Below are 72,089 nucleotides of genomic sequence, written 5' to 3'. Positions count from 1 at the left end.
CAAGCAGGTAGGTCCGCTTCTCTCCCCTAAGTCCCTCGTAGCAGTGAGTCTGTTGCCAGCAGATCTCACTGAAAATAAAAAACCTAAAATATACTTTCTTTTCTAGGAGCTCAGGAGAGCCCCTAGTGTGCATCCAGCTCGGCCGGGCACAAAATTCCAACTGAGAGGGAGGAGCCAGTGTACACCAGGTAGTCCTAAAGCTTTCTTTAGTTGTGCCCAGTCTCATGCGGAGCCGCTATTCCCCATGGTCCTTACGGAGTTCCCAGCATCCACTAGGACGTCAGAGAAAATAGAGATTACGTTAGGATGTCGATCAAAGTTGTATTGATAGGTAATGTAATCTCTATTTTTAAATATTTTTCATACTTTTGAGTACCGCAGTGCTGTCTCCTGTTTTGCTGATTGTGTTGGACTGCACACCAGGGCCCATTATTTTGAATTTACCAATCTGAAAATATAAAATATACCTGTATATCAGGGACGTGTGGTGAGGTAAATGGCTCAGGAGGCACTGGTTACTACCAGTGCCAGATTTACACACTATATTAGCCAAAGGGTGCATGTGGGCATTCTACACAGGTGCAACAGTATCAGGGGCATTTTAAGAGAGATGGGGACACGCATGCAGCCTCCATCACAGACCCCTCCTCACCCGCAACAAGTAGACTCTGGTATAATGACAGAGTATACTGCGCATGTGCAGGTCTCCAGGAACATGGCGCCCGCGCCTTGTTCCCGGGGACATTTCCAGTGCACATGCACATATCACTAGGAAGTGGCCACGGGACTCTGGAGTGGTAAGTATAATATATGAGTGCAGTGTGTGCGGTTTGGGCCCCCCTGGATCCACACACATTGCACAAATTATAGAAACACCTATGAGCAGTATATACATGTGGGCATTATACACAGGTGCCGCAGTATATACATGTGGGAACCCTGTAATGTGCTCAGTGTGGAAGCAGGACTTCTGTGCATGTGTGGTCCCACTGACCACCCATGCTCAGCAGGCATTTCTTGGGAGAGTTCCATTGGAACCTTCTGCCGGCTAGTCCATAGGCCACAGCACTCTACCGCCATCCCCAGATGGTAAATCTAGCAGGATCACATCCAGGGACGGATCTAGACTTTTCTTTAGGTGGGGGCGGTTTACTGTTCAATCTTGACTCCTCCTTCTACAGTCCCAACTCCTCCCATCTGCAATCCTAACTCCTCCTCTCTCAATTCTGACTGAACTTTTTGAGTGAGACTGAGATAGAGCTTTGTGATTGTTCTATGTACATGTGACTGTGCTATGGGGTAATTGTATTTATTAGCCCTAGTACCCACACACCAGCAAGTGAGGGGCAAATGCTCTGTAACCCTTGCTCTCCTGTGCTGCTGTGGTATAAGCTGCAGCACATCGTTCTGCCTCAGGCTCTCCCCGGAGAGCTCTCTTCTACTCAAAAGTGGGCATGGCTATGACTGTGTTAGGGGGGGCGGTCGCCCCCTTCACCCCCCCCCCCCCCCCCCCCTAGATCCGGCCCTGATCACATCCCCCAGCTGGGTGCAGCTGCAGGTGGGAATGGAGAAATCGCTGCACGTATGGGAGATGCTTGCTGCAGTACCTCTGTGATACAATCAGAGGATACTTAATATTTGTGTTTAACCAACGAAAATGAGTGTTTTTGGATTTGGATTAAGCCACATGTATTCAAGCATACAGTGGATCGGCTAGTGGAACTGCTCAAGGAAGATCCCTGGCTGTGTCACTGGCAAACCTAAGCTCACGCATCACACACATATGAAACACCGGAGGAGTTAGGGGACATGATCTTTCTTGAAAGTTATTAATTTCCACACACAAAAAAAAGGCAGCTGAAGTAGTGACACGCCTTCTATACATCATCCAGGTATAGTATAGTCCTAGTTGTTCCAGACACTGGCAAAGTCAAACAAACACCAGCATCAGAAGACAATACTGCTTAATGGGAGACTGCATTCTAGCAAACTCTTATGGGGGGTATTCAATTAGCTAATTGCCAGGGAAAATCCCCACAGTGTGGAGAAAACAGGATTTTGATACCTACCGGTAAATCCTGTTCTCCTAGTCCGTAGAGGATGCTGGGGTCCACTTCATGACCATGGGGTCTAGACGGTTCTGCAGGAGCCATGGGCACTCTTAAGACTTTTCAATGGGTGTGAACTGGCTCCTCCCTCTATGCCCGTCCTCCAGACCTCAGCTATAGGAACTGTGCCCAGGGAGAAGGACATTTCGAGGAAAGGATTTACTTTAATACTAATGGTGAGATACATACCAGCTCACACCTCAACCATGCCGCACAACATGGCATTCAACATAACACGCGCCAACAGGCATGAACCAATTACAGCAAACATACTGAAACTAATAAAACACAACATGTGTAACTCTAATAAACAAAACTGCAGGTAAAGTACACACTGGGACGGGCGCCCAGCATCCTCTACGGACTAGGAGAAAAGGATTTACCAGTAGGTATCAAAATCCTGTTTTCTCATACGTCCTAGAGGATGCTGGGGTCCACTTTATGACCAAGGGGTTTATACCAAAGCTCCAGTACGGGCGGGAGAGTGTGGATGACCCTGCAGCACCGATTGACCGAACTTGAGGTCTTCATCGGCCAAGGTGTCAAACTTGTAGAATTTTGTAAATGTGTTTGACCCCGACCAAGTAGCTGTCGGCAAAGTTGCAATGCCGAGACCCCCCGGGCAGCCGCCCAGGATGAGCCCACCTTCCTAGTGGAATGGGCCTTCACCGACATCGGCAACGGCAATCCAGACATAGTATGAGCGTGCTGAATCGTACTTCTGATCCAAAGCGCAATAGTCTGCTTGGAAGCAGGACACCCAATCTTGTTGGGAGCATACAGGACAAACAAAGACTCTGTTTTCCGTATTCGAGCTGTTCTAGCGACATAAATCTTTAAAGCTCTAACCACATCTAGAGACTTTGACTCAGTGAACGTGTCAGTAACTACTGGCACCACAATAGGTTGGTTTATGTGGAAAGATGAAACCACCTTTGGAAGAAAATGTTGACGAGTTCTCAACTCTGCCCTATCTTCATGGAAGATCAGGTAAGGGCTCTTGGGAGACAAGGCCCCCAACTCAGACACCCGCCGTGCGGATGCCAATGCCAAAAGCATCACCACTTTCCAAGTGAGAAACTTCAACTCTATCTCTTGTAGAGGCTCAAACCAATCCGATTGAAGAAACTGCAACACCACATTAAGGTCCCATGGTGCCACTGGAGGCACAAATGGAGGCTGGATGTGCAGAACCCCTTTCACGAAGGTCTGAACCTCTGGAAGAGAGGCCAATTGTTTTTGGAAGAACACTGACAAGGCCGAAATCTGGACCTTGATTGACCCCAATCGGAGGCCCACCTCCACACCAGCCTGCAGAAAATGGCTAGGATCCAGCGCTCAACAGCCATGCCGTCAAACGTAGCCGCAGTAAGTCTTGATACATGCATGGCCCCTGCTGCAGCAGGTCCTCGCGAAGAGGAAGAAGCCGAGGATCTTCTATGAGCAACTCCTGAAGATCTGGGTACCAAGCCCTCCTTGGCCAGTCTGGGGCAATGAAGATTGCTCGAACTCTTGTTCTCCTTATGATCCTGAGCACCTTTGGGATCAGCGGAAGTGGAGGGAAGACATACACCGACCGGAACACCCACTAGGCCACTAGCGCATCCACTGCTATTGCTTGAGGGTCTATTAACCTGGAACAATCTTTCTGAAGCTTCTTGTTGAGACGAGATGCCATCATGTCTACTTGAGGAACTCCCCAAAGACTTGTCACCTCTGCGAAGACTTCTTGGTGGAGGCCACCACTCTCCTGGATGGAGAACGTGTCTGCTGAGGAAGTCTGCTTCCCAGTTGTCTACTCCCGGAATGAAAATTGCTGACAGAGCCTTTACATGTCTTTCTGCCAAGAGGAGGATTTTCGTCACCTCTGCCATTGCCGCTCTGCTTTTCGTTCCGCACTGCCTGTTTATGTACGCGACTGCTGTTACATTGTCCGACTGGATCTGCACGGAATGATCTTAAAGAAGATGTACCGCTTGTTGAAGGCCGTTGTAAATGGCTCTCAATTCCAGCACGTTTATGTGAAGGCAGACTTCCTGACTTGACCATTTTCCTTGGAAGCTTTCCCCCTGAGTGACAGCTCCCCAGCCTCAGAGACTTGCATCCGTGGTTACCAGGACCCAGTCCTGAATCCCGAACCTGCATCCCTCTAGTAGGTGAGAATTGTGTAGCCACCACAGAGGTGAAATCCTGGCTTTTGACGACAGGATTATCTTCCGGTGCATGTGTAGGTGGGACCCCGACCACTTGTCCAACAGGTCCCACTGGAATACCCTGGCATGGAACTTGCCAAACTGTATGGCCTTGTAGGCCGCCACCATCTTCCCCAACAACCGAATGCACTGATGGATCGACACACTCGATGGTTTCAATATCTGTTTTACCATTTTCTGGATTTCCAGAGCCTTTTCCACCGGAAGAAATACTCTCTGAACTTCTGTGTCCAGAATCATCCCAAGAAAAGACAATCTTGTCGTCGGTTCCAACTGTGACTTTGGATAATTTATGCTCCCACCGTGTTGTTGGAGTATTGACAGGGAGAGTGTGATGTTTTGTAACAACTGCTCCCTGGATCTCGCCTTTATCAGGAGATCGTCTAGATAAGGAGTTATATTGACTCCTTTTTGATGCAGGAGAACCATTATCTCCGACATCACCTTGGTGAATACCCTCGGCGCCGTGGAGAGACTGAAAGGTAACGTCTGGAATTGGTAATGGCAATCCTTAACCACGAATCTCAGATAAGCCTGATCAGGAGGATAAATGGGAACATGCAGGTAAGCATCTTTTATGTTTACAGACACCATGTAGTCCCCCTCCTCCAGACTGGAAATCACTGCCCTCAGTGATTCCATTTTGAACTTGAATCGTTTCAAGTAGAGATTCAGATTTTTCAGGTTTAGGATCGGTCTGACCGAGCCGTCCGGCTTAGGAACTACAAAAAGGCTTGAATAAAACCCCTCCCCTTGTTGTGACAAAGGTACTAGGACTATGACCTGATCCTGACATAATTTTTGGATTGCCGCTGTTACTGCTTCCCTTTCTGGAAGAGAAGCTGGCAAGGTCGATTTGAAAAATCGGCATGGGGGAACGTCTTGAAACTCCAGCTTGTATCCCTGGGACACTATTTGCAACACCCAGGGATCCAGGCCAGACAGAATCCAACCTTGGCGGAACAGTTTGAGACATGCCCCCACCCGAGCGGCTTCCCGCAAAGGAGCCCCAGCGTCATGCTGAAGATTTGGCAGAAGTAGGGGTAGACTTCTGCTCCTGGGAACCTGAAGCTGCTGTGGACTTTTTTCCCTTTCCCCTACCCGCAAAGAAGGGGGAACCTCTCGCTTTTTTGTATTTATTGGGCCGAAAGGTGTATTCTTGGACATACCTGAGAATCACGCTCAGGAAGTGCGAGACATGTTAGACTCCCCATCAAAATTACTGTCACATACCATTATGACAAATAGGACTCCATCCCAAGTAGAAGAAATGACATCCCAGATACCAGAGTCACTTTGGACTAAAGATGGACAGGACACTGGATTAATGGCAAACGTAGCTCCGGTAGTTGTACAAGTAAAAGATGGTAGGATAGCTCCAAAAATCCCACAGTACCCTCTGAAGCCAGAGGTGGAGTTAGGAGTGTATCCCGTAATAGAGCGCTTGCTACAACAGGGCATTCTGGTAAGAACATCCAGCACTGCCAATAGTCCCATCTTCCCTGTGAAAAAGAGTGGGGGGAGGGGTTACCGGCTAGTGCAGGATCTAAGGGGGATTAACAAAATAGTTGAGTCAGTTCCCCGTAGTGCCAAATCCAGCTGTCATCCTTATGCAAATCCCTCCCACTGCGAAATTTTTCACTGTTATTGACCTCTGCTCCGCTTTCTTTTCGGTACCTCTGCACCCTGACAGCCAATATTTGTTTGCATTTACATATAGAGGAGTCCAATACACATGGACTCGATTACCACAAGGTTTCATAGACAGTCCAAGTATATTTTCCCAGGCTTTGCATGATTGTTTACAGTCTTTCCAACCAGAGAGTGGATCAGTATTGATACAGTATGTGGATGATTTACTACTGTGTTCAGATTCATTGGAAGCATCCCTGAAGGATACGAAACAGCTCCTGTTTCATCTTTCAGACACAGGACACAAGGTTTCCAAAGACAAGTTACAATTATGCCAAACTAAAGTAAAATATTTGGGACACTGTCTAACACAAGGACTGAGACACCTGACCGCTGATAGAATTCAAGCAATTAGAGACATGACTCTGCCACAAACCCAGCAACAGATCAGAACGTTTTTAGGAATGTGTGGGTATTGCCGTAACTGGATCCCAGGGTTTTCCATTCTAGCGTTACCTTTGCAGGAGATGGTCTCCTCAAACAAACCTGATCGGATTTCGCATACAGACGAATCCGAGATGGCATTTGAGAGACTTAAACAGTGCCTAACGCAGGCGCCAGCATTAGGTATGCCAGACTATGGGAAACCCTTTGAGCTGTACGGAACAGAAAGTGCTGGTTGCGCGGCAGGCGTCCTAACCCAAAAGCACGGTGATGCCAGCAGGCCGGTAGCATACTACAGCGCTCAGCTAGATACGGTAGCGCGATCCCTCCCCACATGCTTGCGAAGCGTTGCTGCGATAGCATTGCTAGTAACGAAAAGCGAAGATGTAGTGCTAGGTCACAACCTCACAATTCATACACCACATGCAGTGTCAGCCTTGCTAAATTCTGCCCAAACCAGGCACGTCTCATCAGCGCGGTTTACAAGATGGGAATTGGCACTAATGGCCCCCGTAAACATCACCATAAGGAGATGCAGTGCATTAAATCCTGCAACATATCTCCCAGGTGTGCCTGGACAGGCACAAAGGGTGGAGGATGAGAGTGGTGGGGAAGGAGGATTTAATACAAAAGATGACATGCATGATTGTATGGAATATTTGACCCAAAATTTTACCGCAAGGCCTGACATCAGTGACAACCCACTGGAAGATGTAGATCTTACCTTCTACACGGATGGTAGTTGTCACAGACAGTCAGACTCGGGAGACTTGTGTACTGGATACGCAGTCATAGACGACCAAGGCACCATAGAAGCTGAACCGCTAGGCCCACCTCACTCAGCCCAGGTTACTGAACTGGTCGCCCTAACCAGAGCATGTGAATTGGCTAAGGGCAAGTCAGCCAATATCTACACCGACTCTAGATACGCATTCGGGGTAGTCCATGATTTCGGAGCCCTATGGCGCCTCAGAAATTTCATGACGGCAGCTGGTACACCGGTAGCGCATGCAGCTCACATCAAAAGGCTTCTAACAGCGATACAGGAACCCGACAGAGTGGCTGTTATCAAGTGTAAAGCACACACATATAGCCAGGACCCAGTATCACTTGGTAACAGCCGAGCAGACGAAGCTGCTAAGTTAGCAGCTGGTACCCCCAGACAGACAGACACCACACAATTGATGGTATTCAATACCATCAACACACAGAAGTTGTGTGAGATGCAAAACTTGTGTTCCACACAGGAAAAGGCAGTCTGGAAGGCAAAAGGATATGGCCAGGAGTCCTCAGGACTCTGGACAGATGGACAGGGTAAACCAGTGGCCCCCAGAGCATATCTTCCATGTTTAGCTGAGGCAGCACACGGGCTGACTCATCTGGGCAAGGAGGGAATGTGTAAGTTGGTAAGAGCATATTGGTGCGCCCCAGGATTTTCATCTCATGCAGGTAAAAGAGCAATGTCATGCCTTACCTGTTTGAGAAAGAATATCGGAAAGGCAATACCAACAGAACCATCTCATATCCCACCTACAGGCGGCCCTTTCCAGGTAATACAGATTGACTTTATCCAATTACCCCCTTGTCGAAATTTGAAATATGTACTTGTTTGTATAGATGTGTTCTCAAATTGGGTCGAAGCATTTCCTGCGGCCACAAATACCGCTATGTTTACTGCTAAGAAAATTGTGCAGGAATTTGTATGTAGATATGGTATCCCTAGAATAATCGAAAGTGATAGGGGTACCCATTTTACAGGTGATGTCTTTCAAGGAATGTGTAAGTTGATGGGAATTGATAGCAAGCTGCACACTCCATACCGTCCACAGGCGAGTGCGAAGGTGGAAAGAGTGAACAGCACTATTAAAAATAAACTGAGCAAAGTTATGGCAGAAACAGGATTGACATGGCCAGAAGCTTTACCCATTGTACTATACAGCATCAGAACCACTCCCAGGTCCCCTCTTAATCTGTCTCCCTTTGAAATCTTGTTTGGTCGACAACCGCATGTTATGATTAACCCTCAGGATGATTTGAAGTGTAACAATGAAGTGACTGTAAAATACTTGATTAACATGAGTAAACAGCTAAGGAATCAAAATGATAATTTGAAGTTGGTGATTCCTGATTTACCAGATAGTAATTGTCATGACATTGAACCTGGGGATTATGTAATGATACGGAATTTTCTACGCTCAGGTTGCCTTATTGACAGATGGGAAGGACCATACCAAGTCTTACTGACTAGCACTACAGCATTGAAGGTTGCCGAGAGAGAGACTTGGGTTCATTCGTCCCATTGTAAGAAGGTTGCTGATCCAGAGAGGTCCTGTGATAAGGAACAGACGGTAGAGGAAGTGGTATCACTGGAGCGTCTGTTTCAGGAGGACTGAGGCGGCACCTGAGCTTTGAAAAATCATAAGATCGGAAGCAGTTGTCGATCCCCTGTTCCCTTTTATTGTTTTTCTCCACTTCCCATCCCATCTCCCTCAATTATTTCTTTCCCCCTTCTCATTTTTCTCCATTTCCTCCTCTAAGATGGACTTGCCCCAAGAGACTGTGATCCGGATTTTCCTGTTGACCATGATGTTGACCAGAGCAGTCTGTTCCGGCGAGAGTACCATGGAGGTCGAGAGAGGTTCTGGAATGGGTTCTGATGACAGAGATGGAGGCGTAGTTTCCCAAGAACAACATAATCAACAAGCAAAGGCGAGTATCAGAAAACGATCCGATAACATAGACCATAGAAGGAATTGTGAAGGATTGTTAGCTGAAGAAAACTGTATCTGTAGGCTCTGTGACAATGTAGTTGAGGATGGGTGCATCAAGAAATGCCAATCCAGTTTTAATATCCACATGGACCGGCATCCCTTGAGTGACTATCACTCCTTAGTGGGTAGTGTGTTAAATCAAACAGATTGTTGGGTATGCTCTCAAGTACCTCAAGGTCATAGCAAATCAGGACTAGTACCATTTCCTTTAACGGTAGGGGAGGTACTTGAGCTAAAGGGTGGGAGACCGGTGGACAGGAGGTTTAATATCTCCAGTCCTCCTAGTTTGAAGCTCCACCAATATCATGTGGATAGATCCCTAATATGTTTTAACATTTCCAATCCCCGAAAGCCGGGAAATTGGGAAGTGTCATGGAGTAACCAAACCATGACCTTTTCATACAGGGCAGACAGAATGCCTACAGATACAGAGCTTATACGCCACATAGCCAGTAGAGAAAAATCTTTCCGATATAGGTATACCCTAGGAAGTAGGATTACGAGAGTTGGAGAGGTATCACCAGGATACTGTGCACATATCGTACAAACTGATACGTGTACTAGACAGATGGGAGAATTAGGGTTAGGAGATTTCACATGGAAGATGTGTAATATGGTTATGTCCTACTCCGTCCCATATGTTCTCCCCGATGATGCATATTTCATATGCGGGAGGAAGGCGTATAAGTGGCTTGCCCCAAACTCTGAAGGATTGTGTATTATTGGAAAAGTACTGCCTGAGGTAATGACTGTATCACACGCCAAAATGAAAGATATACACCGTGTTGCCCAAGCTCCTTATACTCATACTCATTACGAGCACGTAGTTAAACGGCACCTGATAGAAAGAACAGAGCATCCGGCCTCTGACATGATCCATGAATCCACCGGGATTCAGGTTCTACTCGCGTTAGACATCACTCGCACCGCCAGAGGAGTGCTGAATTATAAATACATATCTGCGCTCGCAAATTTGTTAGACAATATCACAGAAATGTATGATGACACTTTTAGGTATACTGGAAGAGAGCTTCAAGCTTATAAAACAGAACTGGTTCAGCATAGAATGGTTCTCAATTATCTCACGGCAGTGACAGGCGGATATTGTGTCACACTGGCAACGCAGTACGGCGTGAAATGCTGCACATATATAACGAATAGTACCGAGGATCCGGTCGAGGTCATAGACCAAAAGATGGATGACATTCTCCAATTAAAGTGGGAATTTCGCAGGAGACACAATCTCACCCTTGCTGCTGTGGGTAATGAGCTGACTGGTTGGGTGTCATGGTTGAACCCGCAAAATTGGTTCTCTGGCTTAGGAGAATGGGCTCAAGGAGTCATAATGGATGTAGGGAAGTTTCTCCTATGTATCTTAGGTGTTGTCATATCGATTGGCTTGATATTTAGATGCGGTCAGGTTTTAATGAAGTGCAAACGTAGTACCAGGGTAATGAGTCTAAGGAGTGAGGAAATCGTAATTCCAATGGATTTGATTTATGACCCAACGGTAGAGACAATGATGTGATGAAAATGCGATTATACGGTCCGTTTCTTTCACCTGTTTTTCCGTTTTCTCCAAGGTAAAAAGACCCACTTGGACGAGGAATTTGACGAGCCTGTATACAGACAACTGATGGATTAAAGAAGAAGTTTTGACAACCTTATACACAGATATTTGATGAACTATGCCATAGACCCCCAGTTTCCCTAGAAATTTTAAATCTACGCTAGCCCAACACTATTTGTAAGTCTATGGACATTGGGGGTAATTCCAAGTTGATCGCAGCAGGATTTTTGATAGCAATTGGGCAAAACCATGTGCACTGCAGGGGAGGCAGATATAACATGTGTAGAGAGAGTAAGATTTGGGTGGGTTATTTTGTTTCTGTGCAGGGTAAATACTGGCTGCTTTATTTTTACACTACAAATTAGATTGCAAATTGAACACACCCCACCCAAATCTAACTCTCTCTGCACATGTTATATCTGCCTCCCCTGCAGTACACATGGTTTTGCCCAATTGCTAACAAAAATCCTGCTGCGATCAACTTGGAATTACCCCCATTGACAAAGCTTTTGCTCACACCTATTGGCAAAAGCCCAAAAGAAGACTGCATTCAACAGACACCGAACAAGACTTCAACCGACAAATGTTCATTAACCTGACATAGAATACCACTGCATTTACCATAATTGCGTCTTATCTTCATCTCTACAACCTTCAGGTAATAACACACATAGTCGATAGGGAATACCAGCACAGATATCAGCAATCACATATTCCCCCATTCATGTATCATCAACTAAAATGTGCTCCCCCATTTTTGTTACAACCAAAAGCCGAAAAGAGCTCGGTAAAGTTTGACAGCCCATCCACAGACCCTTAACACGGGATAAGAAGGAATTCAAATGTATACTTCGCAATACCTCGAAGCTTGATCTAAAACACGTACGGCACGATGATACATGACCCCCCAAAACATGGATTCATACACACATGCTTCTGCTATCTCACTAGGTCATACCCTTTTCACACCTTCATCTCTCCTCCCTTACCCAATCATGGAAATGTATTTACACTTGACATATATTTTTCTCGTTTTGAAATGTTTTAGGAAGTGGCAGTTATTGTTGACTGCCAAAGGGTGGACTGTCAAAGTCAGAAAAATATCACTATGCACACTGCCATATTTGCACCTCATGCGAGCTCCCGCTGCGCGTGCAAGAGCTCTCCCGTGCGTGCGCATACTCGCAGTCGCGTGCACCCGCAGGCGCACGCTATGCGGATTTACGGTAGAGTTTGTATGCGTCTAGCGGGCGACTCAATCGATATATATTTTAACCATATAATGTATTTTGTAGATCATGGTCCCTTTGATAGATTCTGGAAGTTTAGTTAATATAGCATGTTCATGGACAAAGAGATCCCTCTTTGTTTGATACGAAGGGTCAGACATGGGTCATACAGTGGTGTTTAGTATCCATCGGAAGAGTATTTAATTAGCAATATTCCGGTGTTGGTTTGAAGCGGATTAATCGCTCGTGCGAATAGTTATGGACATAAGAAATTTATGTCCATTTACTATTATTTGCACTTACTTACCCATGCGGCGGGAAACCTAGTTTCCCACCCACCTGAGCAGTTGGAAGTAGACACAGCCCACCTGTATGAATCAACCTATGACCTTTTGTTATAGTGCGAAGACGAATTCCTGTGTCCAATGAACAATGAGATTGTAGGGACCATTGAATTGTATTGTGTGTGGGGCATAAATAGACAAGCCGATCGTATCCAGCTCACTCTCTTCAACGGTTCTCATTGCTGATAATCGGGAGCTGGATATCCAGAGGCGCATGCGATTGTTTCCCTTTGTGCGTAAGTTTTCTCCGCAATCATATTGTCTTTCTTGTTATTGTGAGCCATATCTCTCTCTCTCTCTCTTCTCTTTCTCTCTCGTTTCTCTTATATAGTTATTGTACTGTTATTGTATTTCATGTGTAGTTATCTTGTTAGGTAGTCTATGTTATATTGGTAGTGTATGACTTGTATTGTATTATTCTTTTGCAAGTATAAACATTCACATAAGGCGTTAGACCCTAAGATCAGTATCTGTATATTTTTTATATTTCTAAGTATTCTCAGAGCGTCGGAGACGCTCAAATAGCTTTTAAGTTAATAAGGTTACACTGTGTTGCATTTACACTCTATCACTACACCAAGGTTTACTGCATAATACACTATTTTATGGTATAGTTATAAAGGTTTAACATTGTGAGCGTCCGCGCCGCTGGTGATCTCCTCGTGGTCCCGAGCGTCCGCTACGCTATAGCAAATCATTACGTTAGTCGGCAGCCAATAGCGTGCCTGCCTGTGATCTCTTGGCCGTGAGCGAAACGTGACGCTTGAGCGTCTCGACTACGGCTAAGCGATTGTTACGCAACGTGCGTACCCTTACGGTATTCCATACGTTAATAGCGTACAGTGTTCTTAGACCTCTTAAAGGGTTTTAAGTATGATAAATATTTAGCTTTATCACTACGCTGTACCTCAGCAGTCACTTTTCTTGATAGAAGATCTGTCTTCTTCTACTCACCTGTCTTCTGACTTCTGGCTCTGTGAGGGGGGTAACGGCGTGCTGTGGGAGTGAGCATTGAGACACGGCTAATGTTCAGTACCCTTCAGGAGCTAATGGTGTCCTGTCAGCCAGAAGCAGAGCCATGAAACTCTTCAGGAAGTTGGTTCCTACTTCTGCTCCCTCAGCCTCACGAAGCAGGGAGACTGTTGCCAGCAGTTCTCCCTGAAAACAAAAAACCTAACATAAGTCTTTTCAGAGAAGCTCAGTAGAGCTCCCCTAGAGTGCATCCAGTCTGCCTGGGCACATTTCTAAAACTGAGGTCTGGAGGAGGGGCATAGAGGGAGGAGCCAGTTCACACCCATTGAAAAGTCTTAAGAGTGCCCATGGCTCCTGCGGAACCGTCTATACCCCATGGTCATGAAGTGGACCCCAGCATCCTCTAGGACGTATGAGGAAGGCTATTCAATGAAATAGCCTTTTTCCCTGGACATGATTTAGGGGTGTATTCAATTAAAGTTGGAACTTCCAAAAGGGTGGCAAGACGGCACTGTCTGCTGATAATTGGAACTTTCTGACACTTCAATATTCAATTGAAGTGCCGTTGTTCCGCCCTGTCGGAAATTCCGACAAGTCGAAAAACCCATGGATGAGCTGAATCTCCGCTCATGCATGTGTTTTCGACCCCGCCGCGGTGGAAAATGGGTCCGTTTTCGATCATTTTCAACTATAAGAGTGGGCGAAAATTAATGATCGAAAAGGGAGGGGGCCGTTTCCGCCCGCTATTGAATTCTGAAAAGTCGGATCCTCTCAGTCGAAGAGGATCCGACTTTAATAGAATACACTCCTTAAAGCGCAACGGAATATGCTGCACTATATAAGAAACTGTTAATAAATAAATAAATAAATAAAGAGGTTTTTACAAGGACTTTATCTCATAGCTCATTGAGCTACGAGGTTCAGTACAACTGCGGGGATTCACACGCAGGGTAATCCCCGCTAATTGGATTCCCTTGGTACTGCAACGAGCCACGAATACTCCCCAGTATATATTACATATAGCGATGATGTGTATTGAAATCGCCAAATATAATGCTTCACACAACACTGACTGACACATATCACTGTTTCGGGTACTATCCTTTATTAGTTTTTTTTTTTTGCACACATACTGTAGTGTTATCTGCTAAACAAGTGGTCCCACAGACTTTTACCATGTATTCTTATGTATATGTTATTTATGTATGCTTGAAGTGACTGCAGTGGATCAATGTTTCTCCACAAGAGGCGCCATTTTGTTATAGCCAATAAAGCAGAGGGTACTGCTAAACCAAAAATACTGTTGAAATTGAACAAAAAAAACCCTAAAAAAAACTACAAACCCCATAATGCTTTGCAAAATTTACTGAACAATGTGACATATATACTTAGCACAGGAGACCAGGTAGGCAGCAAGAAGAAGAATCTATCTGTTCATGTGTATGTGCGTAGAAGCCTTAGCGAGCTGATGTGTGTAAGGATGGATGAACGGGGCTCCCGGGCCACTCCAGACTCGAGAGAGTCGCCACCCGGCTGCTGTGCTGGTAGCGTCTAGTTTCTCTTCGTGCTAAGGACCTTTTCCATAATCCCCTGGGTCCATGTCACAATCTATTTGGAATAGTAAAGTGTGGCGAGCGACCTGCTGTGCTGCCCGTGACCCGTCCCTCTTGTGCTGCTGCTGCGCATGCTCCAGCCGCCAGCGTCGTCGGCATGGTAACACAACAGGCAACGCACAGGCCGCCGGGGACGGGACGCGCATGCGCAGAGCTATCTTCGTCTGCGTGACCATGACGTACTAAAAAGCTTCTTCAGTTCTACGCGTGAGTAGCTATTCGATGGCGTGAACCATCGATGGTACATTATAGCATTGTTTCTAACCATCGATTGTTCCTGCTAAAATACCCATCGATGGCAACCATCGATGGAGGATGTGTCGATGGCCGTCCCAACTATTAGCAGTCACATGACACTAAAGTAATTTCCGACCCGCCGCTTCCAGTTCCGCTTCAAGTTCAAGCGCTAGCTGTTGGCGCGGCACAGTGACGTCATCAGGTAAGCAGTTATCTTGTTGCCATGTGTGAGACAGAGGGATGCGTTGGTTTGATGGCTGAGTTTCATATATGTAGCTGGTAACGTGTGTGCATATCCCTTACACGCCCGGGTCAGCAACGCATGATCTTCGCATGTCAGCAAGGTCCTAGCCCAGTTTTCTCTTCTGCTCCATCAGCCAGCCTGATTTCCAGCTGCAGCAGTGTTACTGAGCCATTCCTGTTAGTATAGAGACAGCCAGGATTGTGAATTAGTTTTTTACCCCACAGTTACTGACTCCTCTACTATATCAATAAATATATCCACACCTATGGTAGCTGTATTATTTATTTAATGTGTCAGTGAAATATGTATAAAATTTGGCAGCATTGCGTTCATGGTACCCACCACACACACAGACCTACCACCTGTGCTTAGTAAATGTCAATAGTAGGTGTGGGGAAAAATTAGTTTGGAATTTGTGATTTGTGTACTTGCAAACTTCTTAGTTCTTGTATCTACAGCAGAGTGTCTAGGGTTCTCATTTATCTAATAAAAATCTTTTACAACAGCCATTTGTAACAATTTTGTAATCACAGGATTAGTGAGGACTAGGGGGGTCATTCAGACCTGATCGGTGGGCTGCTAAATTTGCTGTCCTGCGATCAGATAATCGCTGCCTCCAGGGGGAGTGTAAATTCGCTGTGCAAGTGTGCGATGCTATGTGTACGCCGAGCTGTGAAAATCTACTTTTGCGCAGCCCAGGACTTACTCCTCCAGTGCGATGAGAACAGGCTGATCGGGGCCAGAGCTGATGTCAGACACCCTCCCTGAAGACGGTTGGTAAAGCCTGCTTTTTTCCGGACACTCCCTGTAAACGCTCAATTGCCACCCACAAACAGCCTCCTCTTGTCAATCGCCTTGCGAATAAATTTTTCACACCATCCCGTCGCTGACCAGCAATGCCCATTGTTGTCCGATGCGCGTGTGTATTGCGGTGCATGTGCAATTAGGACCTGAACGTCCGCTACAGCAGCGATAAGATCTGAATCACCCCCTAGGTTCTTATTGCTATTTCACTCTGTGTGGTTATTATAGGGAATCATGGGGTGACTTCAGTAACCTGAACAATCTCTATGTTGGTTGGAGGTTTCTTGTTTTTGTTTGAAAATGCACCTCAAAATATCTTTGCATGTTTGTACATGTTCAGGCATATTGGTAGTTATTATATATAAATTTACATTTGTATGCAGGGCCGTTTCTAGCCAATTTGGCTCCCAGTGCGAGATTTAAAAATGCGCCCCCCCCCCCCCCCCCATTCACATAAGAAAAATGCGCCCCCCCCCCTTAGATATAAAGAGGAAATGCATGTGCGCGCACTCCCGGCCAGGGGTGTGGCTTTGTTAAGATGGGCGTGGCTTCATTTGATCTCATCATCACGGCCACCACAGGTTTAAAAAAAAAAAAAAAAAAAAGTCCTCATTTTACACATTACAGCGGGCATGCGACCCCATTTTACACAGCACGGTAGGCAAGTGTCCCCGTTTTACACATTCCGGCAGGCACGTGCCCCCATTTTACACATTGCGGCAGGCACGTGCCCCCATTTTACACATTACAAGAGGCACGTGCCCCCGTTTTACACATTGCGGCAGGCACGTGCCCCCATTTTACACATTGCGGCAGGCACGTGCCCCCATTTTACACGGTACAAGAGGCACGTGCCCCCGTTTTACACATTGCGGCAGGCACGTGCCCCCATTTTACACAGTACAAGAGGCACGTGCCCCCGTTTTACACATTGCGGCAGGCACGTGCCCCCATTTTACACATTGCGGCAGGCACGTGCCCCCATTTTACACATTGCGGCAGGCACGTGCCCCCATTTTACACATTGCGGCAGGCACGTGCCCCCATTTTACACATTGCGGCAGGCACGTGCCCCCATTTTACACAGTACGGCAGGCAAGTGTCCCCATTTTACACATTGCGGCAGGCACGTGCCCCCATTTTACACAGTACGGCAGGCACGTGCCCCCATTTCTCTGACGTCCTAGTGGATGCTGGGAACTCCGTAAGGACCATGGGGAATAGCGGCTCCGCAGGAGACTGGGCACAAAAGTTAAAGCTTTAGGACTACCTGGTGTGCACTGGCTCCTCCCCCTATGACCCTCCTCCAAGCCTCAGTTAGATTTTTGTGCCCGGCCGAGAAGGGTGCACACTAGGGGCTCTCCTGAGCTTCTTAGTGAAAGTTTAGTTTTAGGTTTTTTATTTTCAGTGAGACCTGCTGGCAACAGGCTCACTGCATCGAGGGACTAAGGGGAGAAGAAGCGAACTCACCTGCGTGCAGAGTGGATTGGGCTTCTTAGGCTACTGGACACCATTAGCTCCAGAGGGACCGAACACAGGCCCAGCCTCGGAGCTCGGTCCCAGAGCCAGAAGCGAGAAGAGGTCCGGAAAAATCGGCGGCAGAAGACATCAGTCTTCAACAAGGTAGCGCACAGCACTGCAGCTGTGCGCCATTGTTACTCAGGCACACTTCACACTCCGGTCACTGAGGGTGCAGGGCGCTAGGGGGGGGGCGCCCTGAGCAGCAATGTAAAACACCTTGGCTGGCATAAATACACCACATATAACCCCCAGGGCTATATGGATGTATTTTAACCCCTGCCAGAACTCACCAAAAAAGCGGGAGAAAAGGCCGCCGAGAAGGGGGCGGAGCCTATCTCCTCAGCACACGGGCGCCATTTTCCATCCTGGAAGGACGTCTCCCTGACTCTCCCCTGCAGTCCTGCACTACAGAAAAGGATAAAAAAGAGAGGGGGGGCACTAATTTGGCGCAGTTTTAATACTAACAGCAGCTATAAAGGGAAAAGCACATTTTATAGTGGTATTCCTGTGTGTGTGTATATATATATATATATATATATATATATATATATATATATAGCGCTCTGGTGTGTGCTGGCATACTCTCCCTCTGTCTCCCCAAAAGGCTAGTGGGGTCCTGTCCTCTATCAGAGCATTCCCTGTGTGTGTGCGGTGTGTCGGTACGATTGTGTCGACATGTTTGAGGAGGAAAATGAGATGGAGGCGGAGCAATTGCCTATTATACAGTTGTCACCCCCTAGGGAGTCGACACCTGAGTGGATGAACTTATGGAAGGAATTGCGTGACAGTGTCAGCTCTTTACGACAGACAGTTGACGACATGAGACAGCCGGCTACTCAGCTTGTGCCTGTCCAGGGGTCTCAAACGCCATCAGGGGCTTTAAAACGCCCGTTACCTCAAATGGCAGACACAGACACGGATACTGACTCCAGTGTCGATGATGAGGAGACTAACGTGACTTCCACTAGGGCCACACGTTACATGATTGAAGCAATGAAAAATGTATTGCATATCTCTGATAATACAAGTACCACTAAAAAGGGTATTATGTTTGGTGAGAAAAAACTGCCTGTAGTTTTTCCTGTATCCCAGGAATTAAATGAAGTGTGTGATGAGGCGTGGGTTTCCCCCGATAAAAAACTGATAATTCCTAAAAGGTTATTGGCATCGTACCCTTTCCCGCCAGAGGATAGGGCACGTTGGGAAACACCCCCTAGGGTGGATAAAGCGCTCACACGCTTGTCTAAACAGGTAGCACTACCCTCTCCTGATACGGCCGCCCTAAAGGAACCTGCCGATAGAAAGCTGGAGAATATCCTGAAATGTATATACTCTCACACGGGTGTTCTACTGCGACCAGCAATAGCCTCAGCCTGGATGTGCAGTGTGGGCCTGGCATGGTCGGATTCCCTGACTGAAAATATTGATACCCTAGATAGGGACAGTATATTACTGACTATAGAGCATTTGAAGGATGCATTTCTATATATGCGTGATGCACAGAGAGATATTTGCCGACTGGCATCAAGAGTTAGCGCGCTGTCCATTTCTGCAAGAAGAGGTTTATGGACGCGGCAGTGGTCAGGTGATGCGGATTCGAAAAGGCACATGGAAGTATTGCCTTATAAGGGGGAGGAGTTATTTGGGGTATGTCTATCAGACCTGGTAGCCACGGCAACTGCTGGAAAATCCACATTTTTACCCCAGGTAGCTTCTCAACCTAAGAAGACGCCGTATTATCAGGCGCAGTCCTTTCGGCCCCATAAGGGCAAGCGGGCAAAAGGCGCCTCATTTCTGCCCCGTGGCAGAGGGAGAGGAAAAAGGCTGCAACAAACAGCCAGTTCCCAGGAACAAAAGCCCTCTCCCGCCTCCGCAAAGTCCTCAGCATGACGCTGGGGCTTTACAAGCGGACTCAGGCACGGTGGGGGCCCGTCTCAAGAAGTTCAGTGCGCTGTGGGCCCACTCGCAAGTGGACCCCTGGATCCTACAGGTGGTATCTCAGGGGTACAAATTGGAATTCGAGACGTCTCCCCCTCGCCGTTTTCTAAAGTCTGCTTTACCGACGTCTCCCTCAGACAGGGAGGCAGTATTGGAAGCCATTCACAAGCTGTATTCCCAGCAGGTGATAATCAAGGTACCCCTCCTACAACAGGGAAAGGGATACTATTCCACACTATTTGTGGTACCGAAACCGGACGGCTCGGTGAGACCAATTTTAAACCTAAAATCCTTGAACACTTACATACAAAGGTTCAAATTCAAGATGGAGTCACTCAGAGCAGTGATTGCAAACCTGGAAGAAGGGGACTATATGGTGTCTCTGGACATCAAAGATGCTTACCTACATGTCCCAATTTACCCTTCTCACCAAGGGTACCTCAGGTTTGTGGTACAGAACTGTCACTATCAGTTTCAGACGCTGCCGTTTGGATTGTCCACGGCACCCCGGGTCTTTACCAAGGTAATGGCCGAAATGATGATACTCCTTCGAAGGAAGGGAGTTTTAGTTATCCCTTACTTGGACGATCTCCTGATAAGGGCAAGATCCAGGGAACAGTTGGAAGTCGGAGTAGCACTATCTCAGATAGTGCTGCACCAGCACGGTTGGATTCTCAACATTCCAAAATCACAGCTGATCCCGACGACACGAATTCTATTCCTAGGGATGATCCTGGACACAGTCCAGAAAAAGGTGTTTCTCCCGGAGGAGAAAGCCAGGGAGTTATCCGAACTAGTCAGAAATCTCCTAAAACCAGGCCAAGTCTCAGTGCATCAATGCACAAGTGTCCTGGGAAAGATGGTGGCTTCTTACGAAGCAATCCCATTCGGCAGATTCCACGCAAGAACCTTCCAGTGGGATCTGCTAGACAAATGGTCCGGGTCGCATCTTCAGATGCATCAGCGGATAATCTTGTCACCAAGGACAAGGGTGTCTCTCCTGTGGTGGTTGCAGAGTGCTCATCTTCTAGAGGGCCGCAGATTCGGCATTCAGGACTCGGTCCTGGTGACCACGGATGCCAGCCTGAGAGGCTGGGGAGCAGTCACACAGGGAAGAAATTTCCAGGGCTTGTGGTCAAGCCTGGAGACATTACTTCACATAAATATCCTGGAGCTAAGGGCCATCTACAATGCTCTAAGCCTAGCAAGACCTCTGCTTCAAGGTCAGCCGGTGCTGATCCAGTCAGACAACATCACGGCAGTCGCCCACGTAAACAGACAGGGCGGCACAAGAAGCAGGAGGGCGATGACAGAAGTTGCAAGGATTCTTCGCTGGGCGGAAAATCACGTGATAGCACTGTCAGCAGTGTTCATTCCGGGAGTGGACAACTGGGAAGCAGACTTCCTCAGCAGACACGACCTCCACCCGGGGGAGTGGGGACTTCACCCAGAAGTCTTCCACATAATTGTGACCCGTTGGGAAAAACCAAAGGTGGACATGATGGCGTCCCGCCTCAACAAAAAACTAGACAGGTATTGCGCCAGGTCAAGGGACCCTCAGGCAATAGCTGTGGATGCTCTGGTAACACCGTGGGTGTACCAGTCAGTGTATGTGTTCCCTCCTCTGCCTCTCATACCCAAGGTACTGAGAATCATCAGAGGGAGAGGAGTAAGGACTATACTCGTGGCTCCGGATTGGCCAAGAAGGACTTGGTACCCGGAACTTCAAGAGATGCTCACAGAGGACCCGTGGCCTCTACCTCTAAGAAAGGACCTGCTCCAGCAGGGACCCTGTCTGTTCCAAGACTTACCGCGGCTGCGTTTGACGGCATGGCGGTTGAACGCCGGATCCTGAAGGAAAAAGGCATTCCGGATGAAGTCATCCCTACCCTGATCAAAGCCAGGAAGGATGTAACTGTACAGCATTATCACCGTATTTGGCGTAAATATGTTGCGTGGTGCGAGGCCAGGAAGGCCCCTACAGAGGAATTTCAACTGGGTCGTTTCCTGCATTTCCTGCAAACAGGACTGTCTATGGGCCTAAAATTAGGGTCCATTAAGGTTCAAATTTCGGCCCTGTCGATTTTTCTTCCAGAAAGAACTGGCTTCAGTTCCTGAAGTTCAGACGTTTGTCAAGGGGGTACTGCATATACAGCCTCCTTTTGTGCCTCCAGTGGCACCTTGGGATCTCAATGTAGTTTTGGGATTCCTAAACTCACATTGGTTTGAACCACTCTCCACTGTGGACTTAAAATATCTCACTTGGAAAGTGGTAATGCTGTTAGCCCTGGCTTCAGCCAGGCGTGTCTCAGAATTGGCGGCTTTATCCTATAAAAGCCCTTACCTAATTTTTCATACGGACAGGGCAGAATTGAGGACTCGTCCTCAATTTCTCCCTAAGGTGCTTTCAGCGTTTCATTTGATCCAGCCTATTGTGGTACCTGCGGCTACTAGGGACTTGGAGGATTCCAAGTTGCTGGACGTAGTCAGGGCCCTGAAAATATATGTTTCCAGGACGGCTGGAGTCAGAAAATCTGACTCGCTGTTTATCCTGTATGCACCCAACAAGCTGGGTGCTCCTGCTTCTAAGCAGACTATTGCTCGTTGGATTTGTAGTACAATTCAGCTTGCACATTCTGTGGCAGGCCTGCCACAGCCAAAATCTGTAAAAGCCCATTCCACAAGGAAGGTGGGCTCATCTTGGGCGGCTGCCCGAGGGGTCTCGGCTTTACAACTTTGCCGAGCAGCTACTTGGTCAGGGGCAAACACGTTTGCTAAATTCTACAAATTTGATACCCTGGCTGAGAAGGACCTTGAGTTCTCTCATTCGGTGCTGCAGAGTCATCCGCACTCTCCCGCCCGTTTGGGAGCTTTGGTATAATCCCCATGGTCCTTACGGAGTTCCCAGCATCCACTAGGACGTCAGAGAAAATAAGAATTTACTTACCGATAATTCTATTTCTCGTAGTCCGTAGTGGATGCTGGGCGCCCATCCCAAGTGCGGATTGTCTGCAATACTTGTACATAGTTATTGTTACAAAAAAATCGGGTTATTATTGTTGTGAGCCATCTTTTCAGAGGCTCCTCTGTTATCATGCTGTTAACTGGGTTCAGATCACAGGTTGTACGGTGTGATTGGTGTGGCTGGTATGAGTCTTACCCGGGATTCAAAATCCTTCCTTATTGTGTACGCTCGTCCGGGCACAGTATCCTAACTGAGGCTTGGAGGAGGGTCATAGGGGGAGGAGCCAGTGCACACCAGGTAGTCCTAAAGCTTTTACTTTTGTGCCCAGTCTCCTGCGGAGCTGCTATTCCCCATGGTCCTTACGGATTCCCCAGCATCCACTACGGACTACGAGAAATAGAATTATCGGTAAGTAAATTCTTATTTTTTACACATTGCGGCAGGAAAGTGTCCACATTTTACATATTGCGGCAGGCACGTGCCCCCATTTTACACATTCCGGCAGGCACGTGTCCCCATTTTACACATTCCGGCAGGCACGTGTCCCCATTTTACACATTCCGGCAGGCACGTGTCCCCATTTTACACATTCCGGCAGGCACGTGTCCCCATTTTACACATTCCGGCAGGCAGGAGTCCCCATTTTACACATTAAGGCAGGCAAGTGTCCCCATTTTACACATTCCGGCAGACTGCGTCCCCATTTTACATATTACGGCAGACAGGTGTCCCCATTTTTCACAGTACGGCAGGTGGTGGTGATGGTGGGGGGGAGAGCGGTAGAGGGGCTGACTTACATTTGAAGCGGCTCTTCAGCCGCCTCTCCCTCGTCTGCGCGGCGCCGGCCGGCTTGGCTCCCCCTTCTCCCTCCTCCCGAGTGCCCAGTTCGGGGGGCGGGGTTTCGCGGAATAACGCAATTGCGTTGTGACGTCATTCCGCGAAACCCCGCCCCCCGAGCTGGGCACTCTGGAGGAGAGGGGTGTGGGGATTCAAAGTGCTCAAGAAGTGCCGCAGCGGGCGGCCCGTGCGGTTGCACGGCTCACCCGCCGCAAGAAACGGCACTGTGTGTATGGTGTAACAAACTCACCACTGTTATTATATGGATATCAGGAGTCACTGAGGAGCTCTGTGTCTATAAAAGCACAAGGCTGTTCAGAAATCCAAGGTGACCTCTCGTATATCTAACAATTTACAGTGCAGGGAGCAGGATTCCATATATTTAGGCATACTATGCTTCCCCTCTAAAGAAGGACACCTATGGATAATACAGGTTCTATGGCGCATTAAACCAAGTGAAATGCAGGCTTGAAGGCAGCCGGCCACAGGACCTGTGTATTTCATGAGTGTCCCAGTTTAAATGGATAGTATGGTAAGCCTACTAATAATGCACAAGTTTCTCTAATGAAAACTGAGGTGATGACATCAGAAATTATATTTTATACATTTATTATTTATACTCTTGACCTTTGTGGCACTAGTTTACCTCATATCTTTCTCTAGCATCCACTAGGGGAAACTGGAGGCTGAGTACACTGGGGAGAGACGGGTTGGCTATCAGGAGCTGGCACTTTAAATTAATTGAAAAGTATGCAGACTGACTCCTCCCCCTTTATCCCCCAGGAACTCCAGTTTCTTTAATGTGCCGAGGAAGCCAGTCACATACTGCTGCCGCTCCAGCACTTTCAGAAGAATTACCTCAGGAGAGGCCCTTCGTCGCCTCTTCAAAGGTGGGGTCTGGGTCCTTTTGCCGCCAGATAAGAGAAGTCAGGAGTGATCTGTCAGAGCTTACTGAAAAAGCTTCTGCCATACTCCAGTCTGCCCGCTGCGCACCTGAGGTCCTTAGTACGGTAAGCGCGGCAACGCTGACTTCCCCTCTTCTTGGTCCCGCACACGGGCTGCGGTAGCGGCATTAGCCTTTACTGGGCGAGTGGTAGCTGCTACGCTTAAGGCTCTCAGCGCATCAGTAGAGCAGTCGCGGCAAAGCACGGCTCAGTTAGCAGCCGCAGAGGAGCGCGCTGATAGGGAGAGGGGAGAACTACACAGCGCTTCACGCTGATAGCTGCGGCTATAGAGCATCCTACAGGCTTTTACTTAGCCTCTGGTACCTGACCACGCTTCTAATGGTGCTGAGTGGGTACATGGCGGCTGGAAGAAGTGGGGTGTGTAACAGCTCCTGCATACAACGCACTGTTTCTCACTGCTTATATTTCAGTAGGAGACCCTCTGCTCTCCCCCGGATATCTTCAACTGACTGGAGGTTGAAGTTCACTGGGAAGATTGTTGGCATAGTGGGGATCTAAATTCTGTATTAACAAAGGGAAGAGCATTAGTTGCTCAGTGTGCTTTCGCCTCTTCCTCTATTGCCCTCCTTTAACCCTTGTTGTGTGACTGAGTGCGTGTGTGACCAGTTCACCCCTGGACCTGGACCACAATGTCTGGCAAGGGTACAGCGCAAAAAACTTTGCAAAAGTTTTTTGCATGCGTCAAAGGTAACAAAAAAGTTGCCTCAGGCATCTGATGGCTCCACTGTATGTTCTGCATGCGCGCAGGATGACGGGGTACAAGCCACTACATCTGCGGAGGGTTCAAACCCACCTTGGGCATTGACTCTGGCTCAGGTTATGTCGGATCTTAGATCCGAATTGGCGGCCTCCCGCAGAGATCGGGAGTCTGCCAGAGATCGTGATGATTCTTCTTTACCCTCTTCTCTCCCTATAGAACCGGCCTGGGCAGCGGACGTGGCCAAGTCTATGGAAGCCTTGGTCAGACGGATGGATTCCTCCACTAGACAAGCAGCACCTGAGTGTTCTAAGAAGAAAAGGACTCTTCCGGCAATTTTGCAATCAGATGAAGAATGTAGACTAAGAGAAGGGAATGAGGAAGAAGAAGGAGAGATTGAGGACGGGTCGGACGGTGACGGGTCGGACGGTGAGGAGTCTACCTCACGAGATGACACACTTGGAATAGGAGCCCTTATAAGGGCGATTCGTTAGGTATTAAATATTACGGACACTGTAACTCCAGAATCTCCTGATTCTTCCCTATTTGGAAAGCGCCAGTCCGTAGTGACTTTTCCCTTCTCAGCAAAGCTGGATGAACTTTTATATGAAGCGTGGAAGCTCCCAGATAAAAGTTTCCAGGTTCCGAAACTGTTCCTCTCATCATACCCTTTTCCGGCCTCTATGATGGAAAAATGGGAAGAACCTACCCAGGTGGACTCGTCACTCTCCAGATTGTCCAAGAAGACTGCCTTGCCGGTTCCAGGGGCGACAGCCTTAAAAGATCCATCGGACCGTATATATACAGCGGCTGGCGCCTTGCTTCGACCTGCCTTAGTCGGTTCGTGGGTAAACAAGGCGGGAGAATATTGGGCTACCAAGTTGGTCACGGACTTGGAAGCAGGGGGTTCCGATTGATGACTTAATAGTCTTAGCGGAACATGTTAAAGAATCCGCGGGCTATTTGGGGGAGGCCTGACGGGGATATTGGTCAGGTGGGGGCTCAGATCCCAGCATCCGCGGTTGCAGCTTGCCGGGCTCTTTGGTTGCATTCCTGGCAGGCAGATAATGGAATCAAAGCGAATGGCTGAAGCTTTACCGTTTATGGGTCAGATTCTCTTCAGAAAAGAGCTGGGCCAGTTAATATCTTAAGCAACAGGAGGGAAGTCCACCTTCCTACTGTCTATTGCCCCACCACCTAAGAGAACTTATTCGGGTTCTTCCTTTCGCTTCTTTCGGGCTTCCAATTCCTTTCGACCAAGATCCAGGACTTCAGTAGGACAAACCAGAGGCGGAAGAGTCCGCAGTCGACAACGGGTTACCACCCGTCGCCAAGAGCCTAAGCCCGCTGTGAAAACAGTGGCATGATGGGCTTCCATCACACGTGGGGTCTCCCATGGTGGGAGCGCGTCTCTGGAATTCCTGGAGACGTGGGTCCATACGTCCACGGATGGGTGGGTTCATTCACTAGTGTCTAGAGGTTACAAAATTGATTTCGAAGTTTCACCTCCAAAAAAGGTCTTTACCACCGGCCTTCCAATATCGGAAGAAAGACAAATGGCTCTTCAGGGGGCATTTCGGTCCCTCCTGGACTCGGCAGTATTAATGCCGGTCCCAGGCCCACAACGGACTAAAGGGTTTTATTCAAACCTGTTTGTTGTTCCAAAGCCGGATGGCTCGGTGAGACCCATTCTGAATTTGAAATCGTCTAATCAATATCTAACATATTACCGATTCAAGATGGAGTCCATCAGTTCAGTAATTGCGGGTCTGGAGCCAGAAGAGTTCATGTTATCCCTGGACATAAAGGATGCGTACCTACACATCCCCATTTGGGAACCACATCAGGAGAACTTGAGATTCGCAATACTATAAGACCATTATCCATTCAGAGCACTTCCGTTTGGCCTGTCTTTGGCTCCAAGAGTGTTCATGGCAGTCATGGTGGCGCACCTTCGATTACAGGCTGTAACGCTGGAGCCATACCTAGACGACCTCCTCAAGGCGCCGTCGATGGACATTCTCCAAAACCATGCCTTGATCACCCACGAGTTTCTCCTAGCGCATGGATGGATACTCAATTTCAAGAAGTCCAATCTTCTGCCGTCTCAGCCCATCCAATTTCTGGGTCTGGTTATGGATACAACCTTGCAAAAGGTATTCCTGCTGGTAGACAAAGCTCAGAGTATCCGGCTGTTGGTTCAGAGGGTCCTCAGACCAAAGAAGGTGTTGTTGCAACTGTGTCTCCGTATCTTGGGGAAAATGGTAGCAGCATACGAGACGTTACAATTTTTGGTCAGTTTAATTCTCGCCTCTTCCAACTAGACCTTTTAACACAATGGTCGGGGTCACATCTCCATCTTCACGGGACTGTGAAATGGTCTCCAAACACTCGAGTGTCTCTTCTCTCGTTGCTTCATCTTCACAACCTTACGGCCGGGAGAAGTTTCAGCGTATAGGATTGGATCTTAGTCACAACCGATGCCAGCCTCAGGGGTTGGGGAGGAGTGATCCTGGAGAATCATTTCCAAGGCAGATGGTCGAGTCAGGAACAGTCACTGCCAATAAATGTATTGGAACTGAGAGCGATCTTCAACATGTTGCAAGAAGCGGTTCACCTACTCCAATCAAAGGTGGTTCGGGTGCAATCGGACAACGCGACCGCAGTCGCATGGCCATGCGAGAAGTGGCTCGAATTCTACGGTGGGCCAAACTTCACGACGTCATTCTATCGGCTGTCTTCGTTCCAGGAGTAGACAACTGGGAAGCCGATTATCTCAGTCGTCAGGACCTTCACCCGGGCGAGTGGGCCCTTCATCCTCAGGTATTTCAACAACTGATTCGGCGCTGGGGTCGTCCACAGGTGGACCTCATGGCATCCCGTTTGAATCATCAACTGCCACGCTACATGTCCAGAACTCTAGATCCAAGTGCAGAAGCAGTGGATGCTCTCACGGCTCCTTGGCCGTACGATCTGGGTTACCTCTTTGTGCTGTTTCCTATTCTACCTCTGGTACTCAAACGGATCAATAGAGAGTTGACCTGGGTAATCCTGGTGGCCCCAGATTGTCCTCAGAGAGCTTGGTACTGTGACATCCTCCTACTTCTTGCAGATGACCCATGGCCACTGCCTCTTCGTCCGGACTTGTTGCAACAAGGACCGTTGCTTCACCCCTATTTAACGCAGCTGCGTTTAATAGGGTGGCTCTTGAGGCCTCCATCCTAAAACGTAAGGGTATTCCACCTTCGGTGATTCCCACCATGCTAAGGACACGTAAACCTGTCATAGCAGACCATTGCCATCGCATATGGCGAGCCTATATGTCTTGGTGTGCAGATAGAGATGTGGACACTCGCTCTTTCCGCCTTTCCCGTCTTTTGTTGTTTTTACAATCTGTCTTGGATGGGGGTCTACGCCTGGGATCCCTCAAGGTTCAGATTTCAGCCTTGTCGGTATTATTCCAGTGTAAACTGTCCCTCTTGCCGGAGGTGCAGACTTTTTTGCAGGGCGTGCTGCGGCTGCAGGCATTTGTCCCGCCTACTGCGCCATGGGACCTCCATTTAGTCCTTCTCTTCTTGCAGTCCTCGGTCTTTGAACCGTTGGAAGAGGTGGATCTTAAGTTCCTTACCTGGAAGACTGTTCTCCCTTTTAACCTTGGCTTCGGTTCCTATGGTTTCTAATTTAAGTGCCTTATCGTGCAGACCGCCTGACCTGATCTTCCATGAAGATCGTGCAGAATTTAGGACACACCCCGGATTTCTCCCAAAAGTCGTTTCCGCTTTTCATATCAACCAGCCCATCGTGGTTCCTGAGTTCAAGGAGGATTCAGGGGATTCGTCTCCTTTAGATGTTGTTAGGTCACTTCGCATATATGTGGAACGTACTTCACCCTTACGAATATCGGATGCCTTGTTTGTTCTGTATGATACTGTCAAGCGTGGTTGGCCTGCTTCAAAACAGACCTAAGCAAGATGGATTAAATTGGCCATTCGACAGGCTTACCTGTTTAATTCTAGATGGTCTCCTGCAGTTATTTCAGCGCACTTCACTCGGTCGGTGGGTCCGTCGTGGGATGCAAGCCGTGGGGCCTCTCTGTCTCCGCTTTGTTGTGCGGCTACCTGATCCATGGCTCATACAATTGTTCGGTTTTACAAATTTGATACATTTGCTGCCTCTGCCTCGAGGTTTGGTCGGCTTGTGTTACAGATTCCCCAATGCTCTCCCACCCCCAGGGACAGCTTTGGTACGTCCCCAGTGTACTCCGCCTCCAGTGTCCCCTAGTGGATGCTAGAGAAAATGTGATTTTGGTACTTACCGATAAATCCCTTTCTCGAAATCCATAGGGGACACTGGATGCCCACTCAGCACTGTTTCCTGCCTGCGTTGTGGTTCAGGTTAATGGATGGTTTGTTTGTTGTTCGTTTGGTATATGGGGGTCATTCTGACCTGATAGCTCGCTACAGTTCATCGCAGCGTTCAGGTCAGAACTGCGCCGGAGCATGGCTGACAGTCGATGGCTGTCATTGTCTAGCGATCGCCTCTGCCTGATTGACAGGCAGTCGCTGGGCGGGAGGGGTGGCATGGTGGCGTTTGACCGCTGTTTTGTGGGCACGGTCCGGCCAACGCATGCGTGGACAGACCGTGCGGGGGGCGGGCCACAGCGGTTGCGCGACATCACACGCGTCCGCTGCAGCCCGGGCAGCAACGAGTAACTCCCGGCCAGCCACAGGTGCTGCGCTGGCTTGGAGTTACTCTTCAAGTACAAAAGCATCGCCGCTGTGTGATGCTTTGTACTTGTGCGGGCGGGGGGCCGTCCTGACATGCGGGGCGGACTAGCCCTGTGATGGGCATACCCCCGCATGTCAGTGTAAGTGATCATAGCTGTGCTAAATTTAGCACAGCTACGGACAGGTCGGAATGACCCCCTATGTTCCTCTCTGTTGCGTCTCCCTCGGCTCCGGTTTTGAAACTGGGGATAGAGGGGGAGGAGTCTGCATACTCTTCAATTAATTTAAAGTGCCAGCTCCTGATAGCCAACCCGTCTATCCCCCAGTGAACTCAGCATCCAGTGTCCCCTATGGATTTCGAGAAAGGGACTTATCGGTAAGTACCAAAATCTAATTTTCTGGATACTCCTTCAGTGTTTACTTTCAGAAAACTTCCCACCTCCGAAACTTATCCTATGGTGTTTCCAATAAATGAACAATTTACTATGCCTGGCAAAAGTCTCTCTTTATAGGAATGATTTCATCTATGAAAGATTTAAACTATGAGCAATTTCATTTTGTTCATGCGTACACACTGAACGATAATGACTATCAACATGAATGATCTAGGCAAAATTGAGCCGCATGTACAGACTAATGAAGACCACATTAAAAGAACAGCGGGTGTGTGCATCGTTCAAGCGTACACACTGGACGATATGAACAATAGATCATTATCGTTCATATCGTACATTCATATTGCCCAGTGTGTATGGGGTTTTAGGGGCGTATTTATTATTTGCGAACACCCTCGAAAATAAAGTTTCGGAAGCACAATTTGCATAAGTAAGGAGTCTTTATCTGCCTGAATGTACCAGTAGTGAGTCGCTGGGATGTTTTATGTAATGCGATCACATTACTTCCTGCTTTACCCCATCAGCTGCTTTACTGCTCATGCACCAATGGAGCCATTGGGGAGAGATCCTTCAGATCCCTCTCCTGAAAAACTTGCGAAGAGTAGACCATAGACTGCTATACGCTAACACTAACTGAAGATGGTGTTAGCGTCTGGAACTTGGTAAATCCAGCAGCCCCCATATAAACCTATGGGGGGCTGTGGCTGCTGTTGGAAATGGAAGGATAACAGCTGTGGTCCCTCCTTGTTACATATCCTGAGAATACATAATATTTGAGGCTACTCGCAAATATACTTGAATAGGCCCCTAAACCATCAGTCTTCCAAATGCGGTCTTAAAACACACCTTTTCATGAGAGACCAATATTTACCAAACTCAGTTCTCAAGGGATCGTGACAGTCTGTATTAAGAATATGCATGCACATTTAACTTTATTAGTACACTGGACATTTTGATTTAACCATCTATGCTTACACATGGATATCCTTAAAACTTGGTTTGTTCGTATGCCTCACGGGCCGAGTTTGGGAAACAGTGCTTTGCTTACCAGTGTCTCATCTACAACCCTCTGTCTTACATGTACTACTTCGGTTTCTATTTGTGTGCCTTAGAATGGATTCCCTTACAGAATCCCTGGCTGGAAGTTTTTCTGTGTCGTCACATCTAAACAGTCCTTCTGCTCCCCACCCAAGATTGTCTCAGTACAAGGGCAAATACAGTTCTCTGGAGCAGAGCGAGCGCAGAAGGAAACTGCTGGAACTGCAAAAAGCGTAAGTGATGAAATATTGTTGCCTGTTGTGGCACATTCAATATGGATTCCTGTACTGCAGGTTTTTCAGTTATGGGGTCAATCATTCACTTACATTGTACATCATCTTTCTGACAAATTCTATACCCCCTTGATGAACATTTTATTTTTTATTCATCTTGATAGCAATTCCAGCTATTTTTTAAAAGCGTGCAGATACTCCACACAGCTCAGCTGATTCTATTAAATGATTTGAATGGTCTGTGGATTCATGTTTTTGCTGTTCTCCTGCATCTGTAATACAATGTGAAGGATATAAAAAGTACACCCCCTTTTGATTGTGTGTCTTCATATAAAGATATAATTACACATTTTGTTTTCAACAACTCTTAAAATTAAATAAAACAAATCTGAGGTGACAAATAATAAGAATTTACTTACCGATAATTCTATTTCTCGGAGTCCGTAGTGGATGCTGGGGTTCCTGAAAGGACCATGGGGAATAGCGGCTCCGCAGGAGACAGGGCACAAAAGTAAAGCTTTCCGATCAGGTGGTGTGCACTGGCTCCTCCCCCTATGACCCTCCTCCAAGCCAGTTAGGTACTGTGCCCGGACGAGCGTACACAATAAGGGAGGAATTTTGAATCCCGGGTAAGACTCATACCAGCCACACCAATCACACCGTACAACTTGTGATCTAAACCCAGTTAACAGTATGATAACAGCGGAGCCTCTGAAAAGATGGCTCACAACAATAATAACCCGATTTTTGTAACCATGTACAAGTATTGCAGATAATCCGCACTTGGGATGGGCGCCCAGCATCCACTACGGACTCCGAGAAATAGAATTATCGGTAAGTAAATTCTTATTTTCTCTATCGTCCTAGTGGATGCTGGGGTTCCTGAAAGGACCATGGGGATTATACCAAAGCTCCCAAACGGGCGGGAGAGTGCGGATGACTCTGCAGCACCGAATGAGAGAACTCCAGGTCCTCCTTAGCCAGGGTATCAAATTTGTAGAATTTAGCAAACGTGTTTGCCCCTGACCAAGTAGCTGCTCGGCAAAGTTGTAAAGCCGAGACCCCTCGGGCAGCCGCCCAAGATGAGCCCACCTTCCTTGTGGAATGGGCATTTACATATTTTGGCTGTGGCAGGCCTGCCACAGAATGTGCAAGCTGAATTGTATTACACATCCAACTAGCAATAGTCTGCTTAGAAGCAAGAGCACCCAGTTTGTTGGGTGCATACAGGATAACAGCAAGTCAGTTTTCCTGACTCCAGCCGTCCTGGAACATATTTTCAGGGCCCTGACAACATCTAGCAACTTGGAGTCCTCCAAGTCCCTAGTAGGTGCAAGGCACCACAATAAGCTGGTTCAGGTAAAACACTGACACCACCTTAGGGAGAGAACTGGGGACGAGTCCGCAGCTCTGCCCTGTCCGAATGGACAAACAGATATGGGCTTTTTTGAGAAAAAACCACCAATTTGACACTCGCCTGGTCCAGGCCAGGGCCAAGAGCATGGTCACTTTTCCTGTGAGATGCTTCAAATCCACAGATTTGACTGGTTTTAAACCAATGTGATTTGAGGAATCCCAGAACTACGTTGAGATCCCACAGTGCCACTGGAGGCACAAAAGGGGGTTGTATATGCAATACTCCCTTGACAACTTCTGGACTTCAGGAACTGAAGCCAATTCTTTCTGGAAGAAAATCGACAGGGCCGAAATTTGAACCTTAATGGACCCCAATTTGAGGCCCATAGACACTCCTGTTTGCAGGAAATGCAGGAAACGACCGAGTTGAAATTTCTTTGTGGGGCCTTCCTGGCCTCACACCACGCAACATATTTTCGCCACATGTGGTGATAATGTTGTGCGGTCACCTCCTTTCTGGCTTTGACCAGGGTAGGAATGACCTCTTCCGGAATGCCTTTTTCCCTTAGGATCCGGCTTTCCACCGCCATGCCGACAAACGCAGCTGCGGTAAGTCTTGGAACAGACATGGTACTTGCTGAAGCAAGTCCCTTCTTAGCGGCAGAGGCCATAAGACCTCTGTAAGCATCTCTTGAAGTTCCGGGTACCAAGTCCTTCTTGGCCAATCCGGAGCCATGAGTATAGTTCTTACTCCTCTACGTCTTATAATTCTCAGCACCTTAGGTATGAGAAGCAGAGGAGGGAACACATACACCGACTGGTACACCCACGGTGTTACCAGAACGTCCACAGCTATTGCCTGAGGGTCTCTTGACCTGGCGCAATACCTGTCCCGTTTTTTGTTCAGACGGGACGCCATCATGTCCACCTTTGGTATTTCCCAACGGTTTACAATCATGTGGAAAAAACTTCCCGATGAAGTTTCCACTCTCCCGGGTGGAGGTCGTGCCTGCTGAGGAAGTCTGCTTCCCAGTTTCCATTCCCGGGATGAAACACTGCTGACAGTGCTATCACATGATTTTCCGCCCAGCGAAAAGTCCTTGCAGTTTTTGCCATTGCCCTCCTGCTTCTTGTGTCGCCCTGTCTGTTTACGTGGGCGACTGCCGTGATGTTTTTCCCACTGGATAAATACCGGCTGACCCTGAAGCAGAGGTCTTGCTAAGCTTAGAGCATTATAAATTTACCCTTAGCTCCAGTATATTTATGTGGAGAAAAGTCTCCAGACTTGATCACACTCCCTGGAAATTTTTTCCCTGTGTGACTGCTCCCCAGCCTCTCGGGCTGGGCTCCGTGGTCACCAGCATCCAATCCTGAATGCCGAATCTGCGGCCCTCTAGAAGATGAGCACTCTATAACCACCACAGGAGAGACACCCTTGTCCTTGGATATAGGGTTATCCGCTGATGCATCTGAAGATGCGATCCGGGCCATTTGTCCAGCAGATCCCACTGAAAAGTTCTTGCGTGAAATCTGCCGAATGGAATTGCTTCGTAGGAAGCCACCATTTTTACCGGGACCCTTGTGCAATGATGCACTGTTTTTAGGAGGTTCCTGACTAACTCGGATAACTCCCTGGCTTTCTCTTCCGGGAGAAACACCTTTTTCTGGACTGTGTCCAGAATCATCCCTAGGCACAGCAGACGTGTCGTCGGATCAGCTGCGATTTTGGAATATTTAGAATCCACCCGTGCTGTTGTAGCAGTATCCGAGATAGTGCTACTCCGACCTCCAACTGTTCCCTGGACTATGCCCTTATCAGGAAATCGTCCAAGTAAGGGATACTTAAGACGCCTTTTCTTCGAAGAAGAATCATCATTTCGGCCATTACCTTGGTAAAGACCCGGGGTGCCGTGGACAATCCAAACGGCAGCGTCTGAAACTGATAGTGACAGTTCTGCACCACGAACCTGAGGTACCCTTAGTGAGAAGGGCAAATTTGGGACATAGAGGTAAGCATCCCTGATGTCCCGGGACACTATATAGTCCTCTTCTTCCTGGTTCGTTATCACTGCTCTGAGTGACTCCATCTTGATTTGAACCTTTGTAAGTGTTCAAAAAATTTTTTAGAATAAGTCTCACCTAGCCTTCTGGCTTCAGTACCACAATATAGTGTGGAATAATACCCCTTTTCTTGTAGTAGGAGGGGTAATTTAGTTATCACCTGCTGGGAATACAGCTTGTGAATTTTTTTCCATACTGCCTCCTTGTCGGAGGGAGACCTTGGTAAAGCAGACTTCAGGAGCCTGCGAAGGGGAAACGTCTCGACCTTCCAATCTGTACCCCTGGGATACTACTTGTAGGATCCAGGGGTCCTGTACGGTCTCAGCGCCATGCTGAGAACTTGTCAGAAGCGGTGGAACGCTTCTGTTCCTGGGAATGGGCTGCCTGCTGCAGTCTTCTTCCCTTTCCTCTATCCCTGGGCAGATATGATCTTATAGGGACGAGAGGACTGAGGCTGAAAAGACGGTGTCTTTTTCTGCAGAGATGTGACTTGGGGTAAAAAACGGTGGATTTTCCAGCAGTTGCCGTGGCCACCAGGTCCGATGGACCGACCCCAAATAACTCCTCTTCCTTTATACGGCAATACACCTTTGTGCCGTTTGGAATCTGCATCACCTGACCACTGTCGTGTCCATAACATCTTTTGGCAGTTATGGACATCGCATTTACTCATGATGCCAGAGTGCAAATATCCCTCTGTGCATCTCGCATATATAGAAATGCATCCTTTAAATGCTCTATAGTCAATAAAATACTGTCCCTGTCAAGGGTATCAATATTTTTAGTCAGGGAATCCGACCAAGCCACCCCAGCTCTGCACATCCAGGCTGAGGCGATCGCTGGTCGCAGTATAACACCAGTATGTGTGTATATACTTTTTATGATATTTTTCCAGCCTCCTGTCAGCTGGTCCTTGAGGACGGCCCTATCTATAGACGGTACCGCCACTTGTTTTGATAAGCGTGTGAGCGCCTTATCCACCTTAAGGGGTGTTTCCCAACGCGCCCTAACTTCTGGCGGGAAAGGGTATACCGCCCATAATTTTCTATCGGGGGGAACCCACGCATCATCACACACTTTATTTAATTTATCTGATTCAGGAAAAACTATGGTAGTTTTTTCACATCCCACATAATACCCTCTTTTGTGGTACTTGTAGTATCAGAAATATGTAACACCTCCTTCATTGCCTTTAACGTGTGGCCCTAATAAGGAATACGTTTGTTTATTCACCGTCGACACTGGATTCAGTGTCCCTGTCTGTGTCTGTGTCGACCGACTAAAGTAAACGGGCGTTTTAAAACCCCTGACGGTGTTTTTGAGACGTCTGGACCGGTACTAATTGTTTGTCGGCCGTCTCATGTCGTCAACCGACCTTGCAGCGTGTTGGCATTATCACGTAATTTCCTAAATAAGCCATCCATTCCGGTGTCGACTCCCTAGAGAGTGACATCACCATTACAGGCAATTGCTCCGCCTCCTCACCAACATCGTCCTCCTACATGTCGACACACACGTACCGACACACAGCACACACACAGGGAATGCTCTGATAGAGGACAGGACCCACTAGCCCTTTGGAGAGACAGAGGGAGAGTTTGCCAGCACACACCAAAAACGCTATAATTATATAGGGACAACCTTATATAAGTGTTTTCCCTTATAGCATCTTAATATATAAGCATATCGCCAAATTAGTGCCCCCCCTCTCTGTTTTAACCCTGTTTCTGTAGTGCAGTGCAGGGGAGAGCCTGGGAGCCTTCCCTCCAGCCTTTCTGTGAGGGAAAATGGCGCTGTGTGCTGAGGAGATAGGCCCCGCCCCTTTTTCGGCGGCCTCGTCTCCCGCTCTTAACGGATTCTGGCAGGGGTTAAATATCTCCATATAGCCTCCGGAGGCTATATGTGAGGTATTTTTAGCCAAAATAGGTATTCATTTGCCTCCCAGGGCGCCCCCCTCCCAGCGCCCTGCACCCTCAGTGACTGCCGTGTGAAGTGTGCTGAGAGGAAAATGGCGCACAGCTGCAGTGCTGTGCGCTACCTTTAGAAGACTGAGGAGTCTTCTGCCGCCGATTCTGGACCTCTTCTTACTTCAGCATCTGCAAGGGGGCCGGCGGCAAGGCTCCGGTGACCATCCAGGCTGTACCTGTGATCGTCCCTCTGGAGCTGATGTCCAGTAGCCAAGAAGCCAATCCATCCTGCACGCAGGTGAGTTCACTTCTTCTCCCCTCTGTCCCTCGTTGCAGTGATCCTGTTGCCAGCAGGACTCACTGTAAAGTAAAAAACCTAAGCTAAACTTTCTCTAAGCAGCTCTTTAGGAGAGCCACCTAGAATTGCACCCTTCTCGGCCGGGCACAAAAATCTAACTGGCTTGGAGGAGGGTCATAGGGGGAGGAGCCAGTGCACACCACCTGATCGGAAAGCTTTACTTTTGTGCCCTGTCTCCTGCGGAGCCGCTATTCCCCATGGTCCTTTCAGGAACCCCAGCATCCACTAGGACGATAGAGAAATCACTTTTATGCAATAAAAACAAGGCAACATGAGAAATCCGTGTTGCACTCTTCCGTATGTATTAGCTTGGAGAACCACCTTTTAGCAGTATGAGTTTGTACGTCTTTGGCTAATATTTTTTAGTTGTTACTGCTTTTATCCTCTGGCTAAAGTGGATTGCAACCAGGTTGAGCTGCCTTCAGTCAAATTCATATATCTATACTTGTATTATAGTAGTTTATTTATGGCAAATCTCTGTATTACTGTATTGGTGCCTTAAAATAAAAAAAGACACAAACTGGCGACCAGAGTATGTCTCCTTTTCTGCCCTAAGCCCTTGAAATCTGTCTTTGGTGCATCTGCCAGGAGTCAGTAGAACTAGTTTTCAGTGATGAAGGCTGTTATGCAGAGCATTATTAAACAGCTATGTTCCTAAAACAATCAGAGCTGCGCTGCCATGCCGTGTGACGTCAGAAGTGTTTCACTGTAGGAGTGAGTTCAGCTGTGAGGGCACTAAAACAGTGTGGGCAACCTGGAGAGGGGTAGGCGGGCATTACATGTAACCTGCTACAGACTGTGTACAGCTTTAAATGAGTAGTTACAAAAGTACAAAACCACCCCAGATCCACTGGAGCAAAATTGAAATCATTTGTGGTGCACATGGAGTATGCTTTATTAATGGCCGCCTAGGTTTGCGGAGATCTAATAGTTGAGTTTTTTGTGTGAACTTGCACTTCCCTGCTGGAAACAGGATTCTGTAGACCATGAGCAACCAACTTTCTTATCTGAAGTGCCCTGCCTCCTGAGGACAGGAATTAACCCTGTTAGTGTTCTGGTTCCCCCATTTCTTCTGGAGGAGAGAATTTGAGAAAGTAAAAATCCATTCTCTTACACACCTTACTTTGTTTCCCTTAGTGTGATTCTTATTACACAATAGACTGTAAAGGTAGGGAATATAGGTGGTGAAACTTCAACTGTAAACCATGTACAGTATGGACACACAAGGTAGAAGCTGTAAGAAGCAACCTGCATGGAATTGCTACTTGCAGATGTAAAACATTAGCTGTCCAACCCAAATTGGACTGACTGATATATATTAAGCATGTGGGGAACTTAAATCGGGTATGGGTCGTTGGGCCGACCCAACTTGGGTCGACAGTCATTAGGTCGACCACAATAGGTTGACATGCATTAGGTCAACAGGGACATTAGGTCGACATGCGCTAGGTCGATAGGTCAAAAGGTCGACATGAGTTTTTGGACTGTTTTTTGGTGCAGTTTTCTTCGTAAAACTGACAGGGAACCCCAATTAGTGCACCGTGTCCCCTCGCATGGCTCGCCATGCTTCGGGCAAGGTGCCTCGCTCTACTGCGCTTGGCATAGGTTACCGTTCCCAATTGTAGTCCACGTGGATCGTAAAGTATGAAAAAGCCCAAAAATTGAAGAAGAAAAAAAGTGAAAACTTGTGTCAGCCTAGTACATGTCGACCTAATGACCATGTCGGCCTAGTGTCCCTGTCGACCTAATGACTGTTGACCTAACAACCGTATCCCCTTAAATCATGTAGATCTATAGTTGGGTTTCATTACGCGGATAAGTATAGCCAATGAAGAAAAGATTCTTTTTTGTTTTCTTTAATGTCTGTTTTAATAAACCTTTTTGTCAGTTTGTTTCTATACATGTTGTCTCAATCATTTCTCTACTAAGGAGTAAACATTTAAGTAAAAGCATCCATCATCTTGACATATGCAGGAAACGTTTGGACTACGTGAACCATGCCCGTCGTCTGGCAGATGGGGACTGGACAGACCAAGATGAGGAGAAGGTAGATGAAGACAACCAACTAGAAGATGCAGCGGGCGAGGCAGAGGAGGAAATGGATGTGGATCCTGGGAAGAAGCTGCCCAGACATTACGCTAACCAGGTGATTTTTATTTAGAGCATGATGTTAATGTTACCTCTTGCTATCACTCTTTTGCAGTATGTTGTCATATGTATGTATGTTTGTTCCTCCTGTTCTCCTCCAGCTCATGCTCTCTGAGTGGTTGATAGAAATCCCCCCAGACCTGGCTGATCTCTGGCTCCTTGTTGTTTGTCCCACTGGAAAGCGTTCCCTGATTGTTGCATCTCGGGTGAGTGCCCTAGAGCAGAAATTAATTAAAATAATTTTACTGATGTTAAATTGGCAGAGTGTAGACGTTCTCATATAGATGTAAACAACCTGCATATTCTGCATGTGAGGCGCATGTGTGCGTCATTCTGGGAAAGTATGTCCTATTTCAATGTATATGTTGAGAGAAGTTGTACCATAAGGTCATTACTGTAATTATGCGTCATGACATTGCGAGCCACTATTTTTCTCCAACTCATTTACTAGACACTTGTGTACTACAGCAGAGTTGGCCATTGCACAAGTTTTTGCTAAGTACAGTTGTCGATGAGATTACATGCAGGGTATTAACACATTTTTGTTAATATGGTTTCCCGTTAATCAGTCTCTTAACCTACTATAGGGTTCCACCACAGCTTACACTAAAAGCGGATATTGTGTGAACAGATTTCCATCACTGCTACCAGGAGGAAACAGGAACAACAATGCTAGCGGCAAAGGTGAGGGAACTGTAGTGTGTGTCAGTCTGTTAGCGGATGGAGAACGCAGTCAGATTCCTTGAGGATGACTGGCCCTCACAGGGCGTGACACATTAGATTTTGAAATTGGCTACTACACTATTTTCATGGACTTAATTAGTGTGAAAATGACCACAATTAGCCTGTATGTATATTTATATCCCGACCGTTATATTAGGTTCCTGCAGAATCAGCTCGTGGTCAGTATGAGATGTGAGGGAATCCCTTACCGGCCCTAAAGTCTGTGATTGCTTATATTGATTGCTATTATTTTGTGTATATATTGAATTGATGGGCTTTTTTTGCCACAGACAAAAATGATAAATACAGTATATCAAATTTACGGACATATGTTTTACTTGTTTGACCTGGCCTATACTAACATCTCTTTTTGAAAAGTTATGGCAAATGAAGGGATAATTACTCTGTTCTCTATCAACTGCAGATTACACTATTCTGGACTGTATATATAATGAAGAGTCTCGGACATATTATGTGTTAGATGTCATGTGTTGGAGGGGGCACCCAGTGTACGACTGTCAGGTAAGTTATATATTTTAAGGATTTCAAGAATGTGTTGCACTGTTGGTCAGTAAGAAGCCATGTAATATTGATGGTAAACACACAAACTTGGTATCTGCACACTCTTATAGTATTAGAATATCATGGGTATATGTAGTTCATCGACATATACCCACTTGATGGAAACCCCTCTTCCCAATAGTTAATAATATTATTGTGTAAGGGGGTGCTGTCAACTACAGTGTATATGAACAGGAGTTTGAGAGGAAAAACAAGAGGAAATCTGTACTGTTGACGCACTGAACAGATGAATTAATCATAAAATGTAACCTTTATTAAGTATGTATTAAAATTGGATATGTATTAGTGTTATTATCCCAAACTGCAGTGAAACATAAAGGTTAAAATCACAAAACTGACATACATGTGAATAAAGAAAATAAAGAAATGTGAAGAAGAATTTAAAAAGCGTGTCCACATGTAGTTATTTTTGAAGACACAACCCTCACAGGGTTGTTTGTATACATATATATGTTGCTAGTAATCACTTATTAAACAATATTATTAGATAGCTGTTTATGTCTGTATCGTCTGGTACCACTGGGTCTAGTCCTATACACTCCCTTCACTCAATAGGGGTTACCTCCCGGGAAGCCATCCCCATTGGCGAGATTATGGGGGTGAGTAGGTATAACAGATAAACTGACCTCCAATTATGGGATATTTTGGTGATTAGCAATCACTTTTTCTCTATATCTCCTAAGGCCATATTTCTAAATCCAATGCCACTAGAGGATAATTTTCATATATCAGATAAGGAGTCACTTAATGAGTGAATCTCCAGACATCATGGAGAAGTCATATTTATTAATATCCAGGAGGGAAGAATGAATTGTTTTAATTTAGCCGTATAGATATAATTAATTGGCAAGATATACCGATAGGAAGGGTTGCCTTAAGGAATATAGCAATTCCAATGCTCATATAAATAACAACCTTCCTTCATATAAGTAACCAGATCTTATTTAATCTGATCCTGATCTAAGCAATATTGCTTTCCTTAGAGGTATAGCCACCTCAATTCTTACTGGAAAGCAAAGTATCTGTCCTGATAGTTTAGTTATTGCTACTTCATATCCAATTCATCAGAGAAATAGTATATTCCATGTGTCGGAGACTTATTGATCTCTATTTACACTGTTAAAGGACAAATCCTTATTATATTACAGTGTAATTAAATTGTCATATAAGGAGATGTGGCAATCCCATTTACTGCATATATAATAACCCTTAGTGGTCCAGATTCCACAATAAGAAATTTAATTTGTCTTATAGAAATGTATATTATCGTGTTCATATATCTATAGGTGGGTATAGCCAGAGAATTCTGTGTCCAGATACACTACATACATGTCAGATTTAATAAATATGGCTGTCTATAATTAATTCATGCTATAGATTATACCCTTCATGCCATAATTAAATAGTAAGTTTGTCTGAACATAGGACTATAACAATAATATGTTTCTCTCCTCACTGATTCATAGATATTACGGATCTATTTCCTCATTATATTGTGCTGAATAAGCTAATAAGGCATGCTGCTGCTCCTGCATTCATTGAGTGTGACTAGTTAATTGGTTACAGTGTTTAGATTTTTTATATCCTGCTCATCTAACTCCTGAATATATATATCACTTTGTAACAGTCTTATGATAGAGATACTGTTACATACTCAGCCACTTGATTATCTGGAAGTTTACACACTCTGTGTGAGGGAGTATGATATATCCAACACACTGTCAGTGATCGTGGTGACTGGTATTATAATGTGATATACTGAGTATGCTGGTAAAACAAGCAGCTGCTCTCCAGCCCTTAGGTGTTACCAATCAATTTGTTACACTGTAAAGATTTTTGCTAGGACACGCAGCTGCTAGGCTGACTCTAAAAAATGTATCTATTTGTAACAATTATGTAACAGTTATATACGTGTTACTAGTATTACATAGAGATAGTGTAGCATATGCAGCACTGTATTAATATCTATAGCAGCCAGTGTGAAATCTCTGCTCTGTCGTAATTATCTGGTTATTACTAATCTAAACGGCAGGATTCAAATTAGCTCGCTTTAGTTCATTTCACTGGGGAGTAGTGTACATTCATTGGTCCTAATGTCCCATCTCTAGATATACCCACAGTAATGTAGTATACTCTCTTATCAAAGATTATTAGTGGCTATCTGTATGCACTTTAAACATTGTAATTGCTGAGTGACATCTTTTCTGGTATATTCCTTTTCTATGGCTCAGCTTCAATTCCCTATTAGTGGAGACTAACAGCTAACATCACGATCATATACATTTGTTTTATAACATTTCATATAGGTCAAATACACGCGGACACGCCGTGCCCTACACGCGTGTTTCACTGCATCTGTGGCAGCTTCGTCAGGGCACTAGGCATTAACGTTTCCCATTTATTTGTTATGCATCCAAAGACATCCGTTAACCAGTCATTTAAATGCTTTTTCTCTATCATCCATAAGGGATACTGGGAACACTTAATTACGGTGGGGTATAGATGGGGTCCAAAGGAGCCGGTGCACTTTCAATTTCTTCAACAGGGTGTGCTGGCTCTTCCCCTCTATGCCCTCCCTCACAGCTCAGGCTAGAAAAATGTGCCCTCAGGAGAGGATGCACACTCTGGAGCTCCAGAGAGTTTTTCTTCAGTTTAATTTCTGTCTGTTATTTTCAGGTAAGCTTTTGGGCAACAGCTTACCTGTACTGAGGGACATTGGGGAGGGGGGCACCAGCCTCCTGGAGGTGCTGAGTCAGATCCCGCTGACAGGACAACGGTCCTAAGGGTTAGTGTACCACAGGCATTGCGCTCTCGCCCCCAAACCTTCGCAGCACGCCGCACCCCCCCAGTACAGAACCTGATGGTCGCGGCGCGGGCATACGGACTCCCCTTTGGGTGATCTCATAGCCCCCCCGCGCAGACTAGCCAGCGATAGTGGAATGGGGTACATGTACTTGCATTTTTACACTATTTGGGGACTTTGCCAGTATAAATAATAGTTTAGTGCTGGCGCCATGGCAGGGGGCGGAGCTTCATCAGAGCGGGACCAGCGGCCTCCTGGCACCATTTCCTGCACTCACAGCGCTGCTGCAGGACTGCCAGCTCCTCCAAAGGATACTCCACGGCCAGACACTGGTACAGGAGTGTAGTTAAGGGGGAGAGCCAGGTGTGGGACCCCTGTATTAGCTCCTCACGCACTATACACTAAATTGCCTTCTCCTAGCAGTTCAATTGTTAGTATCAGGCTGTGTGCTGGTTCCTCATCTCTGTGTATCTCCACACATACTAGGCTGGGCAGGCCTACTTGTACCTTGTGTCTCTGTGTATGTGTGTGTATGTAATGTCCTCTGTCAGCATGGTGAAAAAAGTTGTGTGTTCTATATGTCACACCAGGTTTTTCCCCTCTCCTGCAGATTACCTCATGTGTGAACAGTGTAGACAGCCCTCACAAACTAGTGGGGCTTCTGGAGGTGAATTGCAAAGGCCTCCTTGGTTCAGTTCAATTAAAACTATGATGGCTGATATGTCTAATGAGTAAACTACTGCAAGACAAGAAAGGCAGCAGTTACAACAGTCTGTGGCTGCTCTGACCTAAGACAGGGCAGAAGGCAGACATGTTTCTCCTCTTTCTCATCCTTTACCCCAAAAAAGGGGGTTACCCGATATCCTCTCGGAATCCGAGGATGAGGTACTGAAGGTTAGATGATTCCTCTGCTGCACAGGGTGTAGACTCCCTTATTATTGCAATAAGAGATGTTTTAAATACTCCTAGTAATTAATCTGAGGTGCAGCAATCCTTTTTTTTCTGCACAGAAAAAGGTACAGGTTACATTTCCTGACTCAAAGGAACTGGATGACCTTTTCAGAGAGCCATGGGCCTCTTCTGATAAAAAATTCCAAGTGTCCAAAAAGTGGTTAGCGACCTTCCCATTTGCCCAGGAAGGTAGTATGGTATGGGAAACTCCCCCGGCGGTGTACGCATCTGTGTCACGCCTGTCAAAAAAGCTAGTTCTGCCGGTTCCAGGTGCTACGGCCTTAAAGGAACCTGTAGATAGAAAAATAGAAGCAACTTTAAAGTCTGTTTATGTTGCATCCCAACGGCCTGTTATTGCAGGATGTTGGGTGACGCACGCCATACACACTTGGGCTGGTAATATTCAGGAGGGCCTAGCAGGGGATAAGTCCCTTTAAATATATAATTTGTACTGCGCTTATTTATGTGTCAGCAGCTTCAATAAACATGTACAATATAATTTTTAAAAAAAGGAAGCGCTTGTCAATTAAAATTGAACACTCATATTTGTAAAGGAAAAGTGATTATAAATAATGTATACAGCTCTTTTGAGAAACAATTGATGATGGAGGTAATTTATATCTGTCTAAATGTGAAGGGTTCCATTTTACGGTTCGGGTTAGATGGTGCTTTGTATAATGCTTTGAGAGCAACCTATCTTTCCCTTCTCACCATACCTTATGTGAGCCGCTAACCGCGGCTCTCCTTTGGTTTTCCGGTCCTGGTTCCCAGCAGTTTTAAGTCGGCCCTAGACTTGTGAGCTTGTGAGCCTGAAACGGGTTTGCGCGAGTACACAGATGGAGGAAGCAGACGCGGAAGTGATGTCATCGCAAAGCGCCACGGACGCCAACAGCCACGAGGAGCGGCTGTTGGCGTTCGTGGCGCTTTGCGATGACGTCACTTCCGCATCTGCTTCCTCCGTCTGTGTACTCGCTCGAACGCGTTTCAGGCTCACAAGCTCACAAGTCTAGGGCCGACTTAAAACTGCTGGTTCAGCATATTCAGGAGTTTGCCCGCTTCCTCTGTGATACCACCAAAAGAATCAGTGTTATTAATGCATGTACCGCTACCATGGCGGTATCTGCACGCAGAGCGTTGTGGTTACACCAGTGAGTAGCGGACCCTGAGTCTAAGAAGAGTGTGGAAGCCATACCCTTCACAGGTGATTGGATACCTGGTTTTCGATGGCGGCTGCTGGAAAGTCCATATTCCTCCCCTATGTTGCTCTGCCACCTAGGCGCTCTTACACTGGACCTTCTCTGCAGTCCTTTCGGACAGCGCGCTTTAAGGGTAAATCCAGAAGTGCCTCAAATGCGGCACGAGGTTCCAGAGGTAAGTCTCGCAAGCCGGCTACCACAGGATCTCAGGACCAGAGTGTCAGCTCTGGCTCCTCAAAACCCTCAGCATGACTGTGTTCCTCTGCTCCATGGGGATCTCAGAGTGGGAGCTCGACTGAGATTTTTCAGCCCCATTTGGAGCAGCTCCTGCCAGGATGCCTGGGTAAAAGACCTGATCTCCCAGGGCTACAAACTGGAGTTGGACAGTCCTCCACCGCAAAAGTTTTTCAAATTGGGTTTACCGGCTTTAGAAACCATGTGCCTCACCCTACCGGAGGCCATTCAAAAGTTTGTCCAGACCAAGGTCATTGTCCTTGTACCATTTCAGCAACAGGACAAAGAATACTATTCCAGCCTTTTTGTGGTGCCAAAGCCAGATGGTTCAGTGAGACCCATTTTGAACCTCAAATCGTTAAACCCATATCTGAGGGTTTTCCGGTTCAAAATAAAGTCTCTGAGAGCTGTGATCTCAGGTCTGGAAGAAGAGGAATTCTTGGTCTCTCTGGACATAAAGGACGTATCCATGTCCCAATATGGCCGCCTCATCAGATGTACCTCAGGTTTGCTCTGATAGAGGAACACTACCAGTTCCAGGCGCTACCCTTCGGCTTACCCACAGCCCCAGTGGTTTTTCACCAAGGTAATGGCAGAGATGATGTTACAACTCAGGATTCAGGGGGTGAACATTGTCCCCTACCTGGACGATCTGCTTATAAAAGCAAGGTCAAAGGAAATCCTGCTGGACAGCATCTGCCGCACGACATCCCTGTTGTCACGCCACGGTTGGATTCTGAACTTCAGAAATCCCACCTATAGTCAACCCAACGCCTCCAGTTCCTTGGAATGATCCTGGACACGGTGGCTCAAAAAGTTTTCCTCCCTGCAGACAAGGCGGAGGCTCTTCAGGAGTTGGTTCGAGCGGTTCTACGGCCACACAAGGTCTCTGTACCCGTCTGCTGGGCAAGATGGTGGCCTCCTTCGAGGCCGTTACGTTTGGCAGGTTTCATGCAAGGACTTTCCAACTGGACCTCCTGAAGAAGTGGTCAGGTTCACATCTGCAAATGCACCAAGTCATTCGTCTGTCCCCACAGGCCAGGATCTCTCTTCTGTGGTGGTTACAGCTCGCCAACCTCTTGGCAGGGAGAAGGTTCGGGATCCAAGATTGGATTCTCGTGACCAAGGACGCCAGCCTTCGGGGCTGGGGCGCTGTTACCCAAGGGGCACAGTTCCAAGGCAGGTGGTCGGACCTCGAGGCCTGCCTTCCGATAAACATATTGGAACTAAGGGCGATATGCAATGCTCTGCTGCACGGAGCTCATCTGCTCCGAGGTCAAGCCATTCAAGTTCAGTCGGGCAATGCCACGGCGGTGGCATACGTCAATCAACAAGGAGGAACAAAGAGCAGGGCCTGCATGAGGGAAGTATCAAAGATTATCCTTTGGTTTGAACGGAATGCAAGGGAGGTGTCAGCCATTTTCATTCCAGTAGTGGACAACTGGGAGGCGGACCTCCTAAGCCACCACGACCTCCATCCAGGAGAGTGGGACCTGCATCCACAGGTGTTCCGGATGATAACATCTGTGGGGTCGTCCACAGATCGATCTGATGGCCTCTCTGCTCAACAACAAGCTTCCGTGCTATTGTTCCAGGACGAGGGACCCTCTAGCAGCGGCGGTGGATGTTCTGATGGCACCGTGGGAGTACCAGCTAGTGTACCTGTTTCCTCCGATTCCCTTATTTCCCCGGATCCTAAAAAGAATCCGAAGAGAGGGGGTACAGGCAGTTCTCATAGCCCCCGACTGGCCTCGAAGAGTCTGGTATGTGGATCTTCTGGCCATTGCAGTGGAAGAACCCTGGACCCTCCCACTATGGGAGGATCTTTTTCAGCAAGGGACGTTCGTTTACCTGGATTTACGGCGGCTTCGTTTAATGGCATGGCGGTTGAGCGGAACATTCTAGCTATGAAGGGTATTCCGGATAAGGTCATTACCATCATGGTTCAGGCCAGGAAGCCTGTCACGTCGAAGCATTACCACCATGTCTGGAACGGAATCTGGTCTCCTGGTGTGAGGGCCGAGGATGTCCATCTGCAAATTTCAATCTGGGGCGCTTTTTGCGCTTCCTGCAGTCTGGCGTGGATATGGGCCTATGGTTGGGCTCCATCAAGGGTCAGATCTCGGCCTTGTCCATCTTCTTCCATAAGAAATTGGCTGCTCTGCCTGAGGTACAGACATTCCTGCAGGGTGTCCTGTATATTCAACCTCCCTTTGTGCCGCACACGGCTCCTTGGGATCTCAACGTGGTTCTGACATTCGTACAGTCCTCTTGGTTTGAGCCTCTGATGTCAGTAGAAGACCCAATTCCTTACATAGAAGATGGTGATGCTCTTAGCCTTGGCTTCCGCTAGGCGGTTTTCAGAGCTGGGTGCTTAGTCCTGTAGGAGTCCCTACCTGGTCTTTCATGCGGACAAGGCAGAGCTCAGGACTCGTCAACAGTTTCTGCCGTAGGTGGTCTCTGCGTTCCACCTGAATCAGCCTCTTGTGGTTCCGGTGGCTTCGGCCACTGCCTCTCTTCCTGAGTCCTTGGACGTGGGACGAGCCCTGAGGATTTGCGTCAAGAGGACTGAGACTGTCCGAAAATCAGATTCCTTGTTTGTCCTCTATGATGCTCGCAAGAAAGGTCTTCCTGCTTCCAAGCAATACATCGCCCGTTGGATTAGGTTTACTATTCAACAGACCTATGCTTTTGCGGCCTTACCTGTTCCTAGGTCTGTCAAGGCCCACTCTACCAGGTCTGTGGGTTCTTCCTGGGTTGCTGCCCGTGGTGTCTTGGCTTTGCAACTATGCCAGGCCACTACCTGGTCTGGGACAAACACGTTTGTCAAGTTCTACAGGTTTGATATCCTGGCCACGGAGGATGTCCAGTTTTGGACATACGGTGTTGCAGGCGTCTCAGCACGTTCCCACCCGTTCTGGGAGCTTTGGAACGTCCCCATCGTAATTCAGTGTTCCCGGTTTCCCTTATGGATGATAGAGAAAAGAGGATTTTAATTGCCTACCACTAAATCCTTTTCTCTAACGTCCTAGTGGATGCTGGGGACTCCGTAAGGACCATGGGGAATAGACGGACACCGCAGGAGACAGGGCACTTTAAGAAAGAATTTGGATACTGCTGTGCTCTGGCTCCTCCCTCTATGTCCCTCCTCCAGACCTCCATTTGAATCTGTGCCCGGACGAGCTGGGTGCTACTTAGTGAGCTCTCCTGAGCTTGCTAAAAAGAAAGTATTTTGTTAGGTTTTTTTATTTTCAGAGAGATCTGCTGGCAACAGACTCTCTGCTACGTGGGACTGAGGGGAGAGAAGCAGCCCTACTCACTGAAGATAGGTCCTGCTTCTTAGGCTACTGGACACCATTAGCTCCAGAGGGATCGTACACAGGATCACACCCTTGGTCGTCCGATCCCGGAGCCGCGCCGCCGCCCCCCTCGCAGAGCCGGAAGACAGAAGCCGGTGACAGAAGCAAGAAGACTTCGAAATCGGCGGCTGAAGACTCCAGTCTTCATATGAGGTAGCGCACAGCACTGCAGCTGTGCGCCATTGCTCCCACACTAAACCCACATACTGCGGTCACTGTAGGGTGCAGGGCGCCCTGGGCAGCAATTAGAGACCTCTTGGCAAAAGTGGGCATATATACAGTTGGGCACTGTATATGTGCATGGGCCCCTGTCATATTTTTACACAGAAACGCGGGACAGAAGCCCGCCGCTGAGGGGGCGGGGCTTCTTCCTCAGCACTCACCAGCGCCATTTTCTCTCCACAGCTCCGCTGAGAGGAAGCTCCCCAGACTCTCCCCTGCAGAATCACGGTAGAAGAGGGTAAAAAGAGAGGGGGGGCACATAAATTTGGCGCAAAAACAGTATATACAGCAACTACTGGGTTAACACTAAGTTACTGTGTGACTCCTGGGACATATAGCGCTGGGGTGTGTGCTGGCATACTCTCTCTCTCTGTCTCTCCAAAAGGCCTTGTGGGGGAACTGTTTTCAAATAGAGCATCCCCTGTGTGTGTGGTGTGTCAGTACGCTTGTGTCGGCATGTTTGACGAGGAAGGCTATGTGGAAACAGAGCGGGAACAAATGAATGTGGGGTCGCCGCCGACGGCGCCGACACCTGATTGGATGGATATGTGGAAGGTTTTAAATGATAATGTTACTTCCTTGCATAAAAGGTTGGATAAAGCTGAAGCCTTGGGACAGCCGGGGTCTCAGCCCATGCCTGATCCTATGTCGCAGAGGCCGTCAGGGTCTCAGAAGCGCCCACTATCCCAAATTGTTGACACAAATGTCGACACGGATTCGGACTCCAGTGTCGATGGCGATGATGCAAAGTTACAGCCTAAAATGGCTAAAGCCATCCGTTACATGATTATAGCAATGAAGGAGGTGTTGCACATCACAGAGGAAACCCCAGTCCCTGACAAGAGGGTTTATATGTATGGGGAAAAAAGGCAAGAGGTGACCTTTCCCCCTTCACATGAGTTAAATGAGTTATGTGAAAAGGCTTGGGAATCTCCAGATAGAAAACTGCAGATTTCCAAACGGATGCTTATGGCGTATCCTTTCCCGCCAACGGACAGGTTACGCTGGGAATCCTCCCCAAGGGCAGACAAAGCTTTAACACACTTATCCAAGAGGGTAGCCCTACCGTCACAGGATACGGCCACCCTAAAAGATGCTGCGGATAGAAAGCAGGAGGGTATCTTGAAGTCCATTTATACAGATTCAGGTACCCCTACTAAGGCCGGCGATTGCGTCGGCCTGGATGTGTAGTGCTGTAGCAGCGTGGACAGATACCTTATCTGAGGAACTTGATACCTTGGACAAGGATACTATAGTACTGACCCTGTGGCATATAAAAGACGCTGTCCTATATATGAGAGATGCTCAAAGAGACATTAGCCTACTGGGCTCTAGAATAAATGCAATGTCGATTTCTGCCAAAAGGGTCCTGTGGACTCGGCAATGGACAGGCGATGCCGAATCAAAAAGGCACATGGAGGTTTTACCTTTACAAGGGTGAGGAATTGTTTGGGGACGGGCTCTCGGACCTGGTCTCCACAGCTACGGCTGGAAAGTCAAATTTTTTGCCATATGTTTCCTCACAACCTAAGAAAGCACCGTATTGCCAAATGCAGTCCTTTCGATCACAAAAAGGCAAGAAAGTCCGAGGTGCGTCCTTTCTTGCCAGAGGCAGGGGTAGAGGAAAGAAGCTGCACAATACAGCTAGTTCCCAGGAACAGAAGTCCTCCCCGGCTTCCACTAAATCCACCGCATGACGCTGGGGCTCCACAGGCGGAGCTAAGCCCGGTGGGGGCGCGTCTCCGAAGTTTCAGCCACAAGTGGGTTCACTCCCAGGTGGATCCCTGGGCTATAGAGATTGTGTCTCAGGGATACAAGCTGGAATTCGAAGAGATGCCACCTCACCGTTACCTCAAATCGGCCCTGCCAGCTTCCCCCTTAGAGAGGGAAATAGTGTTAGCTGCAATTCACAAATTGTATCTTCAGCAGGTGGTGGTAAAGGTTCCCCTCCTTCAACAGGGAAGGGGTTACTATTCGACCATGTTTGTGGTACCGAAACCGGACGGTTCGGTCAGACCCATATTGAATTTAAAATCCCTGAACATATACCTGAAAAGGTTCAAGATGGAATCGCTCAGAGCGGTCATCGCAAGCCTGGAAGGGGGGGATTTTATGGTGTCTCTGGACATAAAGGATGCTTACCTTCATGTCCCCATTTATCCACCTCATCAGGCGTACCTCAGATTTGTGGTACAGGATTGTCATTACCAATTCCAGACGTTGCCGTTTGGTCTCTCCACGGCACCGAGAATATTTACCAAGTTAATGGCGGAAATGATGTGCTCCTGCGAAAGCAAGGGGTCACAATTATCCCATACTTGGACGATCTCCTCATAAAGGCGAGGTCCAGAGAGCAGTTGCTGATCAGCGTAGCACGCTCTCGGGAAGAGTTACAACAGCACGGCTGGATTCTAAATATTCCAAAGTCGCAGTTGATTCCTACGACTCGTCTGCCCTTCCTGGGCATGATTCTGGACACAGACCAGAAGAGAGTTTATCTCCCGATGGAGAAGGCTCAGGAGCTCATGACACTGGTCAGAGACCTATTAAAACCAAAACAGGTGTCGGTGCATCACTGCACGCGAGTCCTGGGAAAGATGGTGGCATCATACGAGGCCATTCCCTTCGGCAGGTTCTTTGCGAGGACCTTTCAATGGGATCTGTTGGACAAGTGGTCTGGATCACATCTACAGATGCATCGGCTGATCACCCTATCCCCCAGGGCCAGGGTGTCTCTCCTGTGGTGGCTGCAGAGTGCTCACCTTTTCGAGGGCAGCAGATTCGGCATTCAGGACTGGGTCCTGGTGACCACGGACGCAAGCCTCCGAGGGTGGGGAGCAGTCACACAGGGAAGAAATTTCCAAGGTCTGTGGTCAAGTCAGGAGACTTGTCTTCACATCAACATCCTGGAACTAAGGGCAATATACAACGCCCTACGTCAAGCGGAGATCCTGATTCGCGACCGACCGGTGCTGATTCAGTCAGAAAACATCACCGCAGTGGCTCATGTAAACCGCCAAGGCGGCACAAGGAGCAGGGTGGCGATGGCGGAAGCCACCAGAATTCTTCGCTGGGCGGAGAATCACGTAAGTGCACTGTCAGCAGTGTTCATTCCGGGAGTGGACAACTGGGAAGCAGACTTCCTCAGCAGGCACGACCTCCACCTGGGAGAGTGGGGACTTCATCAAGAAGTCTTCACACAGATTGCAAGTCGGTGGGATCTGCCACAAGTAGACATGATGGCATCCCGCCTCAACAAAAAGCTACAGAGGTATTGCGCCAGGTCAAGAGACCCTCAGGCGATAGCTGTAGACGCTCTAATGACACCGTGGGTGTTCCAGTCGGTCTATGTGTTTCCTCCTCTTCCTCTCATACCCAAGGTGCTGAGAATCATAAGAAGAAGAGGAGTGAGAACAATACTCATTGTTCCGGATTGGCCAAGAAGGACTTGGTATCCAGAGCTGCAAGAAATGCTCACAGAGGACCCATGGCCTCTGCCTCTAAGACAGGACTTGTTGCAACAGGGGCCCTGTCTGTTCCAAGACTTACCGTGGCTGCGTTTGACGGCATGGCGGTTGAACGCCGGATCCTAGCAGAAAAAGGCATTCCGGATGAGGTTATTCCTACGCTGATAAAGGCTAGGAAGGACGCGACGCCTAAACATTATCACCGTATATGGCGAAAATATGTTGCTTGGTGTGAGGCCAGGAATGCCCCTACGGAGGAATTCCAGCTGGGCCGTTTCCTTCACTTCCTACAGTCGGGAGTGACTTTGGGCCTAAAATTGGGTTCCATTAAGCTTCAGATTTCGGCCCTATCCATTTTCTTTCAAAAAGAACTGGCTTCTCTTCCTGAAGTTCAGACGTTTGTAAAGGGAGTGCTGCATATTCAGCCCCCTTTTGTGCCTCCAGTGGCACCTTGGGATCTTAACGTGGTGTTGAGTTTCCTGAAGTCACACTGGTTTGAGCCACTTAAAACCGTGGAGTTAAAAATTTCTCACGTGGAAGGTGGTCATGCTATTAGCCTTGGCGTCAGCTAGGCGTGTGTCAGAATTAGCGGCTTTGTCACATTAAAGCCCCTATCTGGTTTTCCATATGGACAGGGCGGAATTGCGGACCCGTCCGCAATTTCTGCCAAAAGTGGTGTCATCTTTTCATATGAACCAACCTATTGTGGTGCCTGTGGCTACTCGTGACTTGGAGGATTCCGAGTTACTAGATGTGGTCAGGGCTTTGAAGGTTTATGTGGCCAGAACGGCTAGAGTCAGGAAAACTGAGTCACTGTTTATCCTGTATGCACCCAACAAGCTGGGTGCTCCTGCTTCAAAGCAAACTATTGCTCGCTGGATCTGTAACACGATTCAGCAGGCTCATTCTGCGGCGGGATTGCCGCTGCCAAAATCAGTAAAAGCCCATTCCACAAGGAAGGTGGGCTCTTCTTGGGCGGCTGCCCGAGGGGTCTCGGCATTACAGCTTTGCCGAGCAGTTACTTGGTCGGGTTCAAACACTTTTGCAAAGTTCTACAAGTTTGATACCCTGGCTGAGAAGGACCTTGTGTTTTGTCATTCGGTGCTGCAGAGTCATCCGCACTCTCTCGCCCGTTTGGGAGCTTTGGTATAATCCCCATGGTCCTTACGGAGTCCCCAGCATCCACTAGGACGTTAGAGAAAATAAGATTTTACTTACCGGTAAATCTATTTCTCGTAGTCCGTAGTGGATGCTGGGCGCCCGTCCCAAGTGCAGACTTTTTCTGCAATGCTTGTATATAGTTATTGCTTACATAAGGGTTATGTTATAGTTGCATCAGGGTTGATCTGATGCTCTATTGTTGTTCATACTGTTAACTGGGTAAGTTTATCACAAGTTATACGGTGTGATTGGTGTGGCTGGTATGAGTCTTACCCTGGGTTCCAAAATCCTTTCCTTGTAGCTTTTCCGGGCACAGTTTCTTTAACTGAGGTCTGGAGGAGGGACATAGAGGGAGGAGCCAGAGCACACCAGTATCCAAATTCTTTCTTAAAGTGCCCTGTCTCCTGCGGAGCCCGTCTATTCCCCATGGTCCTTACGGAGTCCCCAGCATCCACTACGGACTACGAGAAATAGATTTAGCGGTAAGTAAAATCTTTTTTTCTCGTAGTCCATAAGGGATACTGGGCGCCCGCCTCTGTGCTTCACTTTCCTGCAAGTTCTTGTTCTTGTGTCAAGTTGTTAATTTACAGCTGTTGCTGTTTTTCTAGTTTCACTAGCAGTTGCTAGTTTTGTTGTTGCTGTGTGCTGGTTCGTTACTCTCACCACTCGTGTCTTATGTTTCCTCCTCTCAAGTATGTCTTCTCCTTCGGGCACAGTATTCCTAGACTGAGCTGTGAGGGAGGGCATAGAGGGGAGGAGTCGGCACACCGAGTTGAAGAAATTAAAAGTGCATCGGCTCCTTTGGACCGCATCAATACCCCATCGTAATTCAGTGTTCCCAGTATCCATTATGGGCTACGAGAAAAGGATTTACCGGTAGGTAATTAAAATCCTCTTTTTGAATGTTATAAATGGGATGCTGTTGAATTTCCACAATGTTTAAAAGGGAAACCTATTCTCTTTTGGTAGACCGATTTTCGCTTTTATTGGCTTGAATCAAAGCTCCAGGAACAAGATGAACTATGTGATATATCCAAACGCAACCCAGTAAGTAGCGCATGAGTGTGAGCAACAATTCTAGGGTTATTGATTCCTCTGTGGAGGGAGGGAATAGAATTCAGTAGGATGCTATTGAAGAAAATACCATACAGCATAACATCCTATTCTGTCATCTTTGTTGTCTTTTTTCCTTTTCTTCAAGTTCAAGTTTGTTGGCCTGCAGAATTTCCCCTGCTCTCTGGACTCCATACAGAATGTTCTCATGCAAACCTTTCCATATAAGGTATAATGTATATAGTGTTTTATAAGACCTATGGGGGCAGTGAAGCATGATATTCTGTTCTTTTCATACAAATTGTAGATATTAGGGATTCAAATAAATACAAGCACTATGTAAATGTACTTTAAAAAGCGTTAGTAATTACATGAAAGAGCTGTTTCTTAATGGGATTTAAAGGGGTAATTATAGTCTACAATAAACCTTCACTGGTGTGTGAATGTGTGAAAGCCGTTTGTGGTAGGGTCAAAATTGGTAGTGTATCTGTGAGCCAAATCTGATTTCCCCTACCACTAAGCGATTGTCTTATCGTAGATCCAGATAGCACCAGATCAAATAATGTTAGTGTATGTGCAGTGAACATTTATCATACACTGTGCTCACTTCATAAGGCCTTCCAAAAGTTAAACTTAAATCTTTTGACGTAGTAAAAATAAAACATTATTAAAAAGTTGAAAAAATATACATATTAAAAAACTGTACATTACACTCTGTATACAGTCACCTCCATTTTGGCCATCCTCCCCAAATGGTCTAGAGTACCTAGTAGCATTTCAAGGGTTTAGCTTCAAATCTGCTTGTATCAAAACCCTGGGAGGGCAATAAAGATTATATATTCCTGCCTAGTCTAAATAGAGCTATTTTGAGATGAGGTGAGACCCTTGGCTTCTGTCCCTCACCAATTTAAAATGTTAGGCTGATCACAGGGAGCTGGACTACCCACCCTCACGTCTGTGAAAGAATAGTATAAAAGGAAAGCTTATAGCCCATGTAAACTTCTACAGTTTTGTGAAATACTGGTAAACATAATTTCTCTGACGTCCTAGTGGATGCTGGGGACTCCGTAAGGACCATGGGGAATAGCGGCTCCGCAGGAGACTGGGCACAAAAGTAAAGCTTTAGAACTACCTGGTGTGCACTGGCTCCTCCCCCTATGACCCTCATCCAAGCCTCAGTTAGTTAGATTTTTGTGCCCGAACGAGAAGGGTGCACACTAGGTGGCTCTCCTGAGCTGCTTAGTGAAAAGTTTAGTTTTAGGTTTTTTATTTTCAGTGAGACCTGCTGGCAACAGGCTCACTGCATCGAGGGACTAAGGGGAGAAGAAGCGAACTCACCTGCGTGCAGAGTGGATTGGGCTTCTTAGGCTACTGGACATTAGCTCCAGAGGGACCGATCACAGGCCCAGCCATGGATAGGTCCCAGAGCCGCGCCGCCGGCCCCCTTACAGAGCCAGAAGACAGAAGAGGTCCGGAAAATCGGCGGCAGAAGACGTCCTGTCTTCAACAAGGTAGCGCACAGCACTGCAGCTGTGCGCCATTGCTCTCGGCACACTTCACACTCCGGTCACTGAGGGTGCAGGGCGCTGGGGGGGGGCGCCCTAAGACGCAATAAAAACACCTTGGATGGCAAAAAAAAAATGCATCACATATAGCTCCTGGGCTATATGGATGAATTTAACCCCTGCCAGAATACATAGAAAAACGGGAGATAAGGCCGCCGAGAAGGGGGCGGAGCCTGTCTCCTCAGCACACTGGCGCCATTTTCCCTCACAGCTCCGTTGGAGGGAAGCTCCCTGGCTCTCCCCTGCAGTCACTACACTACAGAAAGGGTTAAAAAAGAGAGGGGGGCACTAATTACGCGCAGTATTACAAATACAGCAGCTATAAGGGGAAAAACACTTATATAAGGTTATCCCTGTATATATATATAGCGCTCTGGTGTGTGCTGGCAAACTCTCCCTCTGTCTCCCCAAAGGGCTAGTGGGGTCCTGTCCTCTATCAGAGCATTCCCTGTGTGTGTGCTGTGTGTCGGTACGTTTGTGTCGACATGTATGAGGAGAAAAATGATGTGGAGACGGAGCAGATTGCCTGTAATAGTGATGTCACCCCCTAGGGGGTCGACACCTGAGTGGATGAACTGTTGGAAGGAATTACGTGACAGTGTCAGCTCTGTATAAAAGACAGTGGTTGACATGAGACAGCCGGCTACTCAGCTTGTGCCTGTCCAGACGTCTCATAGGCCGTCAGGGGCTCTAAAGCGCCTGTTACCTCAGATGGCAGATATAGACGCCGACACGGATACTGACTCCAGTGTCGACGGTGAAGAGACAAATGTGACTTCCAGTAGGGCCACACGTTACATGATTGAGGCAATGAAAAATGTTTTACACATTTCTGATAATACGAGTACCACCAAAAAGGGGTATTATGTTCGGTGAGGAAAAACTACCTGTAGTTTTCCTGAATCTGAGAAATTAAATGAGGTGTGTGATGATGCGTGGGTTTCCCCCGATAACAACTGATAATTTCTAAAATGTTATTGGCATTATATCCTTTCCCGCCAGAGGTTAGGGTGCGTTGGGAAACACCCCCTAAGGTGGATAAAGCGCTCTCACGCTTGTAAGAACAAGGGCTCTACCCTCTCCTGAGATGGCCGCTCTTAAGGATCCTGCTGATAGAAAGCAGGAGGGTATCCTAAAATGTATTTACACACATACTGGGGTTATACTGCGACCAGCAATCGCCTCAGCCTGGATGTGCAGTGCTGGGTTGGCGTGGTCGGATTCCCTGACTGAAAATATTGATACCCTAGATAGGGACAGTATATTATTGCCTATAGAGCATTTAAAAGATGCATTTCTATATATGCGTGATGCACAGCAAAATATTTGCCGACTGGCATCAAGTCTAAGTGCGTTGTCCATTTCTGCCAGTAGAGGGTTATGGACACGACAGTGGTCAGGTGATGCGGATTCCAAACGGCATTTGGAAGTATTGCCTTATTAAGGGGAGGAGTTATTTGGGGTCGGTCTTTCAGACCTGGTGGCCACGGCAACAGCTGGGAAATCCACGTTTGTACCCCAGGTCGCCTCTCAACATAAGAAGACGCCGTATTATCAGGCGCAGTCTTTTCGTGGGCAAGCGGGAAAAAGGTTCCTCATTTCTGCCCCGTGACAGAGGGAGAGGAAAAAGGCTGCAGAAATCAGCCAGTTCCCAGGAACAGAAGCCCTCTCCCGCCTCTGCCAAGCCCTCAGTATGACGCTGGGGCTTTACAAACAGAATCCGGCACGGTGGGGGCCCGTCTCAATGAATTTCAGCGCGCAGCGGGCTCACTCGCAAGTAGACCCCTGGATCCTTTAGGTGATATCTCAGGGGTACAAATTGGAATTCGAGACGTCTCCCCCTCGCCGTTTCCTAAAGTCGGCTTTACCGATGTCTCCTTCTGACAGGGAGGCAGTTTTGGAAGCCATTCACAAGCTGTATTCCCAGCAGGTGATAATCAAGGTACCCCTCCTGCAACAGGGAACGGGGTATTATTCCACACTGTTGTGGTACCGAAGCCGGACGGCTCGTGAGACCGATTCTAAATCTAAAATCTTGAACACTTACATACGGAGGTTCAAATTCAAGATTGAGTCACTCAGAGCAGTGATTGCGAACCTGGAAGAAGGGGACTACATGATGTCTCGGGACATCAAGGATGCTTACCTTCATGTCCCAATTTACCCTTCTCACCAAGGGTACCTCAGGTTTATGGTACAGAACTGTCACTATCAGTTTCAGACGCTGCCGTATGGATGGTCCACGGCACCCCGGGTCTTTACCAAGGTAATGGCCGAAATGATGATACTCCTTCGAAGGAAGGGAATTTTAGTTATCCCTTACTTGGACGATTCCCTGATAAGGGTAAGATCCAGGGAACAGTTGGAGGTCGGTGTAGCACTATCTCAGGTAGTGTTGCGGCAGCACGATTGGATTCTCAATATTCCAAAATCGCAGCTGATTCCGACGACTCGTCTTCTGTTCCTAGGGATGATCCTGGACACAGTCCAGAAAAAGGTGTTTCTCCCGGAGGAGAAAGTCAGGGAGTTATCCGAGCTAGTCGGGAACCTCCTATAACCGAGCCAAGTCTCAGTACATCAATAAAATGGTTCTGGGAAAAATGGTGGCTTCCTACGAAGCAATCCCATTCGGCAGATTCCACGCAAGAACTTTCCAGTGGGACCTGCTGGACAAATGGTCCGGGTCGCATCTTCAGATGCATCAGCGGATAACCCTGTCACCAAGCACAAGGGTGTCTCTCCTGTGGTGGTTGCAGAGTGCTCATCTTCTAGAGGGCCGCACATTCAGGACTGGGTCCTGGTGACCACGGATGCCAGCCTGCGAGGCTGGGGAGCAGTCACACAGGGAAGGAAGCTTATGGTCAAGCCTGGAGACATCACTTCACATAAATATCCTGAAGCTAAGGGCCATTTACAATGCTCTAAGCTCAGCAAGACCTCTGCTTCAAGGTCACCCGGAGTTGATCCATTCGGACAACATCACGGCAGTCACCCACGTAAACAGACAGGGTGACACAAGAAGCAGGAGGGCAATGGCAGAAGCTGCAAGGATTCTTTGCTGGGCGGAAAATCATGTGATAGCACTGTCAGCAGTATTCATTCCGGGAGTGGACAACTGGGAAGCAGACTTCCTCAGCAGACACGACCTCCACCCGGGAGAGTGGGGACTTCACCCAGAAGTCTTCCACATGTTTATAAAACTCGACAAGTATTGCGCCAGGTCAAGGGACCCTCAGGCAATAGCTGTAGACGCTCTGGTAACACAGTGGGTGTACCAGTCAGTGTATGTGTTCCCTCCTCTGCCTCTCATACCCAAGGTACTGAGAATTATAAGATGGAGAGGAGTAAGCACTATATTCGTGGCTCCGGATTGGCCAAGAAGGACTTGGTAACCGGAACTTCAAGAGATGCTCACGGAGGATCCGTGGCCTCTACCTCTAAGAAGGGACCTGCTCCAGCAAGGACCCTGTCTGTTCCAAGACTTACCGCGGCTGCGTTTGACGGCATGGCGGTTGAACGCCGGATCCTGAAGGAGAAAGGCATTCCGGATGAAGTCATTCCTATCCTGATCAAAGCCAGGAAAGATATAACCGCAAAACATTACCACCGCATTTGGCGAAAATATGTTGCGTGGTGCGAGGCCAGTAAGGCCCCGACGGAGGAATTTTCAACTAGGTCGATTCCTACATTTCCTGCAAACAGGAGTGTCTATGGGCCTGAAATGGGGGTCCATTAAGGTTCAAATTTCGGCCCTGTCAATTTTCTTCCAAAAAAGAACTAGCTTCAGTCCCTGAAGTTCAGACGTTTGTGAAAGGGGTACTGTATATACAGCCTCCTTTTGTGCCTCCAGTGGCACCTTGGGATCTAAATGTAGTTTTTGGGTTCCAAAAGTCACATTGGTTTGAACCACTTAAATATGTGGAGTTAAAATATCTCACATGGAAAGTGGTCATGCTGTTGGCCCTGGCCTGGGCCAGGTGCGTGTCAGAATTGGAGGCTTTATCCTGTAAAAGCCCTCATCTGATTTTCAATTCGGACAGGGCGGAATTGAGGACTTGTCCTCAGTTTCTCCCTAAGGTGGTTTTCAGCGTTTCAGCTGAATCAACCTATTGTGGTGCCTGCGGCTACTAGGGACTTGGAGGACTCCAAGTTGCTAGACGTTGTCAGAGCCCTGGAAATATAGGTTTCCAGGACGGCTGGAGTCAGAAAATCTGACTCGTTGTTTATTCTGTATGCACCCAACAAGCTGGGTGCTCCTGCTTCTAAGCAGACTATTGCTCGTTGGATTTGTAGTACAATTCAGCTTGCACATTCTGTGGCAGGCCTGCCACAGCCAAAATCTGTAAAAGCCCATTCCACAAGGAAGGTGGGCTCATCTTGGGCGGCTGCCCGAGGGGTCTCGGCTTTACAACTTTGCCGAGCAGCTACTTGGTCAGGAGCAAATACGTTTGTAAAATTCTACAAATTTGATACCCTGGCTGAGGAGGACCTGGAGTTCTCTCATTTGGTGCTGCAGAGTCATCCGCACTCTCCCGCCCGTTTGGGAGCTTTGGTATAATCCCCATGGTCCTTACGGAGTCCCCAGCATCCACTAGGACGTCAGAGAAAATAAGAATTTACTTACCGATAATTCTATTTCTCGTAGTCCGTAGTGGATGCTGGGCGCCCATCCCAAGTGCGGATTGTCTGCAATACTGGTACATAGTTATTGTTACCAAAAAATCGGGTTATTGCTGTAGTGAGCCATCTTTTCTAGAGGCTCCTCTGTTATCATGCTGTTAACTGGGTTTAGATCACAAGTTATATGGTGTGATTGGTGTGGCTGGTATGAGTCTTACCCGGGATTCAAAATCCTTCCTTATTGTGTACGCTCGTCCGGGCACAGTATCCTAACTGAGGCTTGGAGGAGGGTCATAGGGGGAGGAGCCAGTGCACACCAGGTAGTTCTAAAGCTTTACTTTTGTGCCCAGTCTCCTGCGGAGCCGCTATTCCCCATGGTCCTTACGGAGTCCCCAGCATCCACTACGGACTACGAGAAATAGAATTATCGGTAAGTAAATTCTTATTTTCTCTTCTCACAACCTCCTGTGGTCCTGTGTGCAACAAATTAAAACTCTGTTTACTCCACCCACTAGCTGTCCTGCAGTAATCCTAAGTTCTCCTAAAATAATACTGTGCCAAGTAGCCAATACTGATTACTGTAAGCAGCCAGTAGGGATTCAGCCAGAGCAAACCAGCAAAGGCGTTCTGCAGCAGCTCCATATTGCCCAGGAAGTGTTAGTGGTTCAAGATGCTGGTGATGGAGCCTATAAATTCCAGTAATTACCCTTCTTCAACTGGGTACACCACATTACTACCGGGCGGACACTCTGTCGGTAAGTGCACTATTGAGAGTAGTCAGTGGTGACAAGTTTGTGAAAATAAGTGAAATCCCAAAATGAGGGCTAGTATAGTATACCCAACCAATCACTCCACCATGTGTTCATGGAGCCCCTAAAAGTGTCAGACCTTAGTTGCAGTACTGGTTTATGGAATTCTTGTACTATGGGGAACCAGGTATAACCAGGTTCCTGGGGAAATTGGTAGATCGCCAAAAGTGAAAATTGACATGGTCATGAAGAGATGAAACATTTAAATGAGTTATGTAAGAATCAACAATCCTTTTCTCGTAGTCCATAGGAAATACTGGGATGGTCTTAGTACCATGGGGTATAAATGGGTCCTATTGGAGCCTTTGCACTTTAAATCTTTAGAGTGTATGCTGGCTCCTCCTCCCTATGACCCTCCAATAGACTCAGTCTAGAAAACTGTGCCCGAGGAGACGAACAAACACTGAGAGAAGGAAACAAGTAGAGGAAAGTGGTGAGATTTCGAGCCAGCACACAACAGCAAGAAGACAGTAACATAACCATACAAGAAAAAATAGCGACAGCAACAGCTGATCCAACCTGTAACAACGTTTGCAGGAACAAAACCGAAGCACCGAGGTGAGCGCCCAGTATCCCCTACGGACTACGAGAAAAAGAATTACCGGTAGGAATCAAATTCCTATTTTCTCTAACGTCCTTGGGGATACTGGGATGGTCTTAGTACCATGGGGAAGTCCCAAGGCTCCCAGACCGGGTGGGAGAGTGCTGAGACCCCTGAAAAACAGATTGCCCAAACTGAAGGTCATTATTAGCCAAGGTGTTGAACTTGTAAAACTTAATAAACATATTCGACCCTGACCAAGTGGTAGCTCGGCACAGCTGTAAGGCCGGGACACCCCGGGCAGTAAAGCCTGTTGGATAGTAAGCCTGATCCATTGCGCAATAGTCTGCTTAGAAGTAGGACAGCCAATCTTGTTGGCGTTCTACAGTACAAAAAGCGAATCAGACTTCCGTGTCCGAGCAGTCCTCTTGACATAAATCTTCAAAGCCCGTACAACATCCAAGGACTTTGGAGTAGCAGCAGTGTCAACAACAACCGAAACCACTATTGGTTGGTTGATATGAAAGGCAGATACCACCTTAGGCAGGAACTGCTGACGAGTCCTGAGTTCAGTTCTATCCTCATGAAACACCAGGTAGGGACTCTTGCACAATAAAGCCCCTAGCTCCGACACATGTCTTGCCGATGCCAAAGCCAACAGCATGACCGTCTTCCACATGAGATACTTCACCTCAACCATGTATAAGTGTTCAAACCAGTCAGACTGGAGGAATTTGAGAACCAAATTGAGATACCACGGTGTCGTGGGGGCCACAAAGGGAGGCTGAATATGAAGTACACCCTGCAGAAAAGTCTGTACTTATGGGAGATCAGCCAACTGTTTTTGGAAAAATATAGACAGAGCCTAAATCAGAACTTTAATAGAGCCTAAACATAGGCCCATGTCCATTCCTAGAAAGAAAGGTGAACAAGTGCGCTGTCAACAGCAGCTGGTAAAGGGGTGGTCTAAACCCCAAATGGTTAAAAAGTGTGTAAAAAAAAAAAAAAAAAAAAAAGATATACCAGCGCTGGCTGTATAGGTTAATAATTTATTATCACAGATTAAAAAGTTATAATATTATCAAAAACAATAAGATTACATATAAAGTAAGTATTGTGCCAAGAGTGGTCAGCCACTAGTTGCCCAATAATAAATTTGTTCCTGCTAGGAAAATTACCCTTATAATCATGGAAAATCACAATATTAGAATTTGCAGATTAGATGATCCAGGTCTGTAGACCTTAAATTGATATTACCAGTGGTGTTCACTTGGAAATGGCAATCGTCCCCTTGTTATCAGCTGGAATGTCATTTGAATGCTGGTGGGGTATCCACACCACTGAAACAACAATAACTGGTTGGGAGAAAGCAATCTCAAATTAGGTCAGCTGGAATGTCCTTTGTGTGCCAACAATTACTGTTGTTGAAACAAGTGACGAATTTCCAAATGGGGTAACAATTCCAAAGTGTTGCAGGAATAAGGAGTGTCTCCTCTTGTTAGGGTACAGATGGCATCAGGCTCAATGTCCATTCCTGACTGAAGGAAATGCAGGAAACGGGCCAGATTGAAATCAACAGCAGAATACTGTCGACCACACCAAGAGATATATCTCTTCCATATGCGATGGTAATGTTTCGACGTGACCCCCTTTCTGGCTTGGATCATAATCGAGATAACGTTTGGCGGGATACCTTTTCTGGCAAGAATTCTCCCTCTCAACAGCCATGCCGTCAAACATAGCCGTGCTAAGTCTGGATAGACGAACGGCCATTGCTGAAGAAGACCCTCCCGAAGCGGCAGAGGCCAAGGATCTGTGATTGACATGGCCAGGAGGTCTGCATACCAGGTTCTGTGTGGCCAATCCGGGGCAATCAGAATTACCCGAACTCTTTCCCTTTTTATTCTTTTGAGAACTCTGGGAAGTAGAGGAATTGGAGGAAACAAGTACACCATCTGGTAAGACCATAGCGTCGTCAGAGCGTCCACAACCGTTGCCTGCGCATCCCTTGTCCTGGAACAATACCACAGGAGCTTGTTGAGTCGAGAAGCCCTCATGTCGATTTGCGGAAATCCCCACCGCTGTGCTATCTGCTGGAACACCTGCGGATGAATGCCCCATTCTCCCAGGTGCAGGTCGTGGCTCCTGTGGAGGTCTGCTTCCCAGTTGTCTACTCCCAGAATGAAGATGGCCGATATGGCTTTGGCATTTTGTTCTGCACAGAGGAGTATCTTGGATATCTCTCTCATGGTGGCTCTGCTTTTTGTTCATCCTTGTCGGTTCATGTATGCCACCGCTGTTGCGTTGTCCGACTGTACTTGAATGGCCTGATTCTGAAGAAGATTTGAGGCCTGTAGAAGGGCATTGTAAATTGCCATGAGTTCCAGAATATTTATTGGAAGGACTGTTTCTTGACTCTACCACCTTCCTTGGAACTGAGCCCCCAGGGTCACTGCTCCCCCAACCTCTGAGGCTCGCATCTGTGGTTAAGAGAGTCCAATCCTGAATTCCGAAGGCTCAACCCGCCACCATGTGAGAGGTCTGCAACCACCACAGCAGGGAAATCCTGGCCCTGGGCGAGAGACGTATCATCTGATGCATCTGTAGATTTTAACCTGACCACTTGTCCAGTGGATCCAGCTGGAAGGGTCGTGCGTGGAATCTCCCGCATTGGATTGCCTCGTAGGAGGCCACCATCTTTCCAGTAAACGTAAGCAAAGATGCACCGAGACCTTGTTTGGTTTCAGGAGGGAACGGACCATCGTTTGAATTGTCCTTGCGTTGTCCAAAGGAACGAAAACCCTCTGAGACACAGTGTCCAGGATCATACCCAGGAACTGAAATCTCTGCGTCGGTTCTAGGTATTTCTGCAGATTGAGAATCCATCTATGCGACGTGGGCAGTCGAGTTGTGAGGCTGATGCTTTCCCTCAACTGATCTCTGGACACAGCCTTGATCAGATCGTCCAGATATAGAATGATGTTCATTCCCTGTTTGTAAAGTAGTAGCATAATCTCTGCCCTCACCTTTGTGAAGACCCTTGGTGCCGTTGAGAGGCCAGCAGGTAAAGCCTGGAATTGGTAGTGACGGTCCTGCAGTGCAAACCGCAGATAAGCCTGATGAGACGGCCAAATAGGGCTGTGAAGGTACGTGTCCTTGATATCCAGGGACAGTAGGAACTCCCCTTCTTCCAGGCCAGAGACCACTGCTCTCAGATTCCATCTTGAATTTGAACACGCGTAAATACGGGTTCAGTGATTTGAGGTTTAGGTCCGGTTTTGGTACCACAAACAGGTTGGAGTAATATCCCCTGTTCTGTAGGTGTGGCGGCACTGGAACAATGACCTGCATCTGTAACAGTTTTGAATAGCTTCCTGTAGGGTCACCCTTGTTTCTTGTGAAACTGGTAAGCCTGATCTAAAGAATCTGTCAGGTGGGATAGTTTGGAACTCTAACCTGTAACCCTAGGATATGAGTTCCCTGACCCAGGAATCCTGGCAAGAATTTTCCCAGACTTGACTGAAGTATTTCAGGTGAACACCCACATGCAGATCCCCCAGAGCATGAGGCCAACCGTCATGCGGAAAGGCTTAGAGGATGCTGAACCTGAGCTCTGTTCCTGGAGACCAGCGGCCGCTGGTCTACGAGGTTTACCTCTGTTACCTCTGGAGGCACCCCTGGCCTTGCCTCTAAATCTGGCAACCCGAAAGGACTGCAGATTGGATCCAGAGTAAGTTTGTCTTGCTGGCGGAGCCGTAGGCGGTAAATAGGTAGACTTACTGGCAGTAGCCTGAGAAATCCATTTGGTCAGCTCTTCGCCAAACAGGGTCTCACCTGTGAACGACAAGTTCTGCACTCCCTGTTTAGAGTCCGCATCCGCTGCCCGCTGACACCGCCATCACTGAAGCGTGTGCACTGATCAAGCCTATTTCCTTGATCGCCTCACACACAAGATTTGCAGAGTCGTGTATATGTTTGAGGAGGGTGACCACTTCAGCCTGAGATATAGGGGGTCATTCCGACCCGATTGCTTGCTGCAGTTTGTCGCAGCGCAGCGATTGGGTCAGAACTGCGCTGGCGCCACAGTGCGCCGGCGCATGGCAGCTTTTGTTGCCTAGCGATCGCCTCTGAGACAGAGGCGGTCGCTCGGCGGGAGGGGGCTGAACGGCGGTGTTAAGCAGCCGTTTAGGGGGAGCGTTCCAGCCAACGCAGGCGGGGATGGGCCGCTGCGGCCAGTGGCAGCGACAATTATCTCCCGGCCAGCCGCAGGAGCTGCACTGGCCGGGAGTTACTCCTCAAATACAAAGGCATTGCCGCTGTGCGATGCTTTTATATTGGGGCGGGGGGGGGGGGCGGCACTGACATACTAGCCTAGCCCTGTGCTGGGCGTCCCCCCGCATGTCGGGGAAGATGATCGTAGCTGTGCTAAATTTAGCACCGCTACAATCAACTCGGAATGACCCCCAAAGTGTTGAAGTTTTTTATTAAATTACCTGACCATTTGGCAATGGCTCGTGTAATCCAACTACACTCTATAGTGGGTCTCTGAGCAATTCCCACTGCAGTATACAGGGATTTGAGAGTAGTCTCAATTTTACGATCCGCTGAATCCTTTAGGGAGAAAGCACCAGATACAGGTAGTACAGTCTTGCTTAGAGAGACCGAAGCATCTACCGCCGGCGGATGTTCCAACGCTTTCCTATCCTCCGGAGGAAAAGGAAAGGATGACAACAACCTCTTAGGGGTTTAAAATTTCTCGTCAGGATTAACCCATGTCTCTTTAAAGAGTGTGTTCAATTTCTTTGAAACAGGAAAAGTAGCAGCATATTTTGGTTTTACAGTGAAAAAAATGTTTCCTCTGCCATGTCTGTCTCTTTATCAGGGATATTCAGGACCTCTCTAATATAGTATATTAGAGCTTCTATTCCCTGAGACAGAGTACCATCCCCCACCACTACATCCACCTCCCCTTCCTCCAGATCTAAATTGTCATTATCAGAATCAGAGTTGAGTACTTGGGCTATTGTACGCTTTTGTTGAATAAGTACAGGGGACTGAGACGCTGGTCTGTGGTCTGAATGCTTAATTATAAAATCAGGCATAGACTTCTTCAAATCCTGCGTCTTTTGCTTGGCCTAAGCGAGCTCAGTGGAGATGGTAGTAAACATCCCTTTAATAGGGACTAGCCATGCTGGCTCCTGCAGACTGCTTTCATGAGAAGGGATACTACATTGTGTACATATCCGTGATCCTTCCGGGGAAGGGTAAAACTTTGTGTTACATGACTGACACAGAGACTTTTTGCTAGACATACTGTTCAGCAGAATGCACACAGGACAAAGGGTAAAGCACAATTAACCCAACCAGCCTGCTAGCAGAGACAGAGGGAGAGAGAAGCGGCACACCTGCCCCTATAGCTAAAAGCAATGCTTCGTTTGGGCAGGGGACTAAGTACACAATTAGAGAACTTAGTACATATATGTAGCTCCAACTTACTATAACGCCTTTGGTACCGCTGAGGTGCTGTAGAGAGTCTTGGGGGAGCAGCGCTTCCCTGCAGCCAGCGTCTGAATGCAGAGAGAAATAGCGCCTCTGGATCCGCTCTGCCCTGAAACCCTCCCCTTCAATGACACGCGGTCTTCCTGCTTTTCTTTTCTTTTTTTATACTGGCATGTCTCTGTTACATATGAAAACGGGGTTAGAACCCCTTTTCAACACCAGCGCCAGTGTGGGTATTGACCTGAGACATAGCCGCCCCGTTGTGGAGCCGTGCGAGTCTTCACCCTATTGCCGCCAATGGAGCCGGCTACCCGCTACCCGGGACACCAGCCCTGCACTCGCCACTCTTCATCTCTTCAGCTATGTTAGGGGTGGCGGCGTGCTGCAGGAATGTACGCTTACCTTCAGCGGCTTGCGACTAGTTCCCTCGGGAGCTATATCTTGTCAGCGGGGATCGGAACCTTTAACCCTATAAGAGATTGGTACCGTCCCGCCTAAGTCCCACGATGCAGGCAGGCTGCTGCCAACCAGTCCTGTCTGAAAATAACAAACATTAAAATAAATGCAGAAAACTCTCTGGAGCTCCAGAGGATGTGACCGGCTCCTTTGGGCACATTTTCTAACCGGAGTCTGTTGGAGAGGTGTGGGGGTAAGGAGCCAGCACACATTCTAAAGATTTAAAGTGCCAAGGCTCCAATAGGACCCATCTATACCCCATGGTACGAAGACCATTCCAGTATCACCTAGGACGTTAGAGAAATGATTATTTATTTCCACACATACAGAAATTTTGCAATAAATTCTCAGTGGGGCTAATTCAGGATTTCATTTTCATAGCTGTAATGGTTCCGTGCATAATGGTTTACATCGACACTTAGTGCAGTTTAAAAATCTTGAAAATAAGAGGCAATTACTGGGGGTCATTTACAAAAAGAGCTTCACACCAGCATGTGTTCTGCTGCAGTGATGTTTATGAATGAGCATATTGTGTGTAGAAGGTGAGGCTGAAGATCCCGCACCCAAGCACAGACTACTATGACATTCCGCCTTCCCTCTCACTGAATTCAACTTTTAATTTTCTTCTACTATATGGACTGTATAATTCTAGTTAATTTTTTTATATACCTTTTTGAAGATTAAGGGGAATATGGTTGCATTTAATTTACGTTTACAAAAATATTCTAATTTATCATTTTGTATTTGTTTTTTAATTTTTATGCACCGTTTATGTTCTGTTTACTTTTCACAAGGGAGCTGGCTATAATTTAATGAAATATGCTGATTTGTTACATGTCTGTTTCTCGTCAGATTATTAAATATCTTGTCCCATAAAATAAATTATAATTTTTGGAAATTTTTACATAAGTGGATTACAACTCCAGTCTGGCAGTGGTAAGCAGGCCAGAGATTGACCAAGGCCTTCCTAAAATGTCCTCCTCTGCATTTTCCTACATACATGCAGAACCTCTGTGTATTCATAGTTTGGAAACACTTTGTTGTGCATCCAATTGTAAATGCCTTTGGTGTCTTCTAGTGGAATGTAACATTTTGTGTGTCTCTATACTTCTATTCTCCTCTCACTTTTAGGTGGATGGACTTTTGTTTTACCATAAGCGCACCCACTACACTCCAGGTAGTACTCCGCTGGTTGGATGGCTACGCCCTTACATGGCACCTGAAATCTTAGGCTTCCCTACCCCACCAGGACCCCTAGCAGAGAAGCCAGCGTATGCACAAGAACAAATGCGTCAAATTCTAGAACATAAGAAGGGAGGAAAGGGAGCAGCAGAAGGTGGACGCTATGAACTAGAACATCTTTCCACACTCGCTTCATCTGAATGAAAAGTGTGCGTAATAGAGATACTGTGAAATACTGCTACCCTTACGTTTTATAAGAAAGAAATCTACTAATAATGCCTTCAATACATCCACATCATCGTCCATAACAGCTGCCATTCCTCTAGATAGAAATCTCCCTTAAACCAGATCAGTAGCTTACAACAAGACAAGTTTTGTGGACATCTCGAGGTGTGTGTAGACTTAATTTGCTGTCACAAGGAAAAGAACACTTACCAGGACTATACACATCTGTATAGTGTTTATGCAATTAAACATTTACTAATAAATCTATTTAAATAGGAATCTACATTTTATTTTAGCTGTCACAATGCGGCTTTAAATTGCCTTATTTTGCACTGTATTGTTTGCATTCTTTAGCATGTACAGTATATTTGGGCTTTGTTCTCTATTCATCAGTGCTTCTATAAAGTCATACTCTGCTCACTAGTATGTTGCTAAGATTTTCAAGAAAAACCTAGCAAAATATCATATCTGGTCTCATACAAATATGTGCTGTATACACCATCATTGCCGGACCAACTAGGATTTAGGGATCTGTGCTGCATGCACCACCATTGCCGGACCAACTAGGATTTTGGGATCTGTGCTGCATGCACCACCATTGCCGGACCAACTAGGATTTAGGGATCTGTGCTGCATGCACCACCATTGCCGGACCAACTAGGATTTAGTGATCTGTACTGTATGCACCACCATTGCCGGACCAACTAGGATTTAGGGATCTGTGCTGCATGCACCACCATTGCTGGACCAACTAGGATTTAGTGATCTGTACTGTATGCACCACCATTGCCGGACCAACTAGGATTTAGTGATCTGTACTGTATGCACCACCATTGCCGGACCAACTAGGATTTAGGGATCTGTGCTGCATGCACCACCATTGCCGGACCAACTAGGATTTAGGGATCTGTGCTGCATGCACCACCATTGCCGGACCAACTAGGATTTAGGGATCTGTACTGTATGCACCACCATTGCCGGACCAACTAGGATTTAGGGATCTGTGCTGCATGCACCACCATTGCCGGACCAACTAGGATTTTGGGATCTGTGCTGCATGCACCACCATTGCCGGACCAACTAGGATTTAGGGATCTGTACTGCATGCACCACCATTGCCGGACCAACTAGGATTTAGGGATCTGTGCTGCATGCACCACCATTGCCGGACCAACTAGGATTTGGGGATCTGTGCTACATGCACCACCATTGCCGGACCAACTAGGATTTAGGGATCTGTGCTGCATGCACCATCATTGCCGGACCAACTAGGATTTAGTGATCTGTGGTGCATGCACCATCATTGCCGGACCAACTAGGATTTAGTGATCTGTACTGTATGCACCACCATTGCCGGACCAACTAGGATTTAGGGATCTGTGCTGCATGCACCACCATTGCCGGACCAACTAGGATTTAGTGATCTGTGGTGTATGCACCACCATTGCCGGACCAACTAGGATTTAGTGATATGTGCTGTATGCACTACCATTGCTGGACCAACTAGGATTTAGTGATATGTGCTGTATGCATCTCCATTGCCAGACCAACTAGGGTTTAGTGATCTGCGCTGCATGCTCCACCATTGCCAGACCAACTATTATTTAGTGACCTGTGCTGTATGCACCACCATTGCCGGGCCAACTAGGATTTAGTGATATGTGCTGTATGCACCTCCATTGCCGGACCAACTAGGGTTTAGTGATATGTGCTATATGCACCTCCATTGCCGGACCAACTAGGATTTAGTGATATGTGCTGTATGCACTACCATTGCCGGACCAACTAGGGTTAAGTGATCTGCGCTGCATGCTCCACCATTGCCGGATCAACTATTATTTAGTGATCTGTGCTGTATGCACCACCATTGCAGTGTATGCACCACCATTGCCGGACCAACTAGGCTTTAGTAATATGTGCTGTATGCACCACCATTGCTGGACCAACTAGGGTTTAGGGCCTGATTCATTATGGATCGCTATTGAGGCTGAGATAGCGATGTTCACAAATCTGCTATTGTTAAAATTTGCAAGTGAAGAGCCACCCAGAAAGGATAAAAGACGCCCTTCAATGCATTCGCTAATCTGCGTAGACATTATCAGATTCCCATTGCA

At 47.4% G+C, this 72,089-nt stretch overlaps 1 protein-coding gene across 1 annotated transcript; it reads left to right on the top strand.

Annotated features, from left to right (window-relative positions):
* The first annotated feature begins 15,134 nt into the window (after positions 1 to 15,134).
* On the top strand, positions 15,135 to 70,254 carry SNUPN (snurportin 1). The gene is made up of 9 exons (XM_063926407.1): positions 15,135 to 15,335; positions 31,339 to 31,497; positions 39,154 to 39,325; positions 39,429 to 39,533; positions 39,915 to 40,011; positions 40,475 to 40,572; positions 54,995 to 55,072; positions 55,227 to 55,307; positions 69,700 to 70,254. Exons 2-9 carry the CDS (start codon positions 31,340 to 31,342, stop codon positions 69,952 to 69,954), a joined length of 1,044 nt encoding a protein of 347 aa, XP_063782477.1. The 5' UTR covers positions 15,135 to 15,335; position 31,339; the 3' UTR covers positions 69,955 to 70,254.
* The last annotated feature ends 1,835 nt before the right edge of the window (positions 70,255 to 72,089 follow it).

This window comes from Pseudophryne corroboree, chromosome 6 (assembly GCF_028390025.1).
Source record: "Pseudophryne corroboree isolate aPseCor3 chromosome 6, aPseCor3.hap2, whole genome shotgun sequence".
Taxonomy (NCBI): Eukaryota; Metazoa; Chordata; class Amphibia; order Anura; family Myobatrachidae; genus Pseudophryne; species Pseudophryne corroboree.
Note: the sequence above shows the minus strand (reverse complement) of the source record. Positions and strands in the feature narration are given on the sequence as shown.

Excerpts from the sequence above, each read along its gene's own strand:
- SNUPN (XM_063926407.1), top strand. The coding sequence starts at position 31,340 with ATGGATTCCCTTACAGAATCCCTGGCTGGAAGTTTTTCTGTGTCGTCA. Across the intron at positions 39,534-39,914 it reads CCCTGATTGTTGCATCTCGG|GGTTCCACCACAGCTTACAC; the intron begins GTGAGTGCCCTA and ends AACCTACTATAG. Across the intron at positions 40,573-54,994 it reads ACCCAGTGTACGACTGTCAG|ACCGATTTTCGCTTTTATTG; the intron begins GTAAGTTATATA and ends CTCTTTTGGTAG.